The sequence below is a fragment of the Sarcophilus harrisii genome, chromosome 2, assembly GCF_902635505.1.
Source record: "Sarcophilus harrisii chromosome 2, mSarHar1.11, whole genome shotgun sequence".
Classification (NCBI taxonomy): domain Eukaryota; kingdom Metazoa; phylum Chordata; class Mammalia; order Dasyuromorphia; family Dasyuridae; genus Sarcophilus; species Sarcophilus harrisii.
Window position 1 is genome coordinate 111,695,188 of NC_045427.1, and position 72,089 is coordinate 111,767,276.

The following is a 72,089-nucleotide window of genomic DNA, read 5'->3' on the forward strand; positions in this document are numbered from 1 at the left end:
TTAGATAGAGATATGTGTGAATGTGAATACTTATATATACATACATATCTTTGAGATATATCACATGCATGTATAATACATACACACAGAATACACATACATATGTATATATATAATACATATTTATGCACACATGTGAGGGCCTCTGCATATATATAGACCTACTCTTTTGATTCTATTCTGCATATTTTACTCTGGATAACAGTCACTCTTCACTTAGTTTTCCCTCTTAGCTTAAACTCTTTTGAGTGATGTGAATTTCACAAGGAAGCTCTGCAGTCAGCATAATGTCATCTACAAACAAGAGCATCTGGAGGCTATCACCATCTATAGGGAACCCTTCTTCAATCTGAATTCTGTGATAGACATTCTCCTTGACAGTGCCCCTAGTTCACCTATGGTTATCCTATGTTTCCCTGTATTATGCCTCCTCTGATAGTAATAATCAGAGAATCACTGAAGATACTGAGTTCTGTTGTGGTAAACTTTTATAAAATTAAAAGTGTCTAAAAAAATCATATTTACAGTATAAATAGAAAATGAAGACAATTTCTCAGGCCTTTTGCATTTGATATTGAAAATAGTTTATTTTAGAAAGGCCTAGAGAGACTTATATGAACTGATGCTGAGTGAAATGAGCAGGACCAGGACATCATTATATACTTCAACAACAATACTATATGATGATCAATTCTGATGGACGTGGCTCTCTTCAACTATGAGATGAATCAAATCAGTTCCATTTCTTCAATAACAAATAGAACAAGCTACACCCAGCAAAAGAACTCTGGACAATGAGTGTAAACCACTGCATAGCATTTCCACTCCCTCTGTTTTTGTCCACTTGCATTTTTTATTTCCTTCTTAAGTTAATTTTACCTTATTTCTAAATCCAATTCTTGTGCAGCAAAATAACTGTATGGATATGTATACATATAGTGTATTTAACATATACTTTAACATATTTAACATATGTTGGTCTACCTGCCATCTGGAGGAGGGGGTGGGGAAGGAGGGGAAAAATTGGAACAAAAAGTTTTACAAGGGTCAATGCTAAAAAAAATTACATATATCTTGTAAATAAAAAATATGTAACAAAAAATAAATAAAGTCTACAGTTAAAAAAAGAAAATAGTTTATTTTTATGGCTTTTTAATGTTTTTTATTCTTTATTCCCATAAAAACACCGCAATTATATTATTCATCACACAAAAAATCATCATAACCACACAGACTGAGTTATGCTTCCCTGACATTAATCAACACTATTCTAAAACCAGAAGTTGGCATGGTATAGTAGTTAGAGAGCTAGCCCTAGTATCAGGAAGATCTAAGTATAAATTCTGCATCTGACTAGTATTAGTTATATGATCATAAGTAAGTCACTTAACTTCTCACTGTCCCAAGCAACACTCAACTATAACTTACAGGCAAGTTGTTGATCAAGAATTCTCCACTCCAATGAAATCATAGAACATAATACCATGCCTCCACTCAAAAAAAAAAAAAAAAAAAAAAAAAAAACTTAAACCATGTCTATAATATAAGAAAAAAAATATTTTTTTTTTGCATTGACAGATTTAATAGGAGACATGAATCATTTTTAGGATGAGCTACTTTTATAACTATACTATACAGTCAATATGGCCTAAACACTGTTTGGCTTGAAGTGGGCTGAAATGGCAAATGCTGATACCCCTTGAATAGGGGAAAGAGGGATATCACAAGTCAGGCAAGAATTTGAAGCATTAGTTCTTCCTCCTGTGTGAAACATAAAGTCTCTAGTGTTCCCACTGAGTGAGGGATAGCATCTAAGGCCCAGGCAAGCTGCAAGGTTATTTTTTTCCCCAAAGAAATTTACAGGCCATTTTCCTACCCCTCCCCCTGAGCCAAGATATTGAGGTTAAAACATACCTACTGAGTAGCTAATGTATTTGGTATTAAGGATCCATCATATGCGTATGTCTTCAGAGCATAATGGTTCCTTTGGAGCTATTATATGTACACTGTGAATAGATATTAGGAATAATACACAAATAGTGGCTGAAGTAGATCCCATATTAACTACCATCAGACCTTAAACATTATTTGAATATGACCTTTTTGGGTTTTTTCCTGGGGTTTAATACCTCTCTACTTTGTAAACTGAGCACTTTTCAAAGAGAACTCCAGTTTCCTACAGAGCTGTCTTGAGGTGGAACTTTGATCTTCCCCAAACACCTATCTTGTGTTTCTATCACTTTTCTAGTTTAACAAGACTCCTTAGCACATGAGTGGGGTGATAGAGAGGCAGAAAATTCTTTTATTAAGGCTCCAAACCTAACTGACCACAGTGAAGGAATGTACTGCTTGGGGGTATCCCTTGGTTCCCCAAGAAAGAAAAAGATAGGGACAGTAGGGTGGGGGAGAGAAGTCTTCATGTTAAAACAAAATGAAATATTTATTAAACATGTTACTGGAGTCCCAGGTGGTAAGAACCAGCGCTCTGGTCTGCTGAAAGGCTTGATCTTTGTTAAGCATTGTGAATGCTGATTTAAATGATTGGGTGAAAGCTGAGGAAGTTATGGCTGAAATTTTGGCTAAAGATGACAGCTCCAGGTTTCAAGTTACATAAAGCCGTCTGAGGGATTAATGCAACAAAGCCTACCCCAGCAGATTGGGTTTCCAAAGGGCTAATCTTCCAATTGGGGCTTCACACTCTTATAGGCTGGCAAAGATTCTTCATTCCTTTGACTTGGCCATATTCATCATACTCTACAAATACATGTGGTGATTTATATCATGTTTAATTAACTGATGGAGGGCTCCTGTGGTAAAATGGCATCGCATTAAGCTCTGTCCTTATGGCAAATGCGAATCACATCTTTAGCCTTGCAAGAGCAAAATATCATGGGAGTCACTGATGACAGGATGTAGGAATCGAAATCAGGTCCCTCCTGTTGTTTGAGAATCCAGTGAGGGTGGTTGCCATATGCTCATCATTTCCAAGGGAAAAAAAAATGACAGGATAAAAGAAAGCACTGCTCTAGTTCTTCCAATATGTTCAAATCTCAGATGAAAATGATTGTGCGGCAGTTCTGTACTGAGGCCAAGATTTACATGAAAGTACATATCAAACTTTTCAGAGAGCTTAATGAGAGGGGGTATGTGTGTGTACTTGCACACGTGTGTGTGTGCACACACATGCATGTGCACAGATGTGTATTTAAAACAATATCTCAGGATTTTTAAAGAAATGATCAGTGGAAATGTCATACTAGTTAAATATTAGAAGAATTTAAGAATAAATGATAAAATGGGTGGGTGGTGCTAAAAGATAGAGAAGCAAGAGAAGTATATAAGAAAAAAAAATGGAGGGAGAAGGCCACATAGTTTACTTTTTTCCTGATTAAAAAACCATGATAATTTATGTCTAACATTCTAATAGCAAGAATAAATTGCTGTTGCTTCCAAAATTTTTGACAATTTTTGATTCAAAAATTCAGAAAGTTTTCTTGAAAGCATAAAGGCGCTATGCTTGCTTGCTCACTGCCACGGTGAACCCTGGCTTCATTCTGTAGTCTGAAAGGCTGTCTCTCTAAAACAACCATTTATTCTTTACTTGGCTCTGGCTGCCCTCTCTTTAAAAAGTGCAAATGAATAGTGACTGAGATTTCAAAGTTTCCTACTGTGGGGGTTTTTTTCCATCATTTATTTTTTCTTCTTGAAAAACAACAAAATATATATTTCCAAAGATGATCAAAGTTTGGAAAGTTTAATACTTGTATTCCTGAAATGTTTCAGAAATCACATGTGTGTTTATATTTGTGTGGGGTGGTATTTGCGTGTGTGTATATATTCTAGTTTAATATTTACCCATTCTTATCATTTCACATGAAACATAGCCATTGTTCAATTAATAATCCTAAAAAATGCATAAGTTTCAGATTATGGTTATGTAAGTCATTAAATATATTTTCCATAAAAATAACATACTTGGTTCATTTTGTAAGATGAGGAATTCCAGCTTTTCAACTTTATTGTTCCCCAGCTGCTCATCTAAGACATGTTCACCTTTCTCCTGAAACATTCAAAAGGTAGTAGCTCACCAAAATCCATTTGGATTTAGTTTTCTCTGCTCTCAAAGTGCACTTTAGTCTATGAGTGATTTTGAGCCATGAATTTCTCACAATTAAAAAATCTTTTAAATTTATACATCCTGTGATTATTAATCTTCAAATAATGGTAATGAGTTTAAAATCACCAAACTGCGACATAGTTTAAAAACAATTTACTTCATTTATTACCTTGGTCTATAATTTTCATAAAACTACAATTGAGTGAGTTTACATCTTTGATAGGATTCAGACCTTTGCCTAATGATACATTTACAATTTTTGGAGGACAAAGGTTGCCTTCAATTTCGATATTTTATTTCTACTATGGTTTTATTAGTTTGCAATAACAGCATTTTTCAAATCTATTTCTTTTACCAAAAGCTGTCTTTTGCACAGTTAACAAATCAAAGATAAATACATGTGATGATGAACTTGAAATGAAAGGCAGTTAATGTGAGCTTGATAATATATAATGTTCTGGACTTCCAGTAAAATGGGGTACATTTGTTTGATTGTCGACTAGTTTTGTCCTTAAATAATGATCTTCTTTTGGCATTTAATGTATATCTGCTCATATTAAACATAATTTATGAATATTTTAACACATGTGTACTCAGTGGGGTGGATTATCATACTGATATAAATAGAATTAATGAGCAGTCAACCTGCCACATGTCGTGACATATGACGGGGCACCTTGAGTCTGGGAATCATTCTTTCGGTTTTACATTAAAGCTTCTCTTCCCATTTGAATTTTTAAAGCAAGTAATAGATTTAATTTCCCAAATTAGGAATCTTGCTTCTAAACCAGTGAAATAGAATTCAGGTTTTGCTGGGTGAGCCTGCTTAGGGACTTGGAGAAACACTTTTCTTGACAGCTTCCAACTCAAATTAACATATTCAAGAAAGGGCCTCAATCCAGCCAAATTTCAGGGACTAGATAATGAATGGGTGGGCAGCTCAGATGTTTTCATTAGAAAGTGATAGATATGTTCTTTTTTTCTCTTCATTTGTTTCAATGTCACGATTATCTCCGCTTGCTGTCACTAGACCTCTACTAGAACAAAAACTTTCTAAATGGATCTACTGTCTAAATCAGAACTGATGGGCATAGTGCCGGGATAAAGCTACCCTGGAAAACATCCCTTTAACCAGTTATCTGTGCTCCTAGCACACAAAGCAACAATCTGTTAAGCGTGCCTAACAAGATTTTTTTTTTAAAAAAAGAAATAAACCCAATGGTATAAATCCACCTTCAAACAGGGGGTACTGAGGGCCAAGTCAAGGCATGCAGAATCTTAGCATTTGCCATACTCCACACTACAAAGAATTATTTAAGGCTAGAGAGAAGCTGAAATTTAAGCTTAAGCTTCATTTTCTCAGGCATCTTGAACAGGGATGGTAGAAGCAAAATAATAAAATTAACATGTTAACTGAATTATCTTCATGAGCTAGCTGCAGTTCATGTTGGAAAACACATTACAAGAAGATTTTCATAGATACTGATTTACAGAGACTCAATTGGGTATTTTATTTTCTCTTTTTTATTCTTTTAGAGAGAAATTTCACTTTGCCTTTTTTGAACCATAGAATCTTTGGAGCTCACTCCTGGTTCTTATTATCTCCTTCTTCTGCCTTAAACTCTAGCTGTTTCCTAACACAAATGGGACAGCTCCCATTTAAAATTCTAAAGAGGCAATAGAGTTCCAGGTATGCTCAGAGCCATCCTAAGAGACAAGGAGAGCCCACTGTCTATGCTTGGGGCTTGCTGAGTTTTCCAGGAGCACCTCTCTTGGGAAATCTAGCTCTATCACAGAGATAGAAAAGGGGCACCACCTAGTGCTTTCTCAGAGCAAAGTCTCTTCTTGTTGGTTTGACTCAGTTTGGGAACACTGATCTCTCTGATAGAAGAAATAAAGGGGCTGGTTTGGCAAGCATTTTGCATTGGAAATAGATTCCTTGGATATTTGTGCTTGACTTTCTATGTGAAAATCAGGGACTTCCAAGAGATTCAAAATCCATTTTAAGTTTAAAACAAGATAAAACTCAATGTTTCCAGATCAGAGTTTTCAGTTCCCCACCCCAGGCCCCATTTTTTTTTGATTGCTTGGTTGTTCATTAGGAGTAACACCTTTATATGTCAAGATGCTTATTTCCCCTGTGTCAGTTTTTGCTTCTTCCTTTAATGTTCTGTTGGTTTGTCAGGATTACAAGGAATTTTCATTTCATCTGAGGCAACTAAGGAAAGAAAACAACCTTGAAGCTCTTTTTCACAAAGAGTCTGTCTGGAGTTCTCCCAGCACACACAATAAAGAGCTTTTATGAAAAATGATTTGTAGCACAAAATCTTTTGCAGTGCAGAAAGATCAAGTTATGCCTCTCTCATGCCTCTAGGAAAGGGCCTCAGAAATTTTATCTGATTGACAAAATGGGCCCACACAAAGAAGTTCAAGGACAGAGTATACATAGTTTGATAAAATTTCACAGCAATGATGGTTGATTATCTGAATGATTGCATGAACCTTTTTTAAAAATAATTTACAGAAGTACTTCAATTTTTGTAGGGAAAATAACATCTGTAAGAATGTTAACTTCATATTATTTGAATTTTTATATAGTTATTTTTTGGAAAGTCATACCTATCTCAAGTTTAATTTTTTAATTTTTGTTTTACTTTAGATCTCTGTTGCCAAAGAGGGAGTGATTCTGGAACAGAATTAGAAGGTTCATTGTGGACTGGGTAGAAGGCAGAAATGAGAAGGATGACTAACCTGCAAGATGTAACCTTATTAACAAGGGCCTGCTACAGATCCAGGAACTAACTTATTGACTTTGAATTCATTGGGGATCTGCTTATCCAATATGCCACACAATAGACATAGAATTGTAAATAGACTATGAAGATACAGATAAAACTGATCATATCTTTAGTTGTCAGATCACAGGAAGAAATGAGGTATATCATGATTAGAAGTGCCTCTTTTTCAATCCTGAGATTTTTGCTGTGACCTAAAACCAATCATTTTACCATCATTTTCAACTCTCCATTTATAAAATCAATACCTTATATCCATTATTTGTTTGGGAACCATGAGAATAATATATGTAAAGCACATTGGACAATTTTGTAAGTTCTTCTATCCTTGACCATTTTATTATAACTCCAGCTATAGATTGGTAGTTTATTTAAAATTAAGAATTAAAAATGTATAGTAAGGAAAGGAGGGACACCTTAAAAATTAGTTTATTTTCAAAGCTGGCAAGAAAAAATATCTAGAGAAAATGATCTCTTTGAGACCTTCCTGGATATAAAATATACATCTTTATGTTAAGACAAATGGAAATCTTGTCTTGACAGATTTCAAATCCACTAGAATTGATTTGATGAAGTCATTTGAAGTGCCCAAGCCTGTTGCTTTCCAATCTGTACCTGCAGAGTATAGAAAGGTTATTTAACTTGCCTCTTAAAAAAAAAAAAAAAAAAAAAAAAAAAAAAAAAAAAAAGCAAAACAGTTGGTTTTGCATGCAACTCATTTCCTAACTCTTAGAGGGTCTCCAAAATTTTAGTGAGTCTCTTAAAAATTTTTAAGTACTTCTTTGTCCTTCTTTCCCATCTAACCCCTTTCCTTTCTTGCTTCAGTTTTCTGAATAGCATAGTTCATAGTGAAACCTCCTGTTAATAAGGGCAGCAGAGGAGTGATAATGTATTTTTGTTCCTTCCTGTCAATGGTAGCACTTGGGCCAGCAATGTGTGCCAGCTTAGTGGCAGAAGGATGCTTTAATATTTTCTAGAGGTAAAAGGACCAGTTCAATTTACTGCCTTGGCCAACTCAGCAGTTTCATTCAGTTGTGGCACAGAAATGGATGTTTTAGTTAAAACAAAAAAATGGGGGGGAGGGTGCAGAGAAAGAATTGTACTCTCGGTTTGCTGAGTTTTGTGTCAGTGAAATCAAGGAAAATTGATTTCTTTTCCTCTCCTTGGAAAATGCTAGAGCTCTCCACAAAGCAAATAAGGAGTTAAAATGAGTAATATCAAATAAAAGCAGAGGCCTTAAAGAAACAGCAAACGATTTATTCCAGTGGTAATATAGGCTCTCTGGAGTAAGTAATGGGGGACCATGGGATAATACATTTATCCTTTCTGGGTAGGTAGCTGCTGATCCTTTCCATTCACCTTTTGATAGCAAAAAGAAGTGCTCATCCATAGTGAAGCTGGCATCAGTGCTAAAGAAGCCTCAGTCACTTTTGAGTGCCAGTTTGAAGAGACAATCCTAACACTCCCATTTTTAATGGATGGTGCATCATCCTGCTAAGGTAATAAGCCTGAAACCAAACAGTAGTTCTATCCAAATACTTGTTATTTTAAGGAGAGGGTCAATGTGATTTGTTACCTTAGGAGAGAAAGGGAGAGATTATTTGTTGGAGTTTAAATAAAATTGATTTTTTCAGCTTCAGGATCCAGATCATTCATTGTGCTAACAGTGTTTCAAGCCCCACTGAATATACAATTTATAAAATTCACTATCTATTTTTTTTGATGATGCCTTGTTTGCTGATGTTAATTCCATCTCACTCTGTGGTTCGGTAACTTCATATTAAAAAAAAAATTGGATCTTGTGATGGAGAGCCATGCCTCTTTTAATAATCAATAAACATTTATTAAGTATCTATTATGTGCCAGACACTGTGCTGAGCTCTAGAGATATAAATATAAAAAGAAAGACAAGTATTACCCTCAAGAAGCTCACAATCTAATGGGGCAAAACACACAAAAGGAAGCTGAAAAGGGGAGGGAGGGAAGGAGAAAGATGAAGAAGTCAGTCAGAGTAATCCCAAAATAGTACAACCAAATGAGAAATAAGGGGACGTTTGAGCTGAGTTCTCTCCTTAAATAGAGGTTTGGATTTCATGGCCTTATCTTCCAGAGTAGCTAGAGGGTGATGGTGATGATGAGATGGAGTACTTAGCCTGATGAGACCTTATAGGAAGTTGAGATTATATTAATGTTGGGCTTCCTGGACATGGTTTGATAAGTCAATTAGTGTTAGTATAGCCATGTGAAAAGATTAGATAAGAAGTTTAATCATTATAACTTAATTTCTAGAAGCAAAAGTTGAATAATGATTCAATAATAATTCAATAATATCAACAATATTCAATAATTCAATAATAGTATTACATAAAGGTACTATAGAGATTAGTTTAGTAATACTTCCAAGTTCTCTTCAGAATAAAATGACTATCATTTAAAATAAATTGAGGAAAAAGAACAATTAAAGCAAAAGTTAGAGAAAGCAAATTTCCCGTAAGTGAATTAGAGGTCATTTCATTTCTCTGCATTTCCATTCTCTTATTTCTAAAACAACACTATTATTTTCAAGAGATCAATGAGATAAAGGCCAGAGTTCCATAGGTTAATGCTTGCCCATGGTATCTGAAGTTAAAGAAAATGTTAACAATAAGACAAGATATGATTCTAACTAGGCTTGGTCCATTTACAGCTAATGCAAAGCTGCTTACTATGGAATTTCTCATGCTATGATAAGGCACCAATAAGATAGTATAAAAGCAAAATCTTTCTTCACCATTAAGACATTTTGAATATTTAATTGTTGAAAATTATTAAATAAAACAAAGAACATAGGAAAGGCAAAGTTCTCTCTAAAATCACTAAGGTTAGTGTCACCATTTTTCAGATAACAACAACAATAATACACGTTTCATACAACTTTCAAGAACAACTACTTCAGATAGTCAGATACTTCAGACTTTATATCCATTTTAAAGTGGATAAAATTCAGTATTAGAGCAGTAATTATGACTTGCCTAGAATGACATATCTAAAGAGCAAAATTCAAATCTGGGTCTCTACTGACTCATCATACTCACCTGCCTTCAGTAGAAATCTATGAACAAGATTGGGTAGTTTATTAAGATAAGGATCTGGAAAGCAATGCCTTTAATGAAGGGTTTAACACAGTAAAAAGGAATAAGGTTTATTGACAGTTATCAACAATAAAGATCATTAAAAGATTACCTCTTCCTTTTTCTTGGACATAATTAGTATATCTTGTCACAGTGAATATTCAGAGTATTGTTTTGCTCAGCTTTTTATCTAATTTTTTAAAAAATTAATATAATCCACCTCCATTGTTCTATATTTGATTCCTTATCATGGTGTGAGGATCACCTTGGGAACTCAGAGAGAACATAACCCCAGCCAGATCTTAAGCTGGAAATGCTTATATTATAAGCCCAGTGATAAAGAGATAATTCACCTAGCTAAAATGAGAGATCCTTACCTCCAGAATATTAAGCATATGGTGATTATTTCTTTTCCAGTTCACACAAATGGAGGGATTTCAATCTATATCAATAAAGAGAATATCAGTGCTACTGAATCATGAATCTCTATGAAGCATTAATGGATCTATAGTATCTCTTATAATCTAGAAATGCCTTCAATCTTTTTTGGGGAAAGGTGGGATAAAAATTCTAAATAAAAAACATAAAATATGGGTGAGGAAAGGATTGGTCCCTCACCAAATCCCCAGACAAGGATATAATCAAAAAAAGTCAGAAGAATATATTGAGGTGTTAAATTAAGTATCAAAATGTGTCTCTTCCCCTCTTCCTCTATAAAGTGTGAAAAATGTCTGATTTAATTGGAAAAGGAACATGGTTATTGGTTGAGGGAGAAAAAAACTGACCATGCTACCTTATCATCCTTAAAAAGCACAAATATAGTTTTCAATTACTTCAGGTGAAAGCCAGCCTTGGAGGAAATATCTAGTCTTTGAAAGGGAATTGCTTTTCACATATTGGAGAAGGGATGTAGATATCCTTCTCTCTCCTCCTCTCTTCCTTCTCTTTCTCTTCTTTTCTCTTCTCTCTTCTTTCTCCTCAGAATTATATAGGGGGTTTTTTGTATTTACTGAACTTCCTATATCATCTTAATAATATGCCTTTGCTTTAAGTTTATTGTCTTACCAAAAGAAGCTTGGATATTTGTGATCTATAACTGTAGAGGCCCATGGCTCAAACATATCCTTTTGAAATCATAGGAATAGTAGTCACTTCCTCAGGGACCCAACCTGCAAACTCATGTGTGCTGAATTGTGGAGGTAACATAGAGAAAGAAACACAAAAATATTGGTTTATCATAATGTTATAAAACATAATAGAATAAGTACACTAAATGTTATCCCTTAAACTAGACAATTTGATGAATTTATCTTCTATATTTATATTCTCCATCAGATAATTTACTTTGTGCATTTTTTGGCAGCAAAAATAAACATCTATAGAATCTGTGATTAGGATGAATGGATGTTGGAGAAGCAAGGTCCAGATCTTATCTTATAATTAGATTCAGGTATTTGAGGGGCTATCATTTGAAAGAAGAATTGGACTTGTTCTGTTTGGCCCTACAGGTCTAAATCAGGAGCAGTGTGTGGAAGTTTCAAAAAGGGAAACTTAAGCTTAATATCAGGGGGAAAAAAATCCTAAAAAACAGTACTCTGAATATGGAATGGGCTATTCTACATCCAAGTAGTTTAGATGAGGTGATAAATACTCACTGAAGGTCATTAAGGAGAACCTGGATAACCACTTACCAAGCTTTACAAATTGGGGATTAATTACATGGATTGAACTAGTTGACTATTGTGATCCCTTGCAAAATTAAAATTATATGATTATATGTCTCTGTGATTCATCTTCCAATTTGACTTTGTTCAGGTCAACTTTTATGACACTATATTGATGACACCAAATCCTAGAACACTACGGAAACTTTTAAGTGACATCTATGCTCCCTTAAAAAAAAAAAAAAAAATTTATCCAGTCATCTACAAAGGAAAAATAAAGTGGATGAAGAATAAATATTGCACAGGTTATTGGAATAAGTAGCTCATTAAGTTCATTCATCAACATACATTGGACAGAATTACAATCAATGAGCTATACATAGAATTGAATAAGTTAAAGAAAAGTTCATGTTAGTTCGAATTCAGGGAAGCACATATCATTTTCAATTATTCCAAACTGCACACTACCAGAAGCCCATCTTTGCAACATTACTATTCTTCTGGTGATACTGTTTGAATATGCGTCATAAACCATGTTTTCAAAAGAATCACAAGTGAGCTAAAAGATAATGGAGTAAGGAATAATGGGTATAAACATGTTTCAGGATATTACCAAGATGTCTTGTATGAATGTGCTAAATGGCATCAAATTCATCATCAGTGAAATTTATGATTGGAAAAGTAAATCAAATTTGTAGCAAAAGTGAGATATAATAGAGGGATAAAAATGATATGATTTTACTGGCATCCACAAAATATTAAAAGAACCTCATGTGAAGCTTCCAACACCCTGGGAGAACCTCCTTTGTAGACTTATGAAAAAACAGGAATAAAAAACATACCAAATAAGAGGGCTTAGATGATGATGATCTGTGCTGGTGTATATATACCCATACCAAACATATCAGTGGGACAGCAGATACACTGAAGCATTACCTGAAGCTGATTTTTAATCTTATTTTGACTTCCTAATGATATCTAGATTTTAAAGTAAGAAGATCTGTTATAGGCCAGTGGCCTTGAACAAAGCACTTAACTTTTCTGAGTCTTATTTTCCTTTTCATACCTTTTCATACCTCAAAAGGCCCTTAGCGTTCATCTAGTCCAACCTCTTAATAATGCAAATGAGGAAATTGTACTTGACCTTCTAGACTTCCTGTATTGTTCTATTGCTATTTCATCCTAGAATCTCCCACAGTACCTGAGTCCTCCTTGACCTAGAGAATATAAGAAAAACAGTTAATATATATGTGTAAATTATGTTGATTGTTTTCATTATTATTACTCACTTTGTTATCATTTTTGATAAAGTATTATATTACTATGCTACCTTTCTCATTTTTCTTTTCATATTCTGTGGTACTTGATAAGTGTGGATTACCTAAAGGCAGCCCATTTGTATTTTCTGGTGCTTATGACACAAATCTAAATTTTTTTCATGAACCCCACTAATTTTTTAAATGAATCTACATGACTTGGTTATCTGTTCAATGTTTTTCTCTTGATGTCTTGGTTAAGTCTGAGTTTATATTAAATGTATATAATTAAATAAAAGTATTATATCTTTGCCGAGAATGGGGTCATGGAGAATCAGACATGATTAAAACAATTCAACAACAACAAATAAGATTGTAGGGCAGCTGAGTGGCACAGTGGATAGACTGCCAAGCCTACAGTCTAGAAGATTCACCTTTTTGGGTTTAAATCTAGGCTCAGATACTTACTAGCTAAGTGAACTTAAGCAAATTATTTGCCTCACTTTCTTCATCTATGATAATAACTGGAGAAGGAAATGGCAAATGACTACAGTATCTTTACTAAGAAAACCCCAAATGGGATCACAAAAATCACATATGACTGAAAGATGACTGAACATTAGGTTGTAACATCATCTTCCATGGGCTCACCAAAAACAACTTTGAAACATCTCCAGTAAGTGACAAGAAAAAAAAAAAAAAAGGTATGATGTATCTCATCCTCTTCTGACATGATTTGATATATTCTCCTGGGTTATATATTTTAAAAGCATTTCATCCCAAGTAGTTTAGATATTATGAGTGTGGGGAATGGAGAAATCTACTTGAAATGTTATTTTAAATTTTTATGGATTGATTTAACTGAGTCATTGTGTCCAAACAATTCTATTTGTGATAAAGGTCTGGTTTCAGTAGTTTGTTGGATAGATTATCAAGAATAATTTGAAACCTATGTTTGAAGCAAGATAATTTTGTTGTCCACTAATTTATGAAAGATATCAAACTCTTAGTGTATAATTTTTAGGTTTAAGGCTATGTTTTACAAGGTATTTTTTGGCAGGTGCTAAATTTTTGTAACCTACAGTAAGGCATTACACCGTTTCAACATTTTCATTTTCATATAATCTATACCAATCAATAAATACAGCCTCTTTAAGGATAGCACCTATGTAATATCTAGCGTCAGTGATCTGGTCCTGAAGTGCTATCAAAAATCCCCTCTACTTTTTATTTAAAAAAAAAATCATTTGACCAATACTTATTTGTTAACCTGCCTTTGATTGAGTTTAAATTCCTCACCCATAGAGAATCTTGGAACTCAGCTCTTTAATCGTGGCCATTTCATAGCCTCTATCCAGAGGTAAACTACTTCTGGTCACATTAAACAAATCCCTTAGTGTATAACTATTTTTCAGCCTTTATTTCAGCCTGTATTTTTATGCAGCCATTATGCCTGCATGTTGCAGAAGTATCTCTGCAAGATTTTAACTAGTTTCTAATGTGATCTGAGAATATCCAGCAATCTACTTCCTCTCTTTTGACCACAATATATTCATCTTTACTTAGGTTTATGACCTCTTCTTATTCCTTCCTCTAGTTTTCAACTTTTTTGGTACAATTAATGGAGAAATGATCTTGGGACAGTATGCTATTACTTTTGAACTAAATGTTATGTAAACTACTGTATATTTAAAAAGAAACCTTTTGATGTTGTTGATGAGTAAATATGATATTGACTGTCTCAAAGACATTTCTATATTGATTATACCACAAAAAGGTAAGGAGAAAAAGAAAGGAAGGAGAAATGAAGAATGGTGACAAACCTATGTGAAAATTAATATTTCTTAGTTAAAAGGGAAGATATTTCTAGATTGTAAATATTTCTCAGATTACATTTGAAATTGGTTAGTTAAAAACTGTTCAACAATCATTTCCTCAGTCCAACTGGTCACATAAATAAGAGAACTTGGGAGATATAAATCTTAGCAAAAGCCACATATTTTAGAAAGTAACTCTATCTTTAGGGACAGAAGTAAGGAAAAACACCATACTCAAATATGATGAATTTTTTAATTAGTCTATTGACAAGGACCCTTTAAAACCATTGTTCTCTCTCTTTCTCTCTTATTAATTTGTATACTTAAATTGACTATAACTGTATTGCCCTCTAGAAAATATTTATTTGGAACACAGCAAGAGAAGGCTAGACCTAAAAATATAATGAAACTTTTTTAGTTTTCTTTCAAAATTAGCACTAAACAGTTTCATGTTTATATCTTAGTCATTTATTTTAGAATATAGAAATTTATAAGTAAAATAAAATAAAAAATAACTTCACATGTCTTTGACCATAGTAGGTACACATTTAATAGCACTACTGAGAAGCTACTGTATTGGAAAGATAACAGTGATATTAATTTCAACCCAGCTAAACTGTCTTATATAGCAAAATAAGTACAGCATAATTAGACTTATTGGTATATAAACAAAGACAATGCCTTTAATTCCTCTTATAAATGTATTTACATGTAATAAACAAGAGGAAAATAAGTCAATTTAAAAGGCTAAAAGTCTCATTTTCTTGTAAAGTAAGAGCTGAATTTTTCCTTGTGTGAATTCCTCAGATTGTGTCCAACAAAGAAAAAAATTTTCCCATGCGAATAAAATAATAGATAGTCTGGCCTTCAAAGAGCAGAAGTAGTACCAATGGGTAGAAGGTGAAAAGAGGCAAATTTCATCTTGATTGAAGAAAAAACTATCTAATAATTGGAGTGATTTCAAAGTGGAAAGAGCATCACAGAAGGTAAGGGGTTCCTACTCATTATAGATCTTCAAGCAAAGACTAGTTATACAGTCAGTAGTAAAGAAGCATTTGTTGAATTGTTTTCCTATTGCCGGCACTATGCTAAGTGTTAAAGTTACAAACAAAAAAACCAAACAACAAAAAGGCAAAATCATGACCTGACCTTAAGAAACTCACAATCTAAAGGGAGAGACATGCAAATAACTACATATAGAATACATGGTAATTACAGAAAGTAATCTCAAAGGAAATCTTAAATATGTTATATAAGGACTTTGTTTTTTCAGGTATATGTTACACTAGATATTGTCTGAAGTTCCTTCCAAATGTGAACTTTTGTAACTATGTAACTATGACTATAATTAAGGTACTAAGCTCAATGATGTAACTTTAAAAAAACTGAACCAGAAATATTTCTGGTATTACTCTGGAATTTCTCCCCTAATAATATACACTAAACATAGTATAGGATATAAAATCAAAAATTGGAGACTTTTGTCCTAATCCTGGTACATTAGACAACTGGATATCCAGTGATAATATTATCACTGATGCAAAGATCACTTTTCAAAAGTTAGTTTATTCTACAACTTCTAAAAATAATATCCACACAATAAATTTAAAAAGAAAACAGAAAAAAACTAGAAGCAACCTGTTAACTTTGGTTTAACTGATGAATATAAATATATTCATTCTGACTCCCTCAGGCAAGGAATAACATAGTTAAGAAAGAGAAAAGAAAATGGAAACACAGAAAGAACATTGTCTTTTGGAATCAGAGGACTATATTCCAATCCCACCTATGAAGCTTATTGTCTATAAAACTATCAACAAATTTTGCCTGGTTTGTCACTTGTAACATCCATAGGTTAAACTATATAGCTTTCTGAATGCCTTTCCACAGGATCCATGACTTATGATTACAAGAAGAAAGTCATTGAATTTCTGCAATGACTTCATCCTAAGATATTTCTCAATTATAATAACAAAAAATTGATTTTTTTTAAGGAACAAAGAGTAAAATAGATAACATTTGAAGAAAAAAAAGACTGAAAGTCTACAGAAGTGTTTTCTGAATAATGAAGAGTGATTTGGAGCTTTTTATAGGGATAATCGTTTACTAGAATTCAAAAATAGGATTGTTGGGAAAGTATTGGGAAACAGAATAAGGGCCTTTTTAAGGTAGCAACTCAATAAGAATATCAAGGGAGTTCTTGAAAGAATAGGTCGCTTCCAAGAAAATGCTTACTGCTTAAGAATAAAAATATCCTTAGAGACAGATATGAATGCAATATTCCAAGCAACAAAAATAAGAGTGGGGTCAAAATGATGACAGAATTACCAATACCATCAGAGAAAAAATAGCAGGCCAATGATGATTCATACCAAGCTTTAAATAGAAATACAGACTGATGAGAACATCTAATATGTGACAAATATTGTGACCTATAGCCTTCCTAAGCTCTCTCTTAAGAACAACATTAAATGTTCTGAAAAATTCAAGAATACATGTGAAAAAGAATTTATGGAATTTTTGTTTATTTATTTATTTGAATTGGGAATTTAAAGTTAGAAAAGATCTAAGATATCTTCAAGTCCTGCCTCTTCATTTTTCACATTTAAGGGAACTGAAGCACAGAGGCATTAAGTGATTGGCTCATATAGCTAGGAAACATGAGGTAGGATCTGAAACCAGGTCTTCCTAATCCAAAGTCTAACACTATGCAGTATATCACATTGTGTTTGCCTATCAATGCTCACTGAATATATCATTTTCTATTCATAAATGTTCACTGTCATTCTTTATCTTTTAAATTACTTCTAAACCTCTTAATATGACATTCAAGATCTATTGAGGTTCCCCCCTTCTACATTTCTATAGCTAAAAATTCTACTGTGAACATATTTTCTTCTCTAGTCTCAGGGAACTATTTGCTGTTCTCCAAATATGGTCTGGATTTTATCTCTGGTATTATAAATCTAGAACCTCAAGGATGTTCAGAAACTTTTTCATCTAACTCCTTCATTTAACAGATAAGAGAACTCAGATACAGAGAAGTTAAGTAAATTGCCCAGGGTCATATGGATAGAAAATATTGGAGGGAGGATTTAAACTCAGGTCCTTGGATTCCAAAGCCAGTGCTCTTTCTACTGCTTCATGCTACCTCTTCAGTGTCTCCATGTGCAAGTGTACATATGTGTATGTGCATGGTTAATCTGCCTGAAAAGCTACCTTGCCTCCCCTCCATCTCTAAATCTCAAAATCCTACCCATCCTTTAAGGTCTAGTGAAAATGCCACTTTTTTCATGATTCTTTTCCAATTCCTTTAATAAGATGTTATCTCTTCTTTCTATGAATTCACATGAAATATCATATTTACAAATATTATATTATAAATATCATTAAGGTGCTTGTTACATTCTGCCACAAGTTATTGTTTGTTGCTCATCTTCAAGGAGCAATAAAATCATAACATACTTGAGGTCAAAGGAATGCATATTATTAATTGTATCACAGATTTTGAATAAAAAAAACATCAGAAACTAGCTAGTCTAGGAATATCATTTTATAAATATGGAAACTAATCTAGAGAGATTATATTATTTGCCCCAGATTTTATGGATGTAGGATGTAGACATAGGATATCTGGCTCCAAATCCACCACTCTTTACTATCCCACAGTGCTTTGCAACCATATTGCAACAACATATGTTATTAAATGAGGAAATAACTTAAATGCCACCTCTTCCATGAAGTCTTCCTGATTAACATATTCATAAGTTATTACTTTCTACTCTGAATTCCTTTTGCATTTCTTTTGCACATCCAAGTGGCACTTATTACTAGACTATAAACCCTTTGAGTAGCAGCCATGTCTTATTCATTTTGCGTGCCTCACAGAGTAACTTTCACATTGTGAGTACTTTGATATATTTAGAGATTAAGTGAAATAATGAATGGTTACTCAATGTAGAATTTGTTGGGTGAACAAATGGACTTTGGATTTAAAGTACAAACAGACCATAAAATATGAACTTGATCATCACTCTACTGTTATGGATATAAAATTCTTTAGACTTGATATCCATATAAAAATAATTAAAATTAATTAAATTGCCCAACTATTTACTGAGTTCATTACTATGGGCTGAGAATTATGACATAATGTGGAAGATATAAAATAACATGATAAACTCTCTTTTACCAGCAAGTAGTTTATAACTAAGCTTTAAAAAATGAAATTCAGTCAAAAAATACTTGAGCAAAAACTTTTCATTGAATTCATTGTTCAGACTGAAATAATTACAAGTGTTGCATTATATAGATACATTTCTAATAACTCTAGGAAAAACACTCAATTCCAGAGGCCCTAAGAAAAACCGAACCTAAGAACATCATATGTGGGACTAAGAACCTTCATCTGTGACCCAGAAATTAGGCTGAGTACAAGAAGGAAACTTTGTAAATGGCTAAACTAGTGCTTCAGCTGAAATGGGACAGATGTTTAGAAAACAGCCTTCTTTTCCAATTCAAGGAAAATGTATAGAGAGCATTGTCAGACTTAGGAAAAACCAAGGTTTAATAATAACTTGGGAGCAGATCATTAAACGTTTAGAAACAGTACAGTACACATCTCCTTGGTTCTCAAAGGAAAAAGAGTTAGATCCAGATGAGTAGAAATTAGTAGGAGAGCAACTATGTGAATACTACAATGATAATGAACCTGACTCAATTTCTAAAGAAACACTTTATACATATAACTTAATACAACTGGCTTTAGGAAATCATATAAGTATTAGAATAAGAAAAAAGAAGAAAGAGCAAGAGGGGGAGGATCAAGACAAACTAGGTGAAAACGATGAAGAATTAGACAAGGAGTTAAGTACAATTCTGATGAAATTAAGGAGTGTGGTGCTTCACAGCAGGAGCCATTAGGGCATTCCCTATCTCATGACCCTCCCCCCTCAATTAACCCTTCATGGGTGAAGGGAGAAGGAGGAGGGGAAGGGGCAGTGACACAATCAACACCACCTATGAAGCAGCCTATGACAAGATTACAAAAGGCACTGGTTAAGACTAAAAAAGGACAGGATATATCTGATTTAATAAGTCATACCCTGTGATTGAAGAGCTTGACTCTTCATGTCAACAATGGAGAAGATATCCTCCTTCTGATCTGTAAAAAATTAAGGATTTGAAAAAGAGTTGTACTCTTTATGGGGCTACATTATCTCATGTTAAGATGACACTAGAAAATTTGGCTTATGAAATTTTAAGCCCTAGTGGTTGGAAATCCATAGCAAGGACATGTTTAAAACCTAGACAAAATTTGCTGTGGCTTTCAGAGTATAGTGAATTACGTAAGATATAAGCCCAACAAAATAGGCAGAGTGGAGTTAATATACAAATCACCTTTGACCAACTAGCAGGTAATGGTCAGTATGCAGATGATTTAGCACATATTAATTACCCCCATAGCAGCATATGAGCAAATTGCTGCTACCACTGCAATCAAAGCATGAGGCTCCCTTCCAGGAAAAGATGGAAGTAAAGCCTTCACCAAAATATAACAAGATCCCAATGAACTTTTGCTAATTTTGTGGGATATTTGCAAACAGCTGTCACAAGAACCATTGGAGAAAATGCAACTACAGAAATAATGACCAGACATCTGGGTAAAGAAAATGCTAATAAGGTTTGTAGAAGAATTATATGGGGACTACACAAAGATGCTCCTTTAGAGGAGATCATAAGACACTGTGCCACAGTGGGCACAAGTGCTTATTATACCCAGACTATGATGAACATAGGAAGACAGGGTCCCTCTTGGCAAGGGACTTCCAGAAAAAACTCGTCAATGCTTTCAGTATGGAAAAGTTGGACATCTGAGAGCTCAGTGTAGGCAAAGAGATAGAGTGAGAGGACAAGGTGAGAGAAGACCTAAAACCCTATGTCCAAAATGCAACCGAGGTTTCCACTGGGCCTCAGAAGGTAGATTGACCCAGGGAAATGAGAGGCAGGGCCCAGCTCCAAAACCTCAAACAAAAAACAGGTGGGGCATGATGGCAGCCAAGGTTACACCCAGAGAGTCTTTAGAAGTTCAGGACTCTGATATGATCAATCAGCAGAGAAGCAATCTGATAGAAGAAAGGGATTACATGATCAATCAGCCAAAAAGCAATCAGATGGGAGAAAGGGATTACAATATAGGCTTTTTAACCCAACAGAAGGTCAGTGTCCAGTGCAAGCGGCTCCAATGTAATTGCCAGGTGATGAGAAGAGATTTAGAAAGTAGATAATAGAAGGGACTAGATAGGTTAACTGTTTGGGAGAAAGGGTTTGCTTGTATCTCTACAGATGGAGAAGGAAACAGATGGGTGTCAACAAGCACCTGGAGAGAAACCAAAAAAGAAAAAAACCTCAAAACAAAGGAGAAGACCTAAGAAACATCTGAAACTGAAAGAGCATGGCTAATAATGAGACTGTTACACAACTTCAGAACCAGCAGGAATCATTGGATTTCCTGAGATAAAAAATTATCGATAAGACTGTTGCAGAACTTCAAAACCAGCAGGAATCATTGGATTCCCTGAGACATGAGAACAATGATACAGGACTTCAAAACTTGCAGGAATCATTGGATTCCCTAATACATGATAAGACTATTGCAGGACTTCAAAACTTGCAGGAATTATTGGATTCCTGAAACATGAACTAATGGTCAATAAATTCCTTTTGGACTATTTCTAGGACTTTCAGACATGTATAATTCCTCATGTTGATTCATGTTATTTGTTACATCACTACTAGCCTGTGTTACTATGTGCTTATGTAATTTATGTAATTATGTGAAATACCTCCAATGTTGATACTATGTATACTTGTTTCAAATGAGACCCTTCAGAAATCCACTTATCTGATTTGATTTCCCATTCCCTTTGGTGTTTTCATCTCCCTTCCTAAGACATCAGGAAGGGCGTGATCACCTCCTTTTATGGTGTTATCATTCCTTTGTTGAAGAGTCAGGGAAGATCACCTTTTTTGGGGGGTTCTCACCTCCTTGAGAAGTCAGGGAGGTCATGACCACCTATGTTCTAAAACAAAAGAAAGCGAGAGATGTTATGGGCTAGAACTCTGAACTTGAAACAAAGATTCTTACAAGGTGCTAAGTCAGTGGAATTGATAGAGACAATGGTTATCTAGTTTAGCATGGTTCAGTATGTTAGTATTTAATCTTACAACAAATAATGGTTTCCTAGTGATATAATGATTGGTTTATAATCAGTGTGGAGCATGTAAGCAGGGACTAAGAGCCACAGAAGACACAGAACACACAAGTGCACTAGAAGCTCTTGGAGCCAAGGAGAGAATTTCAATTCCACCTTCAGTCAAGCTCCTGGTGGCAGGCTCTCCTCCTGCATTTCCCCACTGAGATCAAGGCCAGTCTGAAAGGCCTCCAGAAAGCTGCCCAGCCCCAGGAAGGAGATAATAAAGGATTTAGACTTTAACCCCTGGCTACTCTTGTTGTGATTATTGAGCCGAAAAGAAGGCTGCTTCCAGAGACCCCAAGGAAACCAAACAAGAGAACATTACAATCCTCAGCTTTTCTCCCAATTTCAAATCATCATGTGGTGTAGAGGCTGAGAGCAGAAGAGAAAGAAAGAATAAAGACAATTGATTGTAGCACCCTGGAGAGTTCCCAAAGCTGGCATAATAAAATTGACAAAAGGAAATGCAGGACACACAGTCTCAATATGGTAGATAGTTCCTCTTAGGCCAAAAATCTACACAGAGTTTCCAGATGGGGTAAGTCACTGCTATCCTCGTCCCTTCTCAAGAAAGTATAAAAAATAATAACAAAATATATTAGAGGATGGGAGCCAAGATGGTGAAGAGGAGACAGGTCTTTGAGCTCTTCCTGGCTTCCCTCAGAATCAATATCAGATCAAGCCTCTGAAAGAATTTTGGGGTGGTAGATCCCACAAATATTTGGAGTGTAACAAGTTTCCAGTAGAAGAACGTCAGGAAGGGTCTGTCTCAATTGGGCAGGGGGGAGAGGCTCTTAGCCAAAATACAGCAGCATTGGCTGCTATGTCCAGGTTCAGAAGCCAGTAGAACAGCAGACTACTTGTGATACCACCAAAGCGACTATAGAAGGCAAATTGTGAGCCCCTAAAACTCAACATAACAAGCAGGGCTTGGCAAAGCAAAAGAATCTGGAAGCACCAGCCCCAGGGCATCATGAAGATACTGCTGCCTGTAGAGAAAGCTTGGGACAATCTCTCTTTTGCCTTAAGAACAAACCTCAACCTTTAAAAATGAACAAAAAAGCAAAAACTGCTCAGACCACTTAAAGCTATTATAGAGACAGGGAAAAACAGACCTCAAACCCTGAGAACACTATAGGCAAAACGTCTCCAGATGAAGCCTCAAAGGGTGAAATGAGTTGCTCTCCAACTTAAAAGGCTCTCTTGGAAGAATTCAAAAAGGATCTTTAAAAAGAGAAGAAAAATGGGAAAAGGAAATGGGAGTTCTGGAAAAGGAAATTCAGAAACTGCCTGAAGAAAATTACTCTTGTTTAGAGGAGGGGATGGGGGAAAGGAGCGAGAAAAAAATGGAACATAAAGTTTTACAAGAGTGAATGTTCAAAACCATCTTTTACATGTATTTTGAAAATAAAAAGCTATTTATAAAAAAGAAAAAAGAAAATCACTCCTTAAAAATAGATTTGGAGAAATAGAAAAAGAAAACTATTTTTTGAAAAACAGAATTGGTGAAATGGAAATGAAAAAAAAATTTTAAATAAAACTGGTGAAATAGGAAAAAAAACCAATTAACTCATTTAAAATTTCAATTGGACAAATGTGAAAGAAAGCAAAAAAGCTAACTGAAGTAAATAATTCACTAAAAATAAGAATTGAACAAATGGAAATGAATGACTGAATGAGACATCAAGAATCAGTCAAAGAAAACCAAAAAAAAAAAAAAAGAAAATATAGAATAAAATATAAAATACCTCATTGAAAAAACAACTAACCTGGAAAACAGAACCAGGAAAGACAATCTAAGAATTTTTGGACTACATGAAAAACAGGATTTAAAAAAGAGTCTAGAAAACATCTTTCAAAGAAAAATAGCTCTGATGTCCTGGAACCAGGGAGTAAAATAGCCATTGAAAGAATCCATCAATCACCTCCTGAAAGATACCTCAAAATGAAAACTCCCAGGAATATATTGATTTCAGAATTATCAGATCAATTATCAGAAAAAAATATTGCATTGCCAGAAAGAAATAATTCAAATATCACAATCAGGATTACACAGGATATGCAGTTTTTACTTTAAAGGATAAAAGGGCCTGGAAAATGATATTCCAGAGGTGAAAAGAACTTGAACTGCAGCCAAGAATCAACTGTTCAGCAAAATTAAACATTATCTTTTTGGAGAAAGATGGTCATTCAATGAAATAGGAGATTTTCATTTATTTTTGATGAAAAGACCAGAGCTGTACAGAAAAATTGATCTTCAAACATAGAACTGAAGAGACATATAAAACTGTAAAAGGGATAGGGGAAAAAAAACTGTTTTTAAAAGTTAAAGCATTTATATCCCTTTATGGGAAGAAGATAAGTATAACTCTTGAGATCTGTATCTTTGTTAGAGGTATACTTAGAGGGTAGTAGGTATAATTTGACTTTATTGTGATAATATAAAAAAGAAACCAGGGTGTAGAAAGGGGGTTTTACTGGAAGAAGAGGAAAGAGGAGATAAAATGTGATAAATTACTTCACATGGAGAAGCGAAAAAGACCTATTACATTTGAGGGAAAGAAGGGAGGGGGATGAGCATTGTGTGAATCTTAATCTCATCAGATTTGGCTCAAAGAGAGAATATCAGACATGTTTCATTTCATAAATTTGTCTCACCCTATAGGGAAGTAAGAGGGGAAAGGGTAAAAGAAAGAGGAGGCTGTGCTTGCTTCGGCAGCACATATACTAAAATTGGAACGATACAGAGAAGATTAGCATGGCCCCTCCGCAAGGATGACACGCAAATTCGTGAAGCGTTCCATATTTTTTTATGCTTCAGGTGAAGTCAAAAAAGCAGGGGTAGCCATCCTTATCTCAGATCAAGCAAAAGTAAAAATTGATCTAATTAAAAGAGATAAGGAAGGTAACTACATCCTGCTAAAGGGTAGCATAAAGAACGAAGCAATATCAATATTAAACATATATGCACCAAGTGGTGTGGTACTCAACTTCCTAAAGGAGAAGTTAAGAGAGTTGCAAGAAGAAATAGACAACAAAACTGTAATAGTAGGAGATCTCAACCTTGCACTCTCAGAATTAGACAAATCAAACCACAAAACAAATAAGAAAGAAATTAAAGAAGTAAATAGAATATTAGAAAAATTAGGTATGTTGGATCTTTGGAGAAAATTGAATGGAGATAGAAGGGAATATACTTACTTCCTCAGCAGTTCATGGAACCTATCAAAAATTGACCATATATTAGGACATAAAGACCTCAAAATTAAATGCAAGAAAGCAGAAATAGTAAATGCTTTCTTTTCAGATCATGATGCAATAAAACTACATTCAACAAAAAGTTAGGGGAAATAGACCAAAAAGTAATTGGAAACTAAACAATCTCATCTTAAAAATGATTGGGTGAAGCAGCAAATTATAGATACAATTAATAATTTCACTCAAGATAATGACAATGATGAGACATCATACCAAAATTTGTGGGATGCAGCCAAAGCGGTAATAAGAGGGAATTTTATATCCTTAGAGGCTTACTTGAATAAAACAGAGAAAGAAAAGATTAATGAATTGGCTTGCAACTAAAAAACTAAAAAAGACCAAATTAAAACCCCAATCAAATACTAAATTGGAAATTTAAAATTAAAAGGAGAAATTAAAAATATTGAAAGTAAAAAAACTATTGAACTATTTAATAAAACTAAGAGTTGGTCTCTATGAAAAGCCAATAAAATAGATAAGTCCTTGGTAAATCTGATTAGAAAAAGGAGGAGGAAAATGAAATTAGTAGTCTTAAAATGAAAAGGAGAACCTTCCACCAATGAAGAGGAAATTAGAGAAATAATAAGGAGTTATTTTGCTCAACTTTATGCCAATAAATTTGATAACCTAAATGAAATGGATGACTACCTCCAAAAAATACAGACTTCCTAGACTAAAGAGGAAGAAGTAAATTGTTGAATAGTCCCATTTCAGAAAAAGAAATAGAACAGGCAATTAAACAACTCCCTAAGAAAAAATCCCCAGGACCAGATGGATTTACATGTGAAATTTACCAAACATTTAAAGAACAATTGGCCCCAATGCTATATAAATTATTTGATAAAATAGGGAATGAAGGAGTCCTACCAAATTCCTTCTATGACACAGACATCGTACTGATACCTAAACCAGGTAGGCTGAAAACAGAGAAAGAAAATTATAGACCAATCTCCCTAATGAATATTGATGCTAAAATCTTAAATAAGATATTAGAAAAAAGACTACAGAAAATCATCTCCAAGATAATACACTATGATCAAGTAGGATTTATACCAGGAATGCAGGGCTGGTTCAAAATTAGGAAAACTATCAATATAATTGGCCATGTAATAACAAATTAACAAAACCATATGATCATCCTCAATAGATGCAGAAAAAGCATTTGATAAAATCCAACATCCATTCCTATTAAAAACACTTGAGAGTATAGGAATAAATGGACTTTTCCTTAAAATAATCAGCAGCATCTATTTAAAACCATCAGTAAGCATCATATGTAATGGAGACAAACTGCAACCATTCCCAATAAGATCTGGAGTGAAACAAGTTGCTCCACTATCACCGCTATTATTTAATATTGTATTAGAAACGCTAACTATAGCAATAAGAGCTGAGAAAGAGATTAAAGGAATAAGAATAGGAATGAGGAAGCCAAATTATCACTTTTGCCGATGACATGATGGTATACTTAGAGAATCCAGAGATTCTGCTAAAAGTTATTAGAAATAATCCACAACTTTAGCAAAGTTGCTAGTTATAAAATAAACCCACATAAGTCATCAGCATTCTTATATATCACTAATAAAATCCAACAGTCAGAGTTACAAAGAGAAATTCCATTCAAAGTAACTACTGATAATATAAAATATTTAAGAATCTATCTGCCAAGGGAAAATCAGAAACTTTATGAGCAAAATTACAGACCACTTGTCACACAAATTAAGTCTGATCTAACCAATTGAAAATATTAAATGCTCTTGATAGGGCGAGCAAATATAATAAAGATGACAATATTACCTAAACTAATCTATTTATTTAGCGCTATACCAATCAGACTCCCAAAAACTATTTTAATGACCTAGAAAAATAACAACAAAGTTCATATGGAAAACAAAAGGTCAAGAATTTCAAGGAATTAATGAAAAAAATCAAATGATGGTGGCTTAGCTGTACCAGATCTAAAATTATATTATAGAGCAGCAGTTACCAAAACTATTTGGTATTGGCTAAGGAATAGATTAGTTGATCAGTGAATAGATTAGGTTCAAGGATAAAACAGTCAACAAAATAGCAACCTGGTCTTTGACAAACCCAAAGATCCCAGCTTTTGGGATAAGAACTTACTGTTTGATAAAATTGCTGGAAAAATTGGAAACTAATATGGCAGAAACTAGGCATTGATCCATACTTAACGCTCAGACACCAAGATAAGGTCAAAATGGGTTCATGACCTAGGCATAAAGAATGAAATTATTAATAAATTAGAGAAACATAGGATAGTTTACCTCCTCAGACCTTGTGGAAGGGAAGGTCTTTATGACCAAAGCAGAACTAGAGATCATTACTGATCACAAAATAGAAAATTCTTGATTATACCAAACTGAAAAGCTTTTGTACAAACAAAACTAATGCAGACAAGATTAGAAGGGAAGCAATAAACTGGGAAAATATTTTACAGTCAAAGGTTCTGATAAAGGCCCATTTCCAAAATATATAGAGAATTAACTCTAATTTATAAAAAATCAGCTTCATTCTCCAATTGAAAAATGGTCAAAGTTGATATGAACAGACAATTCTCAGATGAAGAAATTGAAACTATTTCTAGTCATATGAAAAGATGCTCCAAGTCATTATTAATCAGAGAAATGCAAATTAAGACAACTCTAAGATACTCACTACACACCTGTCAGATTGGCTAAGATGACAGGAAAAAATAATGATGATTGTTGAGGGGATGGGAAAACTGGGACATTGATTCATTGTTGGTGGAGTTGTGAACGAATCCAACCATTTTGGAGAGTAGTTTGAACTATGCTCAAAAAGTTATCAAACTGTGCATACCCTTTGATCCAGCAGTGTTACTACTGGGATTATATCCCAAAGAGATTATAAAGAAGGGAAAGGGACCTGTATGTGCAATGAATGTTTGTGGCAGCCCTTTTGTAGTGGCTAGAAACTGGAAACTGAATGGATGTCCATCAGTTGGAGAATGGCTGAATAAATTGTGGTATATGAAAATTATGGAATATTACTGTTCTGTAAGAAATGACCAACAGGATGATTTGAAAGGCCTGGAGAGACTTACACGAACTGATGCTGAGTGAAATGAGCAGACCAGGAGATCATTATATACTTCAACAACAATACTAGATGATGACCAGTTCTGATGGATCAGACCATCCTCAGCAACGAGATCAACCAAATCATTTCTAATGGAGCAGTAATGAACTGAACTAGCTATACCCAGAAAAAGAACTCTGGGAGATGACTAAAAACCATTACATTGAATTCCCAATCCCTATATTTATGCACACCTGCATTTTTGATTTCCTTCACAAGCTAATTGTACAATAATTCAGAGTCTGATTCTTTTTGTACAGCAAAATAATGTTTTGGTCATGTATACTTATTGTGTATCTAAGTTATATTTTAATATATTTAACATCTACTGGTCATCCTGCCATTTAGGGAGGGGGGGGGTAAGAGGTGAAAAATTGGAACAAGAGGTTTGGCAATTGTTAATGCTGTAAAGTTACCCATGTATATATCCTGTAAATAAAAGGCTATTAAATAAAAAAAAAAAAAGAGGAGGCTAACAGAAGGAAGAACAGAAGCAGAAGGGGAAAAGAACAAGAAAGAGAGAGGCTGTAAAAGACAAGGACAGATTAAGGGAGGTGGTGTTAAGAAGCAAAACACAAGAGAAGAAGGAAAGGAGTAAAGGAAAAAGAAAAGTATAACTCAGGGAAAGTAAGATGGCAAGAAATATAGTTGGTAATTTTAATTCCAAATGTAAATGGTATGAACTCTTTCATTAAATGTAAGTAGATAGCAGACTGGATTAAAAGCCAGAATTCTACAATATGTTTTAAAGTAGAATGATACATACAAAGTTAAAGATAAAAAGCTAGAACAGAACCTTTATGCTTCAGCTAAGTAAAGTCAGGGTAGCAATCCTGATCTCAGATCAAGCAAAAGCAAAAATATATCTGATTAAAGGAGGCAAGGAAGAAAAGTACATTTTACTAAAGGATACCATAGATAATGAAGTAATATCAGTACTAAACATATATGCACCATGTGGTATAGCATTCAAATTCCTAGAGGAGAAGGTAAGAGACATAAAAGAAGAAATAGACAGGGGGCAGCTATTTGGTGCAGTGGATAGAGCACCAACCCTGAAGTCAGAAGGACCTGAGTTCAAATCTGACCTCACACTTCCTAGCTGTGTGACCCTGAGCAAGTCATTTAATCCTAATTGCCTCAGGAAAAAAAAAGAAAGAAAAAAAAGAAATAGAAAAAACTATACTAGTGGGAACCTCAACCTTGCTTTATCGGAACTAGATAAATCAAACCATAAAATGAACAAGAAAGAAGTTAAAGGAAGTAAATAGGATTTTAGAAAAATTTAGTGTGATAGACCTTTGGAGAAAATTGAAAGGGAACAGAAAGGAATATGCTTTTTTTCTCAGTAGTACATGGAACTTACACAAGAATTAACAATGTATTAGGGCACAAAAACCCCAAAATTGAATGCAGAAAAGCAGAAATAGTAAATGCATCTTTTCTCAGATCATGATACAATAAAAATAACATATAATAAAGGGCCAGAGAAAAATAGACCAAAATTTAATTGGAAACTAAATAATCTAATCCTAAAGAATGAATGGATGAAACAACAAATCATATACACAATTGATAATTTCATCCAAGAGGATGACAATAATGAGACTCACTCATATCAAAATTTATGGGATGCAGCCAAAGCTATTCTTAGGGGAAATTTTATTTCTCTAGATGCTTACTTGAATAAAATAGAGAAAGAGAAGATCAATGAATTGGCTATACAACTAAAAAAGCTAGAAAAAGAACAAACTAAACCCCCCAATTAAATATCAAATTTGAAATTCTGAAAATAAAACTGAAAGTAAGAAAGCTATTATACTAATAAACAAAACTAAGAGTTTCATATTTAAAAAATCCAACAAAATAGGTAAACATTTAGTAAATTTGATTAGAAAGAAAAGAAGAAAATCAATTGCTAGTATCAAAAAATGAAAAGGGTGAACTTTCCACCAATGAAGAGGAAATTAAAGCAATAATTAGGAGCAAATTTGCCCAACTGTATGCCAACAAATCTGATAATCTAAGTGAAATTATGAATACTTACAAAAATATAGATTGTCCAGATTAACAGAAGAGGAAATAAATTATTTAAACAGTCCCATTTAGAAAAAGAAATTGAATAAGCTATTAATCAATACCCTAAGAAAAAAATCTCCACTATTTGGAAAATAGTGTTACAGAGTATTTGGGAAAATAGGAAAATAAGGAGTAATATCAAATTTCTTTTATGACACAGATATGGTACTGATACCTAAACCAGATGGGAGAAAATTATAGGCCCATTTTCCTGATGAATACTGATGCAAAAAAAATCTTAAATAAAATATTAGCAAAGAGATTATAGCAAGTTATCTCCAGGATAATACACTATGACCAAGTAGGATTTATACCAGAAATACAAGGCTGGTTCAATATTAGGAAAATTATTAGCATAATTGACAATGACAATAAGCAAACTAACAGAAATCATATTATTATCTCAATAGATGCAGTAAAAGCATTTGATAAAATCCAACATCCATTCCTATTAAAAAGACTAGAGAGCATAAAAATGGAGTTTTCCTTAAAATGATCAGTAGCAGCTATTTAAAACCATCTAGGATAAACCTAGAAGCATTCTCAATATCATCATTACTATTCAATTTTGTATTAGAAATGTTAGCCCTTAGTTCCAATGGTCTTGTGAGAAGGAGAGCCATCTATACCCAGAGAAGGGATTGTGGGAACTGAGTATAGATCACTACATAGCATTTTTATTCTTGTTGTTGTTGTTGTTTGCTTACATTTTTTCTCTTTTTTTCCCTTTTTGATCTGATTTTTCTTGTGCAGCAAGATAAATGTATAAATATGTATGCATATATTGGATTTAACATATATTTTTACTATGTTTAACACATATTGGATTACTTGTCATCTGGGGGAGGGGGTGAAGGAAGGAGAGAAAACTGGAACATAAGGTTTTGCAAGGGTCAGTGTTGAAAAATTGTCCATGCATAGGTTTTGAAAATAAAAAGCTTTTAAAAAAATAGAAAGAAAAATGAAAAGTGGTAACAAGATTAATATAAACAATTCTCAAGAAATTTTTTGAATATCAAGTAAACTAAATAAATCTTATATGCTAAATATTATAAAAAAGAAAGAGAGAGAGAAAGAAAGAAAGAAAGAAAGAAAGAAAGAAAGAAAGAAAGAAAGAAAGAAAGAAAGAAAGAAAGAAAGAAAGAAAGGTAGGTTAGCTTTAGCAATAATAGAAGAAAAAGAAATTAAAGGAATTAGAATAGGTAATGAGAAAACAAAATTTCACTCTTTGCAAATAATATGATAGTATACTTAGAGAATGCTAGAGAATCAACTAAAAAACTACTAGAAACAATTACAACTTCAGCAAAATTTGAGGATGCAAAATAAATCCACTTAAATCACCAGCATTTCTATATGTAACCAGCAGCAAGAGATACAAAGAGAAATTTCATTTAAAATAATTGTAGATGGGGGTAACTAAATGATGCAATGGATAGAGCACCAGCCCTGGATTCAAGAGGACTTGAGTTCAAATCCAGCCTCAGATACTTAATACTTACTAACCATGTGCTCCTGGCCAAGTCACTTAACTCCATTTGCCTCACAATAAATAAATAAACAAATAAATAAAAATAGATAAATAAATAGCTGTAAATAATATAAAATATTTGGGTGTCTATCTGCCAAGACAAAGTCAGGAACATAGTTACATAACACTTTCCACACAAAGTCAGATCTAAACAATTGGAAGAATATCAAGTGATCATGGGTAAGCCGAGCTAATATAATAAAAATAACAATTGTACCTAAATTAATCTACTTACTCAGTGCCATATCAAACTGCCATGCAATTACTTTATAAAGCTAGAAAAATTAAGAATACAGTTCATCTGGAAGAAGAAAAGGTTACGAATTTCAAGAGAATTATGGAAAAAAATTCAAATGAAGGTGGCCTAGCTGTATCAGACCTAAAATTAGATTATAAAGCAGTGGTCATTAAAACCATTTGATACTAGATAAGAAATAGATTCTGATGGATATAGCTCTTTTTTAACAATGAGGTGATTCAGGCCAATTCTAATAGATTTGTGATAGAAAGAGCCAGGTGCATCCAAAAACAGGACTATGGGGACTGAATGTAGATCCCAACATAGTTTTGCACATTTTTTGCTTGCTTTTTTTTTTCATATTTTTTCTCTTTTGATCTGATTTTTCTCATGTAGCACGATAACTGGAAATGTGTATAGAAGAATTTTTATTTTTTATATTTAATATATATTGGATTACTTGCTTCTAGGGGAAGGACTAGGGAAAAGGGAGGGAAAAAATGTAGAACACAGTTTTGCAGTGGTGAATACTGAAAACTATCTCTGTATATTTTTGATAATAAAAAGTTTTTCTTTAAAAAATTAAATATTATCATAAAAAATAAAAATAAATAAATCCAGCAACATATAACAACTATTTGAAAAAAAAAAATTATACAATAGACTATTGAATACATACCCGATTTGTGCCCTAGGTTTGTCCACTAGAACATAGGATTCTTTTTCTTACCATAAAAATGCCAGAATCATATATATTCTTATCAGGCATCACCTTATGGATCCCTCCTGACCAAGTGTTGTAGATTTTTTTTAACAGTCTATAATGAAGTATTGCTGCAAAAATATCATTTGAAAGTCCTTACTGTTTTATGTATAAGATCATGTACTAAGATTAGAATCAGGTTCCTTGTCCATAAAATCAGACAGTTTTCTTTTGTGCCATTTCAAATTTGTCATTCCATATCACTCTAGCTTCAAATGCTTATTTTTATTACTTCCATACTGAAAAATGAACACTACAGGAAAACAAAATGTTTGATTCTTCATTCCAACAAATTGTACCAACTATCCTGAGTTCTGACCAGCATTCTTTATTTTAATTCTTACTCACCTGCTAATTACTCACTAGCACCAAAGGCTTCACAACTGCTCTCCTTTCAGCAGCTTTGTTTGCAAAATGTCTCTGGCAATAATCTTTCAGTGCTTTATTATCCTTTTCTTTTCATCACATTATTTTATCAATAAGGTAATGTCTTCAAGTTCCAGAGCCATCTTGTCACTATTGCTAAATGAATGGAACAAATAAAAGTACTACTCTATTTTAATAAAGCCGAATAAGGAGGATAGCTATACAAAATTTGTTCATTTCCTTTGGAAATTCCATTCTAGAATAAGTGTTGAAAAACCAGTCCTCCGTGATTATATTTCTTTTATTTTCCAAATACATGTAAAGATAATTTCCAACATTCATTTTGTAAAACTTTGTGTTCTAAATTTTTTTCCCTCCCTACCTTACCTCCCCCCTCTCCAAGACAACAAGCAATCTGATAAAGGTTAAATGTATGTAATTCTTTTAAACATGTTTCCAAACATGTCATGTTTCACAAGAAAAATCAGGACAAAAGGGAGGGGGAGCAAGAAATTTTTTTTAAGTGTTATATTATGCTTTGATCCATATTCAATCTCTATAGTTCTCTCTCTAGATGTGATTGTCATTTTCCATCCCAAGTCTATTGGAATTGCCTTGTTTATCACATTGTTGAGAAGAGCCAAGTCCATCACAACTGATCCTATAATTATATTTTTAACACCTGTTGTATACACAGTTTATCAAGTTAACTAACTATGAAGATTTCTTCCATAGCATTAGAAGTCACCTTCTTTCTGGTGAGTCACTAGGTTCACTGAAATGACAAAAACAATCATGAGCAAAATAAAGAGGTCATGAAACTTAAGGATACTGCTAAGAAATGAGGAGGGAATATAATCACAATATCTCAGAGTTTGAGAAGGAGAAAGATTTTAATGAATAGGGAAGTATTAAGAAAGCCATATGCTGAATTAAGTGAAGAGAGATTTAGGAGAATTTAAGAAAATTAAAGAAGAGAATTTTGGAAAAGTAGCACACAGAGGAAGGCTCAAATTATACCTGAAATAGACTAACAGAAGATAAAGAAGAAAATGACAAAAAGAGAAAGAAGTATATAAGAAAAGGAAAGATAAAGTGGTGGGATAATTTGAAATTTTGATTCTGATATTCCCTCAAACTACCATCCTATATCTCTTCTCCCACTCATAGTCAAATTTGTGGAAAGAAAATACATGCATTCCCCTCATTTCCTTTCTAACTACTCTCTTTTCAGTCCCTTGAAATCTGGTATCTAATTCCACCATTCAAAAGAAATAACATTCTTCAAGGTTACCAGTGATCTCTTAGCTGCTAAATTCTATAGTGCTTTTTTTTTTTTTTTAATTCTCATTCCATTTGACCTCTCTGAAGTTTTTAAATACTAAACCATGCTTTCTTCCTGGAAAATCTCCTAAATGACACTGTTCTCTCTTATTCCTTCTTTTACTTGTTTAAAATTCCTTCTGGGTTCATTTGTACCATAAAATAATTTTATCTCATCCTCATTCCCCAAACTCTGCATTCCACATCAACTCTGCTTTTTTAAATATCTTTTCCCTTGGAAAGTTCATTACTTTATATAGGTTCAATTATTCTCTCAATACAAATGACATATATATATATATATATATATATATATATATATGTCATCATATCAGGAGAGAGATTAGGTCTGAATATATATATATTCAGACCTAATCTCTCTCCTGATCCAACTGACTGCTCAACAATAAATTTCTTTAAATGTCTCAAAATTAACCTATTCAAAATAGAATTCAGTATATTTGCCTCCCCAAATTGTCCCTCTACCATATTTGCTTATTTCTATTAACAACAGCTCCATCCTTTTGAGGGAAGGAGCCCTGAAACTCTTTCGCTTTCTCTCTCTTTGATTTTGAGAGGAATGCTAAGCTCTTCCCTGAGAGATTCACCCCAGGGAATCAAGATTAAGTGGTTTCATTCTGTTATCTGGGTGGGACTGGTTGAGTCCAGGACCACTCCTACTTAGCACAAGCTGGAGATTTCTATCTAACTCTACTGAATTGGAAGTTAGCCCAGAGACACTTATTCATTTCCAAGATTTGCTATTCTGATTCCAGCTCAAACTGCTCCCAGCCCCCACCAAGAGTTGCCCCCAGTTTCTAGCCAAGGTTTCAATTATAAAAAGAGAAAATGTGGGGCTCATTCCTTGCAGAGGACCTAACATGCTATGCCAAGGACCTTCTCCCTCCCCTTGGCATAAGCTGCAACCCTCTGCCTGCTGAAAGACATTCTCTTGGTGGCAAGGAATTCAGTTTTTGTAGCAAAAGGCTCACTTCCCAATGCCAATAATAAACTTCTTTTGCCAATTTAACTTTTTGGGTTTGTAAATGCATTTACAAAGAACCTGTGCTGCCAGAAAGAGGTTCCCACAACTCCCTGCCCGGCTCCAAACCTCATCATTTGGCTCCCTGACTAGGAATCAAGGGGAGCCATACCTCTTCACTTTTAAACACACACATACAGCAATCTTAGAATCATCCCTGATTATTCCTTCTCCCTGACCCTCCATTTTCTATCTGTTGCTGCACCTTGTCAATTCTATCCCCAAAACACTTCTCTCAAATGGTCCTTCCTTCCACTGACACAGCATCTGTCATGGATCATCATATCTTGTCTGAACTTTTGCAAAAGCCTCTTTTTTGGCCTCCATATAGCCAATCTTGCCCCCTCTTCAATCCATCCACTACAGTTTACAAATTAATATCCCTAAAACATGGATCTGATTAAAGCACAAATGTCCTTCTAGATTCTGAGAAATACAGATGATTCAACCTAACATTTAATGGCTTCCATAGTCTAGTTCTCATCTACAAATTCCAAATTATTTCCAAAAATTTTCATTCTTCATTTATTTTTCTTCTTTTATTTTCTATTTCATTCAAACTTGTCTTCTCATCTATCTCTATGCCTTTGAAAAAGTTGTTCCCTCTACCCATAAAGCATTTCCTCCTCATATTCTCTGGTGGGAGGTGGGGGAGAGGGGGTTGAATCATTTGCTTCTTTCAGAGCACAACCTTTGAGCCACATGTTTTTTCTTGATTCTCCCAAATGTTATGAGTCTCTTCCTCCTAATATTTATTTGCATAACTTTGTATGTACTTTTTATTTACCTTTATGTTTCTACAATGCAACCTCCTTGAAGGCAGGAACTATTATTTTCTTTTTTACTTGTATGTCTAGCATCTATTATGGTGCTTTTCATATATTAGATACTTATTAAATGTCTCTTGAATTGAATTAAATTAAATTTAGTTATCAAGGAACTAGCAAAGTGAAAAGGTATACACTAGAGGTAAAGAAAATAAGAGCTCCAGAGTTTAAGATGTCTGAAAGTAGTTTTCCATAATCATTGTCTAGGGTAGCCACTAGCAAGAACAACAGATTGAGGTTCTCACTTTCAACAAGTATAGAAGGAGGGAAAACAGATATTTATAAAGTTAACCCCAAGTTCAAAAAATGAAACCTGTGATAGGATTTGAATTATAACCACAGTTTAAAATATAGTGATGATAGATTCTGGTTAAAAGATAAAATTCATCAAGTAGAGACTGATAAGAGATAACAGTAAAAATTGGAGGAATCAGGAAAGACCTTGCATATCTTATCAATAGGGCTTTAAACTGAATAAGGAGGCCTATGCATATCTATCAGGCTAGAAACCACAAAATGTAGTATGATGCAGAAATAAAATGAATAGAGATACCCAGAAATTCATGAGAGGGAAAATATAATTAAAGAAATTAGACCCAAAAAAAATATTCTAAGATATCTATGCCCAAATGTACAAAAATATAAATTAAAAACTTGTGTGATCCTAATAAAGGAAAAAAAATTCTTCTTAATAGATATTACTCAAACCAAAGAATTTGGCTCTGGAAATTTAAACTAATATGCAAAAGAAATAGGATAAATAAAGGAGAATTTATGGTGAAGGGTAAATGCAGAAGAGCATTGTATGTAGATATAGATATAGGTAGAGAGAGAGAGAGAAAGAGAGAGAGAGAAACTGAGAGAAAAACTGAGAGAGAGAAAAACAAAGAGAAAGAGAGAGAGAGAGAGAGATGCATGTAATAAAATCCAGGAACCAGTATAAGAAAACATAATAGAAAGCCTTTGGGTAAAGATGAACATGGGTAGCAGAGATGGGGAAATGAAGAAAGAAAGAGAGAAAGGAAGACACTTTGAAAGAGGGAGAAATAGAAAAAAATTCTGTAGCATGTGAACAGAAAGAACAAATCAAAACTTTTAGAACTACATAACAAACCTGAAGCATGGTACAACATCATAGTCATGGAAGACTTCAATTAAATAGATATCTGGTAGAGCCCTTCATTCTGCCATGATAATGGTAGTTTCAACTTTCTGCATAGAAAAGATTTGTTGTTTGTTTGTTTGTTTTTTCCCTTCACTTAATAGTATTTTATTTTTTCCAATTATAAGTAAAGACAGTTTTCAACATTTCCCTTTATAAAATTTTGATTTCCATATTTTTCTCCTTTCTTCCTCAACATGGCAAGCAGTCTGATATAGATCACATATGTATAATAATATTAAAATTATTTCTTCATTAGTCATTTTGTGAAAGAAGAATCACAACAAAAGGAAAAAAAACACAAGAAAAAAATAAGTAAAAATCAATCTGTTATAAAACTCCATAATTCTTTGTCTGGATATGGATAGTCTTTGGGAATTGTCTTAAATCGTTTTATCTGCATAAAAATTAATGAAGGAAACTAAGGATCTGATTCTTACCAATAGGAGATTGTTTACTGGGGTGAAAATGATATACACCTTGGAGTAAAATCAATCCCACAGAGTCTAAATAGAGTGAAGCAATTGGAGTTGTGACCCATTTTACAGAGTTCTTATGAAATTCAAAGGAGACAGTGATTGTAAAGTGCTTTATAATGATAAAACTCAAAATAAATTTAAGGTATTATCATTATTATAGTTATTGTTATTATTTTGATAAGTTAAAAGTTTCCAAAGAAGTAATTGCAACTATTTCCTTCAGAAAACAGATAGAGGATTAAAGGGGGGAAACAGAATTTAAATTTAAGAAGAAAACTTTAATAACTGCCAAAAGTCTGTCCTAACAGACTCAGAGCACTTGACTTCCATTAGAAAAGGTATTCACAATTTTTCTTACGATGAAAATGTAAAACGAGTCATTTAAAATTGCCTTGTGATGGTGATGGTTCTACTGTGAACTTGACAATTTCATAGCCCTATGGGATATGTTGATCACTCATTTTATAGGTCAAGCACAAATGCACTTATTAATGTACGCTCTGATCTATCTCACATCTCAAGATTAACTTCACAGTTCATGATCAACGATACCCAAATTAAAGAATTCATCAGTGCTGCCCACTGAGACACCCTTGTCATTTAAACCACATTTCTTCCAATTTTACCAGTCAGGCAACTTCTCTTGGAAAGTATTGAAAAAGAAACACTCAAAACAGAAAATAAATACAAATTTTAATTATATCATCATCCAGACAGCTTCATTAGAATTGAACTATAAAAAAATAAAGTCTACATTCTTTAAAAAAGGATATCTACATGCAACCAGAGGTTAGCTTCCCTCCCCTTCCACCATTTCATTTCACTCCCCCCAATCCTATCACTGCCTCAAATTGTACATTCCTTGAAAACTAACTCAGGATCAATACTGTTTGATGTTAGCACTCACTCAAAAATAAAAAGCACCTACTTATATTTTTTTTTCCCCCTGAAGAAAACAAAAAGGAGCTTTCATCTTTCTAAAAAATTTCAAATGTTACTGATAACTTTTGTTTTATCCCACCTTTATTTCTTACTGCATCTCTCCACTTCTGCTACTCAGAGAGCCGTCACATGTAGCCAAAAAGAAAGAGAAAAAAAGAAATTCTTCAATGTTAACCAATACATAATAGACTCTGATGGTATATGCAATATTGTGCCTCCATAACTGCTGACCTCAGAAAAAAATGGAAGAATGTAAGGAAAGGGAAAGGAAGGAAGGTTTCTTCTTTGAAGAAAAGTTTAGATCATTATATATACATAATAATGTTCCATCTGTATTGTTTTTGTTACTCTTACTACTTAAATTGCTGTAATCATTCCACATATTACTTTATAGGTTCTGATTGCTTTACTCTGCATTTGCTTACTTAGTAAGTCCTCTTATATCTCTCTGAATTTTTCATCTTAAACAGTAACATTTCATTGCATCCATGCACTATAATTTGGTTGTCCATTGCCCAACTGATTGGAACTACATTGTTTCCTGTTCTTTGTAACTACAAGAAAGCGTCTACAGATAATTTTTTGTACATGTGGGATGTTTCTTTCTGTTTTTTACTTCTGTTAGATATATACTTAGTAGTGGTGTCTCTGAGACAAAGCATATAAACACTGTAATCTTATATCATTTATATCCTATATAGATTTCATTAACATTTTTACCAAATTTTCAAATTGCTTTCAAGACATTTGGACAATTTCACAGGTCCACCAATAAAGAATTACTATCAATATTATTAACCCAGAGCCCCTACATCACTGGCTTTTCTATCCTTTTGCAACCATTGCCACTTTTCTATCCTTTTGCAATCATTGCCATTTAGTTCTTTTCTAATTTTATAGTAGTATAAGCTTTAATATTTAAGAATTGTATCCATTTCAAGCTTATTGTGGCCTACATCACTGGCTTTTCTATCCTTTTGCAACCATTGCCACTTTTCTAGGTGTGAGTCAAAATGCCAAAGCTGTTTTAATTTACATTTTGTTGTTAGCAGGTATATGGAACAACTCTTTTGATTGCCAGGAATTTGCAATTCCTATTTGGAGAACTATTTGTTCATAAACAATGATTATTTTACTTTAAGAAATGGTCCTTGACGTTCTGATAAAGACCTCATTTCTAAAATAGAGAATTGATTCAAATTTATAAGAATAAAAGCCATTCTCCAATTGATAAATGGTTAAAGGATATGAAAAATTTTCAGATGAAGAAATTAAAGTCACATCTAGTCATATAAAAAAAATGCTCTAAATCACTTTTGATTAGAGAAATGCAAATTAAGACAACTCTGAGGTACCACACTCTACACCTTTCAGATTGGCTAAGATGACAGGAAAAGATAATGATAAATGTTGCAGGGGATGTGGGAAAACTGGGTTACATATATTGTTGGTAGAGTTATGAACTGATCCAACCATTCTGGAGAGTAATTTGAAACTATGCCCCAAAAAATCTATCAAATTGTGCATACCCTTTGAGCTAGCAGTGTTTCTCCTGAGTCTATATTCCAAAGAGATCATAAAAAGGGAAAATACCCACATGTGCAAAAATGTTTGTAGTAGCCCTTTTTGTAGAGGCAACGAACTGAAAACCAAGTGGATGTCTGTCAGTAGGAGAATGGCTGAATAAGTTATGGTATATGAATGTAATGGAATATTATTATTCTATAAGAAACAATCAGCAGGATGATTTCAGAAAAGCCTGGAAAGACTTATATGAACATGCTAAGTAAAGTGAGTAAAACCAAGAGAATATGGCACACAGCAACAAGATTATATGATAATCAACTCTCATAGACTTGACTCTTTTCAACAGTGAGGTGATTCAGGACATTTCCAATATACTTGTAATGGAGAGAGCCATCTGCATCCAGAAAGAGGGCTGTAGGAACTGAATGTGGATCACAATATAGTATTTGTATCTTTTTTGCTGTCGTTTGCTTGCTTTTTTTTCCTTTCTCTTTTTTTCCCTTTTTGATCTGATTTTTCTTGTGCAAAAACATAAATGTGGAAACTGTTTAGAAGAATTACACATGTTTAACTTATATTTGATTATTTGCTGTCAAGGAGAGGAGAGGAGGTGAAGGGAGAGAGAAAAAATTGGAACACAAGGTTTTTCAAGGTGAATCTTGAAAACTATCTTTGCATGCATTTTGAAAATGAAAGGCTATTATCAAAGAGAGAGAGAGAAATGGCCCTTGATCTTATATGTTTTTTATTATTTTTGCTCTATAATTTGAATAGCAGCCTTTTATTAAAGATATTATATGCAAAATTTTATATCTTCTCTTTTTAAGTTGTATTGATTTTATTAGTTCAAAAGCTTTAAATACACCTATATGATTACCTAAGGCCTGGCACATAGGAGAATTTAAATAAATACTCGTTGAATGATTGACTTATTGACTAAGTTAAATGGAATTAAAATTATTTTTTTTATCATTTGTGATTGCCTCTATCCCCATTTGGTTAAGAACTCTCTGCCAAGTCAAAGCTGTGAAAGATGTCATTTAGTTCTTTCCTAATTTTTATAATAGTATAAGCTTTAATATTTAACAGTTGTATCCATTTCAAGCTTAATGTGGCCTATAACTTAAGATCCTGGTTTAAGTTTATCTTTTCCTGTACTGCTTTCCAGTTTCCCTAGTAATTGTTAAAAAAAGAAAGAAAGAAAGAAAGAAAGAAAGAAAGAAAGAAAGAAAGAAAAGAAAAAGAAGTGGGAAGAAGGGAAATTTCTAAAATAATTTCTGTTTCTGAGTACATTTAACACTGCATTGATCCTTTTTGCAAAACTATCCATAGTACATATTATTTCAAAGCAATGACACTTAATTAAACAATACAACAAAATAAATGAGAAGGAAAATCATCTCCATTATAAATATAAGAATATACTCCACATATCATCACACCATGATGAGAGAGGAAATACATAGAGGAAATACAAGGGGAGAGACCATATGTGTAGTATAAGTATATTAGCAGAGAGGACCCAGAAATAAGAACACATATACTTAGTATAAATTACATTCTTAATCAATCAAATACACTATAGCCCTTCTATGCCTTTGCAATTTAAAAGCAAAGCCCTGAAAAAGAAAAAAAAAAAAAAAAAGCAATTGGTAAAAGCTGTAGACTAATTTAGTGACCAATGGATTTGAAAGTAAATGTATTTTTAGTCTCTTTCAAAAAAGTATACAATCTAGATTATTTTTTTTTATTTTTTAATCATCTTTATTTCTTGCCTTTCTTTTCCCCCCTGAGATTTTAGTAGTTGAATCTCTCTACAGATAGACTGAAAAGAAAAAAAAAAGGATTCATTATTATGATCCAAGAACCCTTTTTTTTAAATAATAGAAATACTAAAGATGAATGAGCCACATAAAGAAAATCAATGCTGATCATCAATAAAACAACCTATCATATCCCTTAAGCTGAGAAAAGAAATCAAAATAACCTAGAAATTTTAAAAACTATGTTAATTATGTCATTGCCAATCTTACTCAAAGCTTGAGTTGGCAGTTCTATCAGCTGTCATTGACTGCTACTGGAGCTTTGCAAAGACACTAACATAAATGGGAAATATAAAAAGGGTATCTATTAATAAGGAAAGCATGCTTTGAATCACATGATGTAAAGTTGAGCTAAAGCTGATATATTGCTACTGCGGTGCCTTAAAGGATTAACTAAATGGGACAAGCCTAAAATCTTTAACTACACCCAATCAGCTCATGATTTTTAGCACTTTATTCTTTAGGTGAGTTATGGAAATGACAGCATGCCAGTTATCCAAGTTGTGAGGCACCAGCTAAGAAATGCTCTGAGCCAAAATAATTTGCACTCAGATGAACATCTCCTAAGAAGTTATCTTTTAAATACTTATGATTTCAGGTGCAACTCATATCTGCTAAATTGGCTTCCATAATGAACCTGAATTATCAGACTCAAAGCCCAGGAATATTTTGATTGCACAAGCATATAAGATTTCTTCTACATATGTCCTAAAGAGCCAAAGACCAATATTAAGTGAAAAATGAAGGAAGACAAAGAAACAAATAAGGGAAACTTATAGGTTCTTATAGGTCTCATCTAGTAGATATGATGAGAACTCGGGTATCAAATAATCAATCTACAAAAATTTGTTTGCTGTCAAGGAGCTTACGTTCAATTGGAGGATACTATACTTATAGCATATAAGAATATGGAAGATATATTATACAAGGTATGTTGGGGAAAAGGTTATCATTTTGGTGCGTCTGAAAAGACTTCATGCAGAAGTTGACCAATGAGATGTTTTGAAAGTAACAAGAATTTCAATAATAGGGCAATAAAGAGAGAGGACATTGCAGAGATAGAGAAACAGCCTATGCAAAGATAGAGCTGAGAGATGGAATAACCTAAGTGAGGAACATTATGAAATCCAATTTGGCTGGACTGAAGAGTGTGTGAAGGGGAATAATGTATGAAAAACCTAGAAAGGTAAAGTGTAGTCAGGTATAAAGGCCTTTAAATGCTCCAAAAAAGAGAGATTATATTTAACTCTCTAGGTAGCAGCCTGTGGATTTTATTGAGTTGGTAAGTAACATGATCAGCCCTATGCTTTAGGAATGTTACTTTAGCAGATAAGTGGAAGATGGACTGGAAAAGGGTGAGACTTAAGGCAGAAAAACAATTTAGGAGGTTACTAAAATGGTCTAAACTAGAATAAGAGAGAACATACTACCCCACAAATAGAGAGAAGATAGATGCAAGAAATGTAGAGATACATTGATTAAGATTGAGAGAACAACTTCATTGGTGTTATGAGACATTTTCTGATCTCTCCAATTATTAGCAGTCCCCTTCCTCCCCTTACAAAATTCTTTGTATAGAATTTATATTCATTTACTTATGTACATGTTGATCAGTTCAGTAGACTATGAAGCACGTCAGGACAAGGACAAATTTAATTTTTATCTTTGTCTCCATAATAGTTACTTTTGAAGGCTATCCTAGAAAATAAGCATTTAAGAAGAGAACATAGCACAAAAATGAAACTGCTCTTGAATAGAAATCTGATGACAAAGAAAGAGGAATTGTAAACAAGAAGGGGGAGGAGTATATAAAAAAATTAGGTGTCTGTTATAAAGAAAGAAGTATGCATTGTCCTGATTGGAAAAATTGGCTGGAGATGAATATTTTAGTTAATTTATTTCTGTTCAATTTCTTGTAGCCTATTGAAAATTAAGGATGAGAGGTATTCTGTGCATTTAATTTTTGTTTTTCTTCTAAGCTCACTATTATTTTTTTTTCAGGGATCTTCTCTATCAATTGCATTGATTCTGTGGTGTCTGATATACTAGCAATCTCCTTTGGAACTATGATTAATTCCATCTTTTGATTATCTCATGGAACTTGCTGGCAGAGGCAAAAACCCAAACCAAAAATCATTCCATCATCTAAATGCATTTATGTCGTATATCTGAAAAGAAGGTAAAACCTTCTAAAGTAAGCTGTGATAGGTCTTGTTTTTTGCTGCTTCTTCATTCTACATTTGTAGCCATTGAGTTGTTTCAGTCATATCCAACTCTCTCTTACCCTATTTGGGATTTTCTTGGCAAAAGTAAGGGAGTGGTTGGCCATTTCCTTCTCCAGCTCATTTTATAAATAAGAAACTAAAGAAAACTGGGTTAAATGACTTGGCCAGGGTTACAGATATAAGCATCTGGCCTTATTCTATTTGGTATCAGATTTGAAATTTGATTCTAAAAATTTAAAGCTAATGGAAGCAATATCCAAAATTTTAACTATTTTTAAGCATTATCTATGAAAAAGGAAATGTCCTTGACCAGTTGGTTGAAATTGAGTTTCATGTTTATTATAGCCTCTGTATTCTTCAAGTGAACTTTAATTCTTACAGGGGAAAAAAAGATTTCTCTTGAGGATGAGAATATAGATGCAGAGAAACGTAAAGCATTATTAGGTTCTTTTGATTTAGATTACAAAAAAAAAAAAATAGTAACATTTACATAGAACTTTTCATATGTTCTATCATTTATGCCTCACAATAACCCTAGAGGCTACTTTTATTCCTATTTTAAAGATGAAGGAACTGAGGCAAGAGGTTAAGGGATTCAATGACAATCACACATGTTAGTTCCTGAGGTACTACTAGATTCCAGATCTTTATGGCTCCTAGTCTAAGATTTTATCCATTGTGCTACCTAGTTGATTTTGCCAGCAAATGGGGGAATGAAGAAAAGACTGTTTAATGTTAATTATTAAAAGACAATATCTAAGGAACTATATTACTCACTCACATATATGTATAAGCATATATCATGCAAAAAATCAAATCTCCACAATTTCAGTAACTACAGGCAAAATCTCTGTGAGCTATTTAGATGGAAAATCTTTTAAAAAAAATAAAAGTAAAGTTTCTTCTTTCTTCCAAGATTTTCTCCAATCCCTCATTGTGGCATGAAAATGAATCTAGTTTATTTTTAAAGATATGCCAATAGAACTTAATTTCTAGCAAGCTCTTAAAAAAAACTGTGGATAAAGGCCCAAAGATGTATCATATCTGCTATCTACGAACTGGTCTAAATTCATAGGGAATCATCAGCCATTTTGTAAAGACTATAAATTATAGAGAGATTGTAATTTGCATGCATGAAAGGACTGTTGAAGTTAACATTTTTGTTAACATTAAAAATAACCCTTTTGGGAAAATGGTATCTATTATCATCTCCATTTTATAGTTTATCAAACTTGTGAGGAAAATATTATTTTCTTGACCAAAATTGTAAATCTGGAGCTAGAGGGGAGATTGGATTCCAGCTAGTAATTTTATAGATGAGGAAGTTATGACCCAAAGAAGCTGTGATTTCATAGACTCAAGATCTATTCTGAGAAGAAGTTCAGAGGTTATCAAATTCAATTTTAATTTTTACAATAGAGAAAACTGAGATTTAGATAAGGAAAATGACTTGTCTAAAGTCACAGTTCCAAATAAGTCATGATGAAACATGCTATCTACCCTCTAGAGAACTGAAAGACTCAAAGTGCAGATTGAAACATTTTTTCTAAATCTTTTTCTTGCTTTTTTTTTTTTCTGCCAGAACATGGCTAATACAGGAATGTGTTTTGTATTACTTCATATTTATAATAGTTTTTATATTTCTTGACTTCTCAATGAATGGGAGAAAGAGTAAGGAAAGGGAAGAATTTGAAACTGAAAAATTTTTTAAATTGATTTTTTTTTTTAAAAAAAGAGGAGTAAATCTTCAGGGATAGAAAAGTGATTATACCATTATATATTATTGAAGCTCAATCTAGAGGAAGATGAGGACTTTAAGGTAGCATAAGATTTTAGAAGTTAGAGGAAAAGATTATGGGAATCCATGGGCATGGTTCTAGGACTAAATAACCTCAAAAGAGGAGATTCCCTACATCCTAGTCCCAGTCCAAAGAACGAAGAAATCAACTTCATCAAGACTGCAGGGACAATCATTAAAACCAGACTAACAAATTTTATTCAAACCAACTATGATGAATCAAAGATGTAGTGATTTTCAAGCATAAAGTCATTGATTGAAATGTCTAAGATATTATCTTTATGTAATTGGAAAAATAAAATACCACTGAGAAAAAAAGTAAGAAATGTCTAAGACAATGTAATACAGGCATACCTTGTTTCATTGCACTTCACTTTACTGCATCTTGCAAATATTGCAGGAGTTCGGGGTTGTTTTGTTTTTTTTAAAGCAGAAGGTGTTTGGCAACTCTGGGTTTAGCAAGCCTGTCAGTGCTATTTTTCCAATAGTATATGCTCAAATTGTGTCTCTATATTATATTTTGGTAATTCTTACAATATTTCAATTTTTTTCATTATTATTATATCTGTTAATGGTGATCTGTGATTAGTGATCTTTGATGTTACTATTGTAATTGTTTTGGGAGTGCATCCATATAAGATAGTTAACTTAACTGATATATATTATGTGTATTCTTCACTTTCATTGCTCCACTGAATTGAATTCCTCAATCTCTCTTTCCCTGGGTCTTCCTATTCCCTGAAATACAACAATATTGAAATTAGGCCAATTAATATCCCTCCAATGGCCTCTAATTGTCCAATTAAAAGAAAGGGCCAATCTATATTATTTTCAGAAATTGTCATATTACCCCAACCTTCAGCAACCACTTCAGTAAGCAACCATCAACAATGAGGCAAAACTCCACAAGCAAAATGATTGACTGGCTGAATTTTGAGGTGATGGGAAGCATTTTTAATCAATAAAGTGTTATTTAATTAAGGTAGGTATATATTTTTAGAAATAATATTATTGTGCATTTAATAGATTATAGCATAAACATAACATTTTATATGCACTGGGAAACCAAAATTTGTGTGATTCACTTTATTGTGGTAGTCTGGACTGAACCTGAAATATCTGCAAGGTAGGCCTATAATCATTTACCAAGTTAATAATAACAAAATTTCTTCAGGGAAGAAATCTTTGGAGACCTCTCCTCTCCTTTTCTTTACTCTCTCTCTTCTTCTTCCCAAGTCCCCATACAGGGACACTGTAGAAAGGAAGAGGGATACAATACTGATTTCAGGGAACAGCAATCATCATTTTGTTTGATGCACAAAGAATAGATATAAATCTAGGAATGTAGATGAGCCAGATTGTACTCCGGGGCACATTATGATCCCACCATAATTCAGTCAAATTTGGAACTCATCCTCTTGGGATTACTAGGATTAGAGACCAAATGAGTCAATTACTCTCAGTTTTAGGACTCACCATGAGGCAGAGTGGCTTGGATTAGAAAACAATTGAGTCACTGCTCATTTTAGTCTCACACATCTAGCCTTTTTCAGATCATCAATATTATCTAGTCATCCACCAGGATACCAGATTCCAGACATAAGACATAAGCATCTTGATTCTCTGTACATGTATTATATCTCATGTAACACTAATAATACCATCTCCAACCTCTGTTTTCCACTTCTTGCTCAGAGAACAATAATTAAAACAATATTACCACAGTTTTTGAAAAGTATGATTATCTACTGAATCTAGGACTCCACTCACAATCTGAGACTGCCTAGACAAAAGCTCCTTTCCCTGACCACAACTCCCCTATGTGTACAGTAGCCCTGGCCCACCATCAGTAGTGGAAAGTAAGCTCCTTGAGGAAAACGACTGCCTCATTTCTGCATTTACATTCATAATGTCCAGCACATAGTAAGTACTTAATGTTTGTCAATTGATTAATTGATAAATTTCTAAATGTTTTCTTCTCAACAGTAATGTGAGGTAGGTATCATAAATATTCCATCTCCCACTTTACAAATGAAAAAACTGAGGCTGAGAGAACAAAAGTAGGAAGTAACAGTTACATACTTAAACTCAGCTCTTTTAACGTCATGCTGAGGACTATATCCACATTATCACAATTCTTGTTGGCATCATAAAGTATTCCAAAAGGCCCAAGGCTTCACAATATTCCAACTAATTTTTCTAAAAATACCTTTCAACTGATTTTCTGATTTAAGTAAAACTTTCAGGATAAAAGCAGATATGTCACCAAGCTATTTTGAAGATGGGTTTACAAGTGGGTTTCATAATTATACTAACCAAATATTCATAAAGATCACAGGTTCAGCTAAATGTAATTCCATACTTAACACTATGACTTCATCTAGCCAATATATTTTTAATATCAATTACCTTCTACAAAATTTCTTTTTTTTTAATTGATTTTTCCTGGCTCTCTGAAATTAATGATTATTTAGTTTTGCGCCTATCTCCTGGCTCCCATACCCCAAAGGAAAAAAAAATTAGAAAAATAAATCCTTTATGACAAATATACCTAGCCACACACGACTTTTTAAATAGAAGGCACTTCAAATTTTCCAATTACTTCTTCAGATATGCAATACTCAAGTGAATTTGTCTTTTCTTCATTGTGGACATTTTCTCCAATAGTTCAGGTTACATCCCAATTATTCCCTGCTCATTCTCTGCAATTTTTGTCCATTCCTTGTATCAGTTCACCACAGGGTATCTACTTACCTTGGTAAAAGCTGTCCATAATATTTGAAAGATACAGAGTTATCACTTGAATGCCCTTACCAAGCCATGTCCTTCTTTTTGCAAATCCTAGATAACATCATTTCACGGGGTACTTACCATAGTTCTTTATGGGTTGCAGTTTGTTAATATCCCCTAAATATCTTTCTACTACCTCCTGAGTACTACTCATTTTTCATTCTGTGTGACTGTGGTGTTCTATAACTCATAGCCATATAATATAACTAACCAGCTTAGCCTAAACATTAACCCCAAAGATGTAGTTGTTTTTTAAGTATTTCTTTCAATAGGAAATTTGGGGATAATACAAACTATCTGAATCCCACTTAAAAGGAAGTTCTATATCATAATCATTTCTACTGGAGGCCCTGATGGCAGAATAGAGCCTGCTGTTTCAAGGAGGGTCAAGGACATGCTTTGAAATCAAGCCACTTTCCTGCTATTCGTAAAATGAAAGCAAACAGCAGATGACTACATTCCATTATGGCCAGGAACAAAAAGTTATTTACCCTTAATTAGACATTTCAGATCTGTTCAGATTTTTTTAAATGTTTCACTTAAAGCAATAGACTAAAATGCTTTTTAGAATTACCTCCATGCCACCCACAGCTATTATTACTGGGTAGTATTTTCTTTTTTGGTAAAAACTGTAGACCAGATGGGGGCTGCTGGTACTTCAAATGATCAGTGGGGTTGAATTCAATTAGTGCTTTTGCTAAATGGTGCCTTCAGGAAGTTTAGAATATAAAAATATGTCCCACTCCAGAATCATGTAGCTTTCTTCACTGCCACCTTCCTACCAACATCCAAGGCCTTAAACATTGGAAATATTCCATGGGGTCCTTTAGTTAAAAAGTCTTCTCCCTCCACCCCCTCCATCGAGCTCTCTCTTTTTCCCAGCAACCATCCAATTTCTGTCACAGCAAATTGTCTAGGGCTTTATTTTTTCCTTTAACAAGTACAGCATGACTTCTGTTTGAAATCTGAAAGTTAAGTTACCCTTTTAGTCCAGTCCTAGCCTCAGGCACATACTGAGTAAATACGAGGTTAATGAAAACTTTGGAAAATAGGTTTCCTAAAGCAAAGTTAAATGAACTGGGTCTATTTAACTTGGAGAAGAGAAGGCTGAGGGATAAGAAAAAGTAGTTTTCAAATAAATGATGAACTCAAGGAAGATGGAAATCAAGATAAGAGTCAAATGACAGTAGATGGGATTGAAATTATAATTTAGGAAGAATTTGCAAATGATTGGAGGGTTGTCTGTGTTTTACTCACAGTTTATGAAGAGAATTCTAATTCATTTACTTTTAAAGTTTTTGTGAAATAAAAATATAGCAGAAGCTATTTGCCAGTCACTGTGTATTCTTTTTGTATTTTTTGTGTCTAGCAGGGTGCCTAAAATATGGTAGTTACTTAAAAGATGCAAGTTGTCTAATAAAAGAATACCATTTTCCCAAATAATAAATACTATAGCTAAAATTTATATAACACTTTACAAGCATTATCGCATTTAATCTTCACTATAATCCTGTGAGGTAATTACCATAAATATTATCATCTATATTTTACAGATGAGCAAATCAAGGTTAAAATGACTAGTCAGGCATCTAAAAGTAAAAGTAGGATCTGAATCCATCTACCTCCTGGTTACATCCCTATTCAATAAATTATTGTGGTTCTCTTATCATACCAAAATCAAATATAAAATTCTCTAGTCAATTCTTAAAGCCCATCATAATCTACCCACATTCACTCATACTTTTCTAACCTTCTAACACCTTACTCCCTTCAACATAGTATTCAATATAATGAAAATGGCTTCTTTGCTATTCCACAAATAAGATACTCCATGTCTTGGCCACAGGCATTTTCTCTGGCTATCCTGGTGTCTGGAATACTCTCTTTCTTCTGGCCTCCTACCTTCCTTCAAGTCATAACAATAATCTCATCTTCTACAGGAAGCCTTTTCCAAACCCTCCCTCTATGAACTATTTCCTATTTATCCTGTATGTAGATTGTTTGTACATATTTATATGCTTGCTAGATATTGAGCTACTTGAAGGTAGCAACTGTCTCTTCCTTCTTTTTTGTATCTCTAGTGCTTAGTACAGTGCCTGACATATAGTAGGTGCTTACTAAATAGTTACTGGCTGACTGGTGTGGTGTTCTTCTTTTCTAAATTATAATCGTTCTCTGGGAGCAGGTTTCTTGAGGGGCTTTTGGAGGCAGCCTTAGTTTCAGTTCAAAGTAATAATCAATTCAAAATGCAGTCAGCTGTTCAAGTACAGTCCTTTATTGTCTCTTCCAAAATAGCCCAGTAAGCTTTCCTTGGTTCTGAGAGCTCTTGTTGCTAATCCTTTGCCTCTGCCAATTTCAGCCTCCAGCTCTCTCTGAATCTCCCAAATTGACTCCTGACTGAGGCTTAAATACATTAATACTTAAATACATTAGTGAGCTAGCTAACTTGCTAAGTACCATGCTAAATTAGATAAGTGACTTAACATTTTGTAAGGATTGTAACAGACTGGTCCATCTTAGCATACTATGGCTCTTACTAATTCAAAGATAAAGTCAAGGAGAACTTATGTGACTTTTACAAAGGTAAACAATATCATCAGGTTTAACATCACATACAGATATAGTATTAAAAGCCATGTACGTTTTTTCTAGATCAGGATGTTAAATTTTTCTCTTTAAAGAGCTAAATAATAAATAATTTAGATTTTGCAAGACAAGATATAAAATTGTCATTATCATATGGTTACTCATATAATGAGAATTTTTTTCCATAACTTTTTAACAAAATTCAAAAGATGATGATGATGATACTATATATATATATATATATTTAGTAATACAGATCTATTAATGAAAAGAAGTTTTGTTCTGTTTTGTTGGTGGATGGGAAGGGAAAATATCATTCAGTCAGTAATCAAAGCTAGTTTTCTTCATTATCAAAATCAATTGCAAATATCATGTTAATCTTAATATATGTTGAGATTTTAAGTTATTTTATCTTTGGAAATTCTTTTCACACAAATTTATATCAATCCACAAAAATATGATTTTAATGAACATATTCATTGTTTTTAAAAGTTTCATGTTCTTGTATTAGATTTTTCCCTTAGATATGTGCTTTTTGGTGTGTAATTGCAACTGAAAGTTAGGTGGAAATTCATCAACTGCACACTTAAGTGGTTTTTGAAATATGGAAATTTCTTTTGCTCTTTTATATGCTCTTTTAGAGGTGCATCAAGGTCTAAAAAATGCTCCTGGAACTGTAGTTCAGCTCAGAAAATATATCTGCTATTGATTTGTGTGAGAATGTAGATCTTCCTTCTTGTTTTAACTTCTGCTTTCACAGAACGCATATAAGGTGGCCTGATATTCCTTGAACTTCAAACATTAGTTTTCTCATTGTATAAACTTTACTGAAGGATGTTTGACATATAAAAGTTTCTTTGCCTTGTAATTGATTTTTAAATTATTGAGTTTTTAGTACTTATAAGTTTCTATTCAACAAGGCTGTTATGAGGAACAAATGAGATTATTTGCAAAGGACTTACTACTGTATCTAGTACATAGTAGGCACTTAAATGTTTATTCCATCTTTTCTATAGGAAAAGTAAATTTCCAAAGTCATCCAATGTCTGGTAATAATAATTGAAGGTGGTTGTTATTCTTCAGAAAAATTTCAATCACAGACCTGATATCAAAACTTATAACACTTCTTTTTCTTTTCATTTTTTTTTATTTTGACATGATAAATATGTCCTGGTAATTTAAAAAATGACAAAATATCACAGCATGTTAATATGCATGGTACTCAAAATGTTGTGTCACTGAGATTTGTAGTACTCCAAATAACAATGGGAAGCAATGAGAGAGGGCCATATAAAATCTTTGTGGCCAATAATCAACTCATGTTATAAAAAGAAAACAATCATAGATAATATATAAACAAATAAGCATGACTGTGAAATTCAAACTTCAATATCATTTTCACTTCATGAAATTGCATTCTTCTTTTGATTGTTTTCAATCATTTAAAAATGTAAAAATAATCATTTTTAGTTAGCAGACTATACAAAAATTGGCAGCAGGCCAGATTTGGTTCATGAGTCATATAGTATACCCATCCTTGCTCTAGATAATAAGCACTTTGAGGGAAGGTATCATTTTTATCTTTAGAGTCTTTTAAAAAATAGACATACAATAAGCATCTGAAGAAAGGAATACTTTGCCTGTGGATTTTCTTGTCTTTCTATTTATCTCTTCATGTTATTCAAAATAAAAATAAATTCTTAAACAACAAAATCCTTTCTAGTAGTAATCATATTGATTTAGATTTAGATTTTACAGCCATTTACTAATACTGACTTGTTAGAAAAATTGTTACTAGTGTCCTACTATACATATAATATATAGAAAAAAAATATTTCACCATTGTGCCCCTGTGCCATGGCACCTAATAAGATAATAAGCATCAATTGGAGTACCAATCTTAATCCCATACTGGTAGTTTTATTGCCATCCCTTTTCCTGAATTGTCAATAGGGCAGAGTTGAATGAAAGTAATCATGTATGAGTTACTTTAAGAAACTTAGTTGCAAGGCTGTTAAAACTTTACTAACTTTATTATCCATTCAGCTTCCTGCCAATTTTATCCTGATGGATTTGGAGCTAGGGCTCAGTACTATTTGTGTTAGAGCATTATGATTTTGCTGTTACCTCATGAAACGGAGTCTTTTCACAATTAGCCATTGATCCAGCAGTTAGTAGCATAATAAGAGGACTCTAATTCCCCACTCCTTGAGGCAATCACTCCACAGAGAAACTCTTCAGCAACATGGGCTCTTTCTGCCACAATCTTAACTGAATAATGGGCATGAAGTTTACAGACAATTGCCGCAAGTGAAATGGGGAAGGATTTCAATTTCAATTCATTAGGAATACTAGAATTTTCACTAAAGTGGTTCAACAACCCTCTCTATAAATATTAATAACAAATATTTTTGAAGGGTTTTACAGTTTGCAAAATTTTTACATATCACAGATAAGAAAATTGAGATTCCCAAGTATTTATGCAACCTTCCTACACTCATACTATAGGTATTAATCCAGAGAGTTGAGATTTAAACTCAACTTTCCCTAATTCCAGGTCTAGTGCTCTCTTCACATATCACACTACTTTAAGAGTGCAAGTAAATGGAAATGCTTAGTTTTTCAGGTACTGAAGGGAATGAAACAATTTCTCGGGGCTTTTATCTTTTGATTCATAATGAAGCCATGTTACTATAAGAAGATAGCAATGCATTTCAACAAGAAGTTAATCTTGTTTCAAGTTCTTCTACATTTGGAATAGACTGTATTTCTAACAACATTACAAAAGATAATAACTATCAAGTGGAACTGTGCTAGGTGTTCTCAGGCGCTACTGATGTTTTCTTACTTTTACCACTGTTATTTATCACAATGGTGATTTGGGAAATGGCAGAGCATAGCCAATCATGTAGAAATGTTTATATTATTATAGTTAATGAATTAATATGATACAAAGGCTTACCACATGGTTGTTATGGTGACAAGGCTAACCTAATTCTTTAGATATATCAATAGTGGTATATAAGGGTAAGCTAGGTACTTCATAACATATAGTAATTCTTTTAGGCCATCAGAAAACCTACATATAGTTTTTGGTTTTTCTTTTTCAAATGCATTAGAATCTTATTATTTCCTATGTAGGAAGAAATCTATGTGAATTGGAAGACTTTTTTTAAAATGCTTAATTATGGTACTTTCTTATATTTTAAAAATGTTGATTATCCAATCGAATCCAAGTAGCATTTTAAGCATATTACAGGTGCACTTATTCAATCAATAAGAGAATTTGTTAAGCATTTAAGCATTTTTTCTTTTTTAAATTTTAAATTTGAATTTTATTAACATTTTTAAATTTCCTTTTTAAATTTTCGGTCCCAAATTCTCTTCCTATCTCCATACCCTACCCTACCTATTGATATGGCAAAGAATATGATTCCCATATACATATAAAATCAATGCATGTTTTCTTAAGGATGGGGGAAACAGGTATCTTTGAAGACAGTAGCAAAGAAACCAATAGAGAGAAGATGCAGATTCCAGAAAGATGGATGATTGAGGACTAGCCCTGACAAAGAGATCAGCCAGTTCTTTGTCAGAGAATGGAAGAAAAGAGGAGAGACTGGAGGTTGTTGTTAAGGAGTTTTTTAGATAAAAAAAATGAAAGAAGCAGAAGCTCATAAGGAATAAATTTTCTCAGAAAAGTTAAGATACAAAGTCCTCAACTAAAGTATAGGGATAGGAAGAAGTTTGAGGAAAGAAGAAAGGATTTGAAATAGATTTTGTGAAGAGTGAAATAGGAAATCAATTAGAGAGAAATAAAAGGACTTCATAGCTTCAATAAGAGTCTAGTTGAAGTATAGCAACAAGAATTTGTAATGTACCCAGATGGTATAGTTTTAGGACTTCCTTCTGCTACATTCAACAAAGTTATGGGTAGTAGCTAAGGAGGTAGATTGTGCAAGTAACTCAGGGCACAGATTTAGCAAAAGATGAGTAATGATAGTATAAATGGATGAGGGATTCAAAAACAGAGGAACATGTAGACTGAAATCGCAAGTAACTGTTCTAGGCACAGGGAATATACTAAAACAAACCAACAATTTCTTCCCTTATAAAGTTTAAATTCTACCAAGAAGCAGGATGCAATATATATGCAGATACAGGTTAATTTGGGGGAGGAGAGAGCACTTATAGTTAGAGAGTCCTTAAATTAATTCAACAAGCATTTATTGGTTCATTTTCAGGACAATCAGGAACGTAGGGTACACAAAAGTAGAATCATTAAAGAAAGAAAGCAGACCTAAGTTTTTAATCTCAAGCTCTCTCCCCATGTGACCTTACAAAGCTATTCAACTCCTCTGGGACTCAGTTTCTTTACCTGTAAAATAAAAGGTCTGAACTAGACAATTTCTTTTATTATTATTATTAAAGCTTTTTATTTTTCAAAATATATGCATGGACAATTCTTCAACATTATCCCTTGCAAACCCTTGTGTTTCAATTTCCCTCCCCCTTCTCCCATGCCCTCCCCTAAATGGCAAGTAGTCCAATATATGTTAAACATGGTAGAAATATATGTTAAATCCAATATATGCACACATATTTATACAATTATCGTGCCACACAAGAAAAATCAAATAAAATCAGTAAAAGAGGGAGACAGAGACAGAGAGAGAGAAAGAGAGAGAGAGAGAGGCAAAATAATATTCAAACAAATAACAAAAAGAGTGAAAATGTTATGTTATGAATCACACTCAATTCCCACAGTCCTCTCTCTGGGTATAGATGGCTTTCTTCATCACTGAACAATTGGAACTGGTTTGAATCTCTCATTGTTGAAGAGAGCCACATGCATCAGAATTGATCATCATATAATCTTGTTATTGCCCTGTATAATGATCTCCTAGTTCTGCTCATTTCACTTAGCATTACTTCATGTAAGTTTCTCCGGGCCTCTCTGGAATCATCCTGCTGGTCGTTTCTTACAGAATAATAATATTCCATAACATTCATATATCATAATTTATTCAACCATTCTACAGTTGATGGGCATCCATTCAATTTCCAGTTTCTTGACACTACAAAAAGGATTGCCACAAATATTTTTGCACATGTGTGTCCCTTTCCCTTCTTTAAGATCTCTTTGGGATATAAGCCCAATAGAAACACTGCTGGATCAAAAAGATATGCACAGTTTGATAACTTTTTGATCATAGTTCCAAATTGCTCTCCAGAATGGCTGGATCTGTTCATGGTTCCAACAAAAATGTATTAGTGTCCTACTTTTCCCACATCCCTTCCAACATTCATTATTATCTTTTACTGTCATCTTAGCCAATCTGACAGGTATCTCAGTGTTGTGTTAATTTGCATTTCTCTGATCAATAGTGAGTTAGAGCAACTTTTCATATGACTACAAATACTTTCAATTTCTTCATCTGAAAATTGTCTGTTCATATCCTTTGATCATTTATCAGTTGGAGAATGGCTTGAATTCTTATAAATTTGAGTCAATTTTCTATATATTTTAGAAATGAGGCCTTTATCAGAACCTTTGAATGTAAAAATGTTTTTCCAGTTTACTGCTTCCCTTCTAATCTTGTCTGCATTAGTTTTGTTTGAACAAAAATTTCTTAATATAATCATAATTATCTATTTTGTGATCAATAATGATCACCAGTTCTTCTTTGGTCACAAATTCCTTCCTTCTCCACAGATCTGAAAGGTTAACTATCCTATGTTCTTCTAATTTGTTTATAATATCATTCTTTATGTCTAGATTATGAACCTGCTTCAACTTTATCTTGGTATACAGTGTTAGGTGTGGGTCAATGCCTAGTTTTGCCATGCTGAACTAGATAATTTCTATAGACTTTCTTAGTCCAAAATTGTTTGAGTCCATAATAGTTGCAATGCTGAGCATAAAGATGAATGCATGGTCCTTGTCCTCAAGGCAATATACAATCTAGTATATTTGACTGACATTTTAAACTAGATAGAATCTCAAACCCACTATGTTCCTTTTCTCTCAATTCTCCTCTCTCTTTCTGAACTTCAAAATTTCTAACCCCATCCTTCAGTCATCATCAGTCAACATCAGAACACTACATCAGAGTCTTATTTTGGAGATTTCCCTGCAGTAAAATTCCAGGGGACAAATGTTAATTCTGACTCTCCTAGAAACAGCTTATGAGAAATGTGGGCTCAGGGTTTTTGGGTGTGGGGGAGGGTGCTACTGGGATGCATAAAAGATAGAAGTGATAAAAATTTGATAAGAGATACTAAGCAGAGGACTAAAGTATGAAAAGTTGCTGTTTTTTTTTTTTTTTTTTAAAGTATGTGCTACTTAAGAAAGTTATTAGGGTTGAACTTCTTGGGGTATTTTTGGTAAACAATTGAATTTAGTTTTACATCACAATGTCAAATTGGCAGCATGTGTGACACTAGTCACATATTAGAAGTATTTAATTAACATCCAGCCAAGCCCATCAAATGGCAGACCTATGTAAAAGTAAATGCTTCACAGAATGTGTACTTTTACATTGGCTAGGTGGGAGAAAAGAAGTTCGGAATGCTCAGTAGGCTGCCAGAGGTAGCTACTGAGTCAGTTGGTTTTGCTTAACTGTTTTTAACTGTTTTGATCTGCACAAAGAAAAATTCGTTGATCTGGGTAAAAGGAAAAGAAAGAAAATAAAGGTAAAAAGAGCAAAACTTCAACCATTTTCTGTTTTCTCTCCATGAGAAATTGTCCAACCCAGAATCCCATCATTCATCATTCTCTTATTTAATGTATGGTCTGGAAAAAATAGGACTTTTCTTTGGAGAGAGACATTGTAATATTAATATTTGGCATAAAGCTAAACTATTGAATTCTATTCATTCATTCATTAGCCAAATGATTACTCTTGCCTTTTGTTAAAGAAATGTCCTCACATTAGAAAATGGAGTAGAAGAAACAAGTGAGGAAATAAGAAAGCACCTATATACTTTGAATTACTCTATACCCACCTACAGATTACATCCAAAGGTTATGAAAGAACAATCACTAAACCACTTTATGAAACCATTAAGAAACTTTGGAGCACAGGAGAAATACCCAAGGCCTGTGGATGATTTTCAAAAGGAGGGAACAGGATGGATTCTACAAACTGGTGAGTTTGATAACCTTCCCTGACAGCATCCCATAATTGATATTTAATGGATGGATTATAAGCATTTAAAAAGGGAAATAGTGATCACTAAATTTAGAACAAATTCTAGAAAATAAACTTTCTTACTTAACAAGATGACTAAATTAGGAGATTAGGTGTATGAGGTAAAAAAAAAAAAATAACGTAGATTGCACTAATACACTGCAAATCATAGCAATGGACAATAGATTTAGGGCTGAAAGGCATCTTGGAGTAATCTAATAACAAGCTCATCATTCCAAAAAACAAACAGGTTTCATAAAAGGCAAAGGTCAAGTTTGAACCTAGATCCTCTGACAAAGTCTCTTCAATTTGGGGGGACAAAATGGAAAATTATAAAAAGCATGATAAATGGGTAAAATCTTTATCTGGTTAAATGGTAAATCCATAATATTTCTTTAAGCAGAAATAAGTTTGATCAGAGTTGACTCATCAAGCATTTTCTAATGTCCTAGGAATTGTATTAAATGCCATGGGTAGATATGAAGCCAAAAATGAAAGGGAATCTTTGCCTTCAGAGAATATTTATTCCTCTAGGAGAAAACATTTAACAGAATAAGGAAACAAACGAAAAAAAATATTCAAAATAAATGCAAAGTAATTTGGGTGGAAGAACAACTAAAAGGGAGAAAGCCTCAGGAAAGATTCCTTGTAAAAGGTGACAGTTGAGCTTAACCTTGAAAGAGAACCATCGATTCCAAGAGTCAGAATGGGGAGAACATTCCAGGCATGAGAGGATAAAATATGCAATGGCACACAAGTGTGGGATGTAATAGTGTATATATAGAGAGAGTATATGTGCTAGTTTGACTGTAATATAGAGTGCACAAGGGTGATTAATATATAATAAATCTTTAAAATGGAAGTCCCATTGTAAATGGTTTAAATGCCAAAAAGAAGAGTTTTCTTTTTTATCCTAGAAACAGTAGGGAACTACTAATGCAGCAGCTGTGTGGATAGGGAGGATCCTGGAGGCAAGGAAGATCAATTATGAGACTATTACAATAGTCTAGAAAGGAAATGAAATAATATAACACTGTAAAAACAAACAATTTTGAAAGTAGTAACAACTATGATCAATTCATGGCTCATTCATGATTCCAGAAGACCATAATGAAACATGGATCCATTTCAGAGACAGAATGTATATGTGCATATATGTAACACAGACTATCATGACCTTCAATTATCTGGAAGGCCAAATTGTTGTTGTTTCCTTCCTTCTCAGAGGACCATGATATCAGGAAGGAGATGCCATGACATACAAGTAGGTTGGATTTCAGAAAGATACAAAGTCACCAGTTTTACTCTCTCCTCCAGATCCTTTTGGGTCCAGTGGCAAGATATAGATCGGAACAGCTGGAGAAGGCCCTGAATGAGAAGATCAAGTAAATTACATTCCACTTATCCCTCAAGGATCTCCAATACCCTTAAGGAGAATGGGAGGTTGCAGTATCTAGGTTCTCTGCAAATGACTCCATACTCTTATTAATGTTGTTCCCTGAGTTGCAGAAAGAAGCCATCTATACTTCAGTTGCATTAGCTATTAACAGATTAAATATGACACAAAAATATTCTCCTCAGAAGATATAATTACAAATACAAATACTCCCTCTCCTCAGATATAGGAGTCATAAGCCCCCTGCCCCACTCACTACTATATCCACTTCAGGTTCTGGAGAATTCTACTGCATTAGGTGTATAGATTAGTTCAATTCCTACAGAGCACAGTCCTATTCAGTACTCCCATAGGGGCTTGTGGGCTATATAGTTTGTTTTTACAGATTACCTTAGAAGCTGCAAAAGTAGTCAACATCACCAACTCCCAACAACACCAAGGAGGCAGACCAAATGTTGGCTAAGAATAGCTGTAAAGCTGAACAGGCGAACAGAGAATATCCAGAGGGAAAAAAATGAGGCCCCGGGAAGTTGTGATGTATGAAAAGGTTATGCAGAAATAGATTTGAAAAGAAGTAGCTTGACCACTGTTACAATGGGGAAAAGTATCAGATACAAAATTTGAACTTAGATTCTTTGATTGCAACTTCTTTGTTCTTTCTATTACCTAATATTGTTTCTCTGACTGGAAGTTAGATATTTTTTTTAAGGCAAAGTGGTATAATGGAAAGACTGCTGAATCCAGAGTAGGAAGAGACCTATATTTGAAACACAGCTCCAATTCTTTAACTAGTTGCATGTCCTTAGGCAAATCAGTTAGGGATTCCTAATCGAGTTTCTTATCTGTTAAATGGCTTTTGAGAATGCCTGCCTCGCCCACCTACTAGAGTTGTTGGGTTTAAATCCAGACATTTTTATAGTACTTAATTCAGTTATTCTAACTTCCCTACAGATAAAGGGTGTGGCTTAAGATCCAAATTCAACTAACATTCATCAAGCAACTTTTATATTGATAGAGTACTTTGCTAGAAACTAGGTATATGCAGAGCAACAAATATAAAACAGTCCAATACTTAAGGAGCTTACATTGTATCATTACTTCTAACTATCATGACATCCTCAGTCAACTGGCCTCAATACCGTCCTGATAAGCCCCTGAATCTTCCTGACTCCTTTCTCTTCAAAAATCACTTCCATACTTTGTCCCCTTTCTAATCAAAACAAAGCTATCATCATTCCAAGAGGGGACACGTACCAAACCAGTGACTGTATCCTTGTACAGTTCCCTGATTGCCACTCCTCTAACTGTGATGTTCTCCTCACCTCCCAGAAGCTCCTTAAGGGGAAGTATGGTTTTGTCTTTTGCAGCATTTTTTCATTAATTTATTATTCATTATGGTGGTAAGGAAGGTCTAAAATTCTAAGATTCTGACACATCCTATTCCTTTCCCTCCTTCAGTATTCAATGAACATTAAAGAAATCCTTGTTTAATAAAATCTAAAACATCATCCTTCTCCATGAATCTAACCCTTTCATAACTTCATTTCTTTCCTATGGCAACATCATCCACCCTGATTTCCAACCTCCATATTCAATCAGTTGGTAAGCCTTTTAAATTCTATCTGCACACTATCCCTTCTATACATAGCCCTTCACTCACATAGCCATCGGCCTAGTTAATGATCTCATTACCTTTTGCCTCCCCGACTACTGTATTGTTTATTCATTTCAGTTCTGTCCAACTCTTTGTGTGACCCCAGTTGAGGTTTTCTTGGCAAAAATGCTGGAGTGGTTTGCCATTTCCTTTCATTTCCTTCTCCAGGCCATTTTATAGATGAGGAAACTGAGAACATAGGGTTATGTAAATTGCCAAGGATCACCTAGCTTTGGTCACCTTTGAATTCAGATCTTTCCAGCTTTCCAGCCTAGATAGGCCCAGCTCTATCTACTTTGACACCCAGATGGATGTCTTTACCTGTTCATAAATGTGATCTTGTGGGAGTTATTTCCAAGGATGAATTCATTCTGAACATCTCTGTTCAGGGAAAATCACAAGTCAGAAAATAACTCTGAAAATCAGATTTTCAGAGCTAAAATATTGTAATTTTCCAAAAAATCTGAAATCACTGAAAATTTGCCAAAGGGAATTTTATCCAAAATTTGGGGGGGGGGGGGAACATGTGTGTTTCTATATGAAATCACCAAAGCTGTAATTTCATTAATGTAGCTCCGAGAAACTTCCTATTATCAAGGCAGATTTTCAATTTCCCCAGAACTAATACTCTTACTTGAGTTGCCTGGAGGCTCTTAGGGCTGGAGGGTAGCTCAGTGGACCTGGAGGCAGGAAGATTCAAATCTTGTCTCAGATACAAACTATGTCATGAACTCAAACAAGTCACTTGACCTTTACCAGCTATAGTTCATTATCTGTAAAATGAGCATAAAAACACCTATTTCTCAAGATAATTGTGGCTAATATGTAGGAAACAAAAAAAGATATAAACTCTTGTATATGTCTTTCTGTAAGCAGGGGTGTGTGTGTGTAGGCAGACAAGTATGTAGGCAGGGAAGTAAAGAGAAAGAGAAGGAAGAAGGGAGATAGATATGCGGTAATAAAGGAGGACTAGCATATCTAGTGTGAGGACTTAACAAACTCTTTTCTGGGTTGCTCCCATCTATCTTTGGTGACCACTTGCCATTTAACTCTTACCTGTAGCTCCAAGAAGCCATGCAGCCACAGCCAGGTAAATCATCTTACAGACAGGCTAAACCACATTGATGGTAGTAATCAGGGGGCTTCAAACCAGGGGGGTGAGTTAGGAGAGTGTCTAACCCAAGCATGTGAAAATTTCCCCTATGGAATAGATGGATGAGAATAATTTGCACGAGGAAGAGTCTAGAGGTCTTCTTGCAGACATCAACTTTTATCTTGCCACTTGATTTGGCTGAACTCTTCCTCGCTTAAATCCAATTCACAGGAGTTAAGACATCACTCCTTGATATCATTGCTCTTCTTAAATGAAAACCACAAACAACTGTGTAATACATACATATGTTACTTTCAAGTAAGTTACTTTCAAGTATTTATGGGACCATATGTATAACCTACACTTATATATCTGCATAGAGGTACATACATAGATAACTTGTGTGCCCACAGGAAGACATGCACACAGCATGGATAAATATCAGACACTTAGACAATTTCTTAACTTACATACTTTTCCTAACAAAATATAAATTCCGTGAGGCCCGAGACTAGGGATTCGTTTTGTATGTCCATCTGTTGACAAGCCTGGAGGAGTATGGGATAGCGAGTAGTGCTGGACTCAAAAAGACCCATTTCAATTTCTAGCTGGGCGGTCCTAGACAAGTGCTCATTTTATAAAAATAAGGCTATCAAAGTATTAAACGTGTGCTTCTGGAGGGGACGAGGGATGCACATGTGAATGTGGGCTTTGCAAAGGTTAAAGCTCTTCATAAACGTCGGCCATGGCTGTCAGTGTATTGGACTGAATAGTCAGCCCCTTGAGGCCGTGGGGATTAAGGAAGAACATCGCACTCCCCACCCGGGACCAGCCGACTAGGAAGGGCTTGGAGAAAGAGGGGGAAGGGTCGCTCCCCCAGCAGCTCCCGGGGCTGCGTGCGTGGGACCGCACACCTCTGACGTACGCACTCGCCCCACCCTCCGGCGAGCAGCAGCCAATCACCAGTTTCCCTTTAAGCCGCCGGTCCGGTCAAGATGGCGAAGGCGCTCGAGAAGGCTCTCGCTTGGTGATAGTGCCGGTGTTCTCCCCGCCCCCACCTCCCGGGAAAGATGTGAAGGGAAAAGAAAGAGAACGACCGTGTGGCGGGAGGGGGAGGCCCCGGCCGAGGGACGATGCTGAGTCGGCGGAGGAAGCTCAGGGAATCTCCCGGACCCGTAGGGTCGCCGGCCCCGCCGCCTCCGCCGACGCCGCCGACCCCCTTGGCCGGGGACGAAGAGAGACCCCTCAGTGTCTCCGGGCGGCGGCTGCGAGGCCGGCGGCGGGCGCTGAGAGAAGTGGCCCAGGCTTCGGAGAGCTGCGCTCCTGTCAGTAAAAGTGCCGAGGGTGAGGCCTTGGGCGGCCTAGTCGCCGTGGGGCCGCCGCCGCCGCTGCTGCGGGAAGGCAGGCCGCACGCGAGTCCCGGGGCGTGGGGAGGGGGGCGCCTCGCTCTGCCACTCAGGAAACATCCCCCCAACCCCGCGCTGCTCAGCCTTTGCCCCGTGCTGTGGAACCAGTTGTTCGGGGGGAGACCCGGCCTGGGGCCCCGCGGCTTCCGGTCGGTTTGCTGGGGGAGGGAAAGAAACTTCCTTAGCGCGCGGGGCGCCCGAACCTGCTTACCCTAGTTTGGTCTGAGCCACTTTGGAATAGGTGGGTCCTAGAGAGCGTCCCGTGCCCGCCCCAGCCAACCCCTCCCCCCCTCCCGGCGCCTCCGAGGCGCCGAGTGCGAGTGAGGGTCATCGCTATAACTTGAGTGTTCATTTACATTTGCATTAGAGCTTTTGAGCAATAGTCTAGTTAAATATTTAATAAACCTTGATGAGAGGATTTACAAACGCTTTTTTTTAATTCTATAAGGCCGGGATCCCCTTTCTTTTTTTAAGGTTTTTTCTTACAGATTTAGTGGTTTAGATTCCTCCTCACTCCTTCCCCCCAAGTGAGACATTAATTAAGCCATAAATTCAAAGGCAGAGCAAAAAATAAAATCCGTTTAATTTGTTTACAGCCCTTCTCAAATTGGGTGAGGTACCTTTCTGATTATTGAAATAATAAGTTTTCCAAAATCTTTTAAAACTGAAATCCTCTAAATTGACCCCAATGCCTCAACATCCCATTGATAATAGGAATTACTGAGTTTTACACTTATATAGACAATTATTGTATTCGTAGGTGTGTAAGTAAGAAAACATCACACCCTTCATCATTATGATCCTATTTTATAAGAAAATTATATATACAAAACTAGTTATTGTACTGCTCTTATGTGAAGTAACCCATTAAATGCAATAATGTTTGATTTAATTATATTTTATGTCTATACAGAAATGTGTTTGTATAAAACTCCAAAGAGATTGTTGCAATCCAGTTTTCGATCACCTGTCTTCAGTTCCCCTTGTAATGATAATGATGGACCACAAGAAATATTTTGGGATCCAAATTCTCCAACAACCTGTCAATTAGGTAACTTGAAACTGGAAATCTTTACTATGGAACTGATTTTTAATATCATTTGATAATTGAGCTTGACTGATAATTATTTGATAATGTTAGAAACTTGTACAGAGCAAAACAGTTTTATGACAATATTGATCGTTTTCATCCATATCATACTATTATGGGATGGAGTAGTTATAGACGTAAAAGTATTCTATTTAAAATTCCCTTTTCAAGGGGACTTAGTATTACTAACAGTTTAAACATTTTTTGTGATTTATAGAAGTACTTTTTTTTTTAATTTTTAGATGAAAGAAGAAATAAACAGCATGACAGAAGATGTAGTGTTGCAATTTCAGATATTGTTAACCGTATAGCTCCTCAGGTAAATAAAATTTAATAGTTTAAAATTTATGAATAAAACACTTGTTAACTCAATATTCCTAGCCAAGTCACTAACTTCTGGAAGCCTCAGTCTCTCATTTGGAAAATCGGTATCATTCTTGCACTATCTTCCGCAAGAGATTGTTGTGAACAAGGGCCTTTGTTATCCATAAAGCACTGTATACAGTTATTAAAAAGTAGGAGGAGGTTTCCCAAGATTATGTTGTCTTCCTGCAAATAATTTTCTCACCTGCATACCTTTCTTCACATTAAAATAATGGCAGAAAAAACTGATACATGGTAGATCTGTGTTATTTGCTCAACTTGTAAGAAATGTTTTAGGATTCTTATTTTGCTGCCAGTTGAACTAAATGACTTTTGTGGTCCCCACTCTGAAATTCTGTGATTAGCATATGTTAGTTTATAGAAACATTGTCAAAATCCCTCTGATTTTTTAAATTGATTACCATGTTTTTCAAGTTGTTGATAAAATAGGAAAAATTTCATCTAAAAATCTGGAAGTCTTTGTCTACACCAAATCCATATTCACCTGAATCAAACAATTTTTACAAAAATTGTATTTCTCTTTTCTCCTCGTGGTTCATGTTACTATTGTGAGTGAAGTTAAAGTTAAGCACCAAATATCTGTGATGTCAAGAATCAACTAAATCACATCATAACAGTCAGAACAATCATACTTAAGCTAGCTCTGCATCCTTTATTTGTCTTAGAAATTCATTTTACAAATGGTTTAAGTCAGTAGAAAATTTCTTTATTAAATGTGTATTGTTTTACCCGAAACCAAGTAGAGTAAAATGTTTTTTGGACTGTACAGTTTAAACATCGATAGATACCCAAGTAAGGTATTGGTCATCCTACCTAAATAGACCTAAAATTATAAAGAAATGGCAGTAATATGGATTTTTCCCTTTTAAATTTATTTTATTGTGATTTTTAAATTTGTGAACTTAAATACCAAAAAAGAGCACTTTCATGTATTTAGCAAAACATAAAAAGATGATTATCTATTAAATTTTCAGTTCCTCAAATCTAGCCTTAGACACTTAACATTCCTAGCTGTGAGACTCTGGGCAAGTCATTTAACCCCAATTGCCTCAGAAAAAAAAAGGGGGTGAGGGAATTTCAGTTTCACTTTTAAAAAATGTATAATAAATTCCATACTTTACTTTCAAAGCTATCTGTGCTTATGAAATTCTTTTTGGTCTTGTCTGTGCATTATTTTAGAAAGTTTCAATGACCTTTTGGGTTTGTCACTATTGGGTGGACCCTTTTCTCTTATTAAAAACTCAAAGAAAGCTCCCCTTATTATCTTCCTCTCACCCCCAAAAAAGAAAGAAACCAAACTGGTAACAAAATAATCATTGTCAAACAAAAGTGTGTGTGTGTGTGTGTGTGTGTGTATAGACACACACATTAGTGTCATGTCTCTTCACACACATTGGTCATGTCTCTTCACAATATGTTATCACCTTTTTTTCAGGAGTTAGGCATTGTGCTTCATCGTATTTCATACCTCTGGTGATATGGTTGGTCCTTACTTTAAGTTCTTAGACTTAAGTCTTTTAAAGCTGTTTTTCTTTACCTTATTGCTCTTCTTGTATAATTATAATTTCCGAACTGACAATCTACACAATGTTGGCCCATTTTCAATAGCTAGTTATTGCCAAAACTACCTTCCTGGCTCTTTTCAGAATTGATACGGTAATGCTACCCTCTAAGAAGCATACTAGATTCCATGGCTAACTGTAGGTCAATTTTGAAGTTAATTTAAAATGACATTTGCTACCTTTCCACCTATTCTACTTGAACCTTTCCTAATATCCTCTTGGTGATAATAACTCTTGTTTTTAAAAATAACTTTACCAGTTAACTCATCCAAAACTGTTGACAGAATATCAGCCAGTGCTCAGGAAAATTTTTAGAAAAAACAATATATTTGTGAATTAAATACTTAATTTGCACTACCTCTCCCTCCTCTTCAATTGATACCTGTAAATTAAATGCATAGAGACAAATAATTAGCATGTACCCCTATATACATATAAAAAGACCTTATAACTATTGATGTTTGATGACTTCTGATAAATACCTTTCCAAGATGTTGCTTTTTACTTTTAATGACCTGGGTTGCTCTTAATACTTATTTAGAGTTGTAACCTACTATTTCATCAGAGAAAAGTAATGGCAGGCAATTCTCCAGTCCTACGCAACTAGATTGCACAATGGCTAGAGTAGAGAAAGGAAGTCCTGAAACAAATCCCACTTTAGATACTAGCCAGTGTGACCTTAAGCAAATCATTTCATTTCTTGAGTCTCAAATTTTCTCACTTACAAAGTGAAGATAACACTTAACCTTCAAAGTTGTTTTGAAGATCAAGAAATCATATATAGTTCTTTATAAACCTCAAAGTTCTATTGACATACTAGATATTATATGATTTTCTATTCCTTTATTATAAATTTTGTATCATTAGTTGATAAAAAAATACTTGTATTTTGTATTTGTAATTCCTGTTTAAACACAATTTTTATTTCAGAGGTTATGAAATATTTCATTTAAATGAGGTGAAACAAACCAACTGTTTTAAAAACACATGGCAATTTGTTGGCAAAGCTGAGACTAGAACTCACAATTCCTAACTTCTAATTCAGTACCCTTCATACATTTTACTACTACTTTCTCTGCTTTTTTCATTCAAAGTAGAAAAACCCATAATGAAATAATTTCAGCAGGTTATTGTGGTGTATAATATAATTCCTTTTAATAGAACAAGACTTATGAATCACTTGAGTTTGGGAGTTCTGAGCTAGAGTATGGCAAAACAGATTGGCTGTTCATACTAAGTTTGACATCATTGTGGTTAGCCCTACATGAATGTATGCTTCCAGACTGCCTAAAGACGAATTAGTTGGCCCAGTTTGGAAAACAAAGCAGGTTAGAGTTCTTAGAGCATGGGGGTTATTCCCTTCAGTAGCCATTGCATTGCCTTTTTGTTAGAAATAGGGAAACAGAGGAAGATTTATTACAAATTATGTTTGAGAGTGATTTTATAAAATATTCTATATATCATTTTTCACCTTTCCTTTTGAACATTTCTTATATCACCAGTATTTCATATTTATAGGGAATTCATTGTCATCTCAGTATGTAAAATTTCAAATAGTTGTAATTCAGATACTGTTGGGATATTAAATACAGTCATTGTAAGTAAGCATTTGTGAATCTTAATTTTCAAGGGTGAAAAACCAACAACGGACTCCCTTCTAGACATGTGGATCGGTGAAGGTGCAATTCCATGTACTCCTGGTATAACAAAAATAAAATCTAGAACGAGAACTAACTATGTAAAGTAAGTTCTTTGTTTTTCTAAGCTGATAGGAACTGGATAATTATTGAAAATATGTTTTTCACATAAAAGAAGAAAGGACTCATATGTGCAAAAATGTGTAGTGGCAAGGAATTGGAAATTGAATGCCAATCAGTTGAGGAATGGCTGAATAAATTATGGTATATGAATGTAATAGAATATTATTGTTCTGTAAGAAATGATAAAAAGGTGATTACAGAAAAGTCTGAGAAGACTTCTTTGACTCATACTGAGCGAAGAAAACAGAATCAGGAGAACATTGTACATAGTAATCCAAAATTATGTGGTGATCAGCTACGATAAACTTCTCAGCAATGCAGTGATTCAAGACAATTTCAATAGATTTGGAATGAAAAATGCATCTACATCTTATGGTTTTTTTCCTTTTTGGTCTGATTTTTCTTGCATAACATGACAAATAATGGAAACATGTTTAAAAGAATAGTACGTGCATAACATATATTGGATTGCCATGTCTTGGCAAGGAAGGTATTGAGGAAGAGAGGAAAAAGTTCAAACACAAAATCTTAAAAAAAAATTGAACGTTGAAAACCATCTTTACATGTATTTGAAAAATAAAATACTATTGAGAAGAAAAAAGAAAATGATCATAATAAAAATAGTCAATGATATAAAAGTGTCTTAGGTATTAATATATTATCAAGTTAAAATTTAGTTTTAAGATATTGAGGTGTTTAAACTATATTAAAATATTTAACTTCAGAGTAATTTTAAAAAACTATATTTAGATTATATAAATTCTTTAAAGTATCTGAATTTTTGTTTATGTTTATCTTTCAGGTTTAAAGCACAAAGTAGTGAAGAAGAACTTATAAAATTGGCTAAACAATTTGATAAAAACATGGTGGAGCTAGATGTAAGGCAAGAACAAGACAGTGAGACTTATGATTTTGTCCAAACAGTTTCAGAAGCAGAGACTTTAAATAATTATAAAGATGAAGCACAGCTACAGACCCTTCAGTCAATCTCTGATGAAGTTCCTGAAGTAAATATTGCTGTGACAGTAAAAGGGAACTCCAGTATATCTAAGGAAGAACATTATAAAAATAGTAGTCTGACTAATTTTGACCCAAGTGCTGAAGCAGCTCTTACTGCTCTTTTTGATGGTTCTACTCAGAAATGTAGTGGACAGTTAAGCCAAGGTCTGTCAAATGCTTCTTTTACTACCAGTCATAATATCTGCGGCAAGAATGACACTTTGAAAGAGGAGATAGACAATTCTATTGAGACTGTGGTTACTGAGAGACAGGGGAGTAAAATTTCAGGCCAACAAAATCTGACCTCAGTGGCAGTTACTTCTGCATCAGACTCATTTGTGATGGCAACTTCCTCTATTGCAAAGTCAGAGATTCTCACTAAGCCTGGGGAAATAGAGGCTGGCATGGATTTTGACGATGATGATGACTGGGAACACATGCTAACTGATGATTCTTTTGTTATGCAAATTTCTCAAGCTCCTGAACTTTTAATTACTGATTCTTCTCAGCCAACTATTCAGAAAGATATTTTCATGCTTACTGCCAGTAAAAGTGATGAACCTAAGGTAGGAATAAATGGAGATTTGACTATTGGTAAAAGTGTTTCAAAAAATTTACAAGTTCTTCCTTCTGAGACAAACAACAAAAATGTCTTTGATCCTACAAAAGCTCTGTTTCCTTTGAAATCAAATAATGAGCCCATGGAATTGATACCTACTGAGAATGAAGTGAAATATGAGAAAAATTTCAGTAAGACAAGTTTTCCCACCAAAATTCCTAGTTATTCTGAGCTTTCAGTTGCATCTAATATTCAAAAGACAAAGGAGGCTATTTACCCTAAATTTGGATCAAATATGAAAGTTTCTGCAAAGGAGTCTGCTTTGGGCAGAAGGCCTAGTAATTTTCAATCACAAACCAGGAGAGATAGTGAAAATCCACCTAACTGTTATCAGTCATTTAATGTGCCTACTAAAATAAATCCTAATAATTCTTTAAGAATATCTAATGAAACCACTTTTTGTAACTTAAATAAGAAAGATGCTTCAAAGCAGTGCTCTTTATTTGATGACTGGAATGATCCTAAACTTGCTAGTGAAGTTATTGAAGCATGTCATGAATTAGAAAAGTCTTGGAATGCAGATGATGATGATGATTTGCTTTACCAAGCATGTGACCATGTAGAAAAGCTGACGCAGCAACAAGACTTGGAAAAAGACAAGCAAGGATCTGAAAATCAGCAAAAGGTCAATTATAATTCCTATTTGGGGATGGAAACTAATAATACAGTTACATCTGAAAAAGAATACCATTTGCTGCAATCTAAACATTTGAATAGAGGTGATTTTTCTGCACATGGAACATCAGTGAGAGAAGTTATAGAAACAGGCAAGTTAACATGTAAAGAAGGTAAAAATTACAGAAGTTCTGCAAATTCTACAGATACTAAAAATCTGAGTAAAAACTATCAGTACCCAAATTATCAGAACAATAATCAACATGTTTCTTGGAATAATTCTAATGTAGCAGTAGGAGTGAACAAGTCCTCAATTCTTACAGGAAATTTAAGTTTGGCAATTAGTAAAGACCACAAATACACAGATACTGCTTCTTCAAGAAATTTACACAATCAGATTCTTTCTCATAGCACAGTGACAACT

The 72,089-nt window shown here is 34.0% G+C and overlaps 1 protein-coding gene and 1 non-coding gene across 3 annotated transcripts in view; both read left to right on the forward strand.

The window, feature by feature from the left end:
- Positions 1–24,718: 24,718 nt before the first annotated feature.
- LOC111718925 lies at positions 24,719–24,825 on the forward strand. Its single transcript, XR_002769293.1, has one exon. It is a non-coding gene; the product is annotated as a U6 spliceosomal RNA (small nuclear RNA).
- Positions 24,826–58,333: 33,508 nt separating this feature from the next.
- The window catches only part of ETAA1 (ETAA1 activator of ATR kinase), a 17,363-nt gene continuing 3,607 nt past the window's right edge, over positions 58,334–72,089 (forward strand). The window contains exons 1-6 of one of the 2 annotated variants that reach the window (XM_031950589.1): positions 58,334–58,590; positions 58,909–59,045; positions 65,550–65,687; positions 65,969–66,045; positions 69,303–69,415; positions 70,235–72,089. The exon at positions 70,235–72,089 is cut by the window's right edge and continues 247 nt beyond it. In XM_031950589.1, the coding sequence (XP_031806449.1) occupies positions 58,925–59,045; positions 65,550–65,687; positions 65,969–66,045; positions 69,303–69,415; positions 70,235–72,089 (2,304 nt within the window). In that variant the 5' untranslated portion in view covers positions 58,334–58,590; positions 58,909–58,924. Of the gene's footprint in view, positions 58,591–58,908; positions 59,046–64,178; positions 64,575–65,549; positions 65,688–65,968; positions 66,046–69,302; positions 69,416–70,234 lie in introns of those variants that run through there. The other variant, XM_012540160.3, reaches the window with a different exon arrangement.